Genomic DNA, 65525 nt, shown 5'->3' with positions numbered 1-65525 from the left:
ACACTCTCAACTGGAACCTCACAAAACAGTCCCCAAAGGCCATCATACTTGCAATCACATTGCTGCTTGAATTTCACTTCGGAAGCATAAGCTTTGGTTGGATCCACATTACACCAGCCTGAAATGTTTCCATTTGTAGTGAAGATATCTGGATCAGCTTTCGACCAATTAGTCAGACGTGGAGCACCAGGTTCAGTAGGCATGCTGGAAATACAAGATAGCTATGACATGGACAATATTGATGGAGCAATAGCAGATACAGTGTGTGCAGGCGCAGACCCAAGGATTAAAAAGAGGCAGTGACTAAACAGATTTCTGTGGGAGGAGTGGCAGAACTTTAACTTTTTAGAAAAATAAGGTAAAAATTAATTATTTTTTTAACGTGGGAGGGTAAGAACTGCCCCCCGCTGGATCCGCCCTTGTGTATCAAGTGTCTAGTTCAGCTCACTTTATTATGAATCCGCATGCCTCAGCAGTAGGACGGTTTGGGTACTTCGTACCCTCTCCACAAAAGCACATGGCTCTTGTTGTATCACAATGGGCCGGACAAATAGAAACAACCCAATGCCCATATGGTTGCTCTTTGGAACCAGGATAGTTGCATTTTAAATTTTGTCTTTCTGAACATCCTTCCCCTGCCATCCAAACATCAGATTTTGTTGATTTTGAAAATGACAATACATTTTTAAAAAAATCTCTGTAAAAAAATTAGAATTTCTAAAGTTAAAACAAAGGATATATTGCAAAGATACCAAAACAGTTACTTTTTTAGATAAGAAACTTGTTAAAATAAGTGCTTTAGGATTGCTGACGTGGAATCTTATCTGTTGTTTAGTTGAATATTTCAAAGTTGTTCCTATCTTCTTGTTAATGTTATTTATCATGGAATGATTGACCCATGATGTTAGTGGGTAGTTTAAATAATCATGCTATTAGTGGGTAGTTATTTCTTATGCTTTAAATTCTAAGTTTTCGAAGTACTTTGTATATGAAGTTTTAGTATTCTCACCATATAGTTCAAGACTTCACTTCATGGTCCAAGACTTCTACACAGTAGCTATTCTATTCTTTTCTTCGTTTCATTCTTCTCTATTTACGATTCTTGTTTCAAAACTTCAACATCTGGTATCAGAGCTCTCTTCTTAGGGGCCGTGTGTAAGTTTATCAAGTAATGGAAGCCGAAGTTAGTTTCTCCTTAACTGCTCCATTGGTGTTTCAATGGAGAAAAATACCAAATTTGGGCAGTACGTATGGAGACATACTTGGAAGCTTGGATCTTTGAGAAACAGTGGAAGAAGATTATGAAATCCCAGCACTTCCTAATAATCCCACCATGGCACAAATCAAAATGCAGAAGGAGAAAAAAACAGAGAAATCAAAGGCAAAGGCAAAGGCTTGCTTGTTTGTTTTTGTCTCACCCACTATCTTCACTTGTATCATGTCTCTGAAGTGAGCTAAAGAGATTTGGATTATCTCATGACTTTCATATCAATTCGAGTAAGAAAGTGTTGAACCCGGTACGTGACTTTGAGTTGCCGAAGATGAAGAAAACTGAATTCATCAAAGAGTATTCTGACAGGTTGCTTAATATTGCAAGCCGAGTAGATTACTTGGTTCGTCTCAACCAGATTCAAGGATGTTGAAAATATTATTGTAACGATACTTGAGAAGTTTGAGGCCACAATAACATCCTTAGAAAAACTAAGGATATGCTTGGTATGAGAGATTGAGATGGGAATCAAATACTCATGTGTTTGGTATGACATTGTCTCATTCCAATGGGGACGGTGATTCCCATATTCTTGGGAATAGGATAATTCTCACTCCTCACTTTCTATATTTATAAAAATATTTATCTTATTTAGCTCAAGTAATATAAATCTATATCTCAATAATAATAATAATAATATTTTATTACAATTATAAAATTAAAATACTTAAATAATAATCATGAAAATAATAATATTATCAAACAAATCACTATCATTTATAAATATAAAATAATAATAATAATTAAAATAAATAAAATAATAACTTAATAATCATGTAATAATAATATAAAAAATATATAATAAAATAATTTTTAAATAATTATTATTATTATTATTATTTTATTTTATTAAAGAACGATTATTTTAATAAATAAAATACTATTAAAAAAATAAAACTAAGATCGATAGTTATATTAGTTTTATAAAAAGATAATTTTATAATAATTAATAGAGTCGGTATTTATAATTTTATTATTTTTTAATTAATTATAATAATAATCATAATAAACATTTTTGAGTAACTATTATTTTGAAATTTAATTAACAAATTATTGGACAATCAAAATTAATTTAATTTCATCCTTGTTTTATTTTTCTGGTATCAATCATTTGAATGTAATAAACATATCATTTCATTCCTATTATTATTTCATTCAAAGTTGTATTCATTCTTACCTTATTTTAGTCCAATATATCAATCATGGCCTAAGGTCATGTCAGAAATCTCTCTAACAGAACTATTTAATGCATAGCTAGCCCATAAGAAAAAAAGAGCTATATGAGATAGGAAGATGAAGTTGATGGACCCTTATTTGTCAAGCACCAAGAGAATGCAAGAAACGACTGGAAAAGGAAGGGCAAAAAGCATCTGGGCTCACATGGAGAATTTCCAGCCAACAACAACAGGTACAAAGCTGGAAATTAGAAGAGATCTCATCCTCCATGCCAAGATTGTGGTGGAAAATCACATCCACATTTTAAATGTGGGAGAAGATCAGATGCCAAGTGCAACAAATGCAACATGAAGCTATCATTTGCAAAACCGAAAATCAACAACATGATGAAGATGCACAGGTTGTTAATAAAGAGGAGGAGGATCCATTGTTCATGACTGCATGTTTCTCTAGCATCGAATCAAGTGAGAGTTGGCTTATTGATAGTGGTTGTACCAACCACATGACACGTGACAAGAATCTATTTAGAGATCTAAGGAGCACATACACGTCGAAGGTTTGAATTGGAAATAGAGAGTACATTACAGTCGTAGGAAAAAGAACAGTTACTATTTCAACATGTTCAGGTACAAAATTCATCTCCGACGTGTTGTATAACCCTGAAATTAGTCAAAACTTGTCAAGTGTTAGACAACTAATTGAAAAGGGTTATAAAGTTGTTTTCGAAGAAAAATGTTGCTTAATCAAAGATGTTGTTGGCCAAGATATTTTCAAAGTAAAAATGAAAGGAAAAAACTTTGCTTTAAATCCATTGGAGGAGAAGCAGGCTGTTTTCCCAGCCAAAGAAAATATCACAAATATATAGCACAAGAGACTCAGTCACTATCATCATCGAGGATTGTTGCAGATGAAGTCTAGGATGTTGGTAAATGATCTTTCAGAACTTGATGATCATATCCAAATTGCAAAACATGTCAGTTTGGAAAGCAAAGTAGGAAATTCTTTCCTAAGGTAGCATGGAGAGCATCAAAGAAGCTACAATTAATTCATACAGATGTTGCAGGACCACCAAAAAAACTTCTCTGATTATGTTATTTTTATTAATGATTTCACCCGTATGTATTGGATTTCCTTTCTAAACTTCAAGTCAGAGGTGCCTCAAGTGTTCTGGAATTTTAAAGCCAAAGTAAAGAATGAGAGTGGTTGTAGAATTCAAACTCCTAGATCAGACAATGGCAAGGAGTACACCTATGAAGCATTCAATCAATTTTGAGGTGGCGGGCATCCAACATTAATTATTTGCTCCTATGCAACAAAATGGAGTTAGTGAGAGACGAAACAGATTCATAATGAAAATGGCATGATGTATACTACATGAGAAAAACCTTCCAACACAGTTCTGGGCTGAAGCTGCAAGCACTGCTGTTTTTTCTACAAAATAGGCTTCCCGCAAGAGCAGTGAAGGATAAACCATTTGAGGCATGGTAGGTTATAAGCCATCTCTGAATTTTCTTCAAATATTTGGATGTTTGTGCTCCACTCATGTTCCACAAATCAAGAGAGATAAACCAGATAAAAGAGCACTTCCAGGCATTTTCATTAGTTATAGCTCAGTTGCAAAAGCTTATAAAATTTTCCAGCCACAAAATGGAAAAATTATTACAAGCATGGATGTGCACTTTATGGAAGACGAAAAGTGGAACTGTGATATTGCAAAAAAGGTTGACCTCAAAGGAGTCAAATTTCAAGTTTCCTATTTTAGACACAGTAGAACCAAGCATACAGGACTTGGAAAACGAGATGATGGATGATGTTCCTGCCAGAGATACAAGACTACTTTTTGATGCTCATCAAAGATGCAATATTGTTATATGTGAAGCTGCAGATTATGAGGAAGCCAAGAAAAATCAAAACTGGATTGCTGCAATGGAGGAGTTGTTGATGATTGAAAAGAACAAGACTTGGGAGTTGGTCGACTGACCCAAAACAGAAAAAAATTGGAGTCAAATGGTAGAACTAAGCTTAATGCTGATGGCCCAATCAACAAGCATAAAGCTAGATTCGTGGTTAAAGGATATGCTCAAATATTTGGTGTGGATTACTCAGACCCCTTCATACCAATAGCAAAACTCCACACCATCAGGCTCTTACTCGCCATTGCAGCACAGAAGAATTGGAAAGTGTACTAGTTAGATGTCAAGTCGGCATTCTTGAATGATTTTTTGCAGGAGGAGATTTACGTAAAGCAACCAGAAGGTTATGTGAAGGAAGGAGAGGAAGATAAGGTTTATCTACTTAAAAAGACACTCTAAGGATTGAAACAAGCTCCAAGAGTTGTTATAGCATAGCTGATGAACATTTGCAGAAAAAAGCAAACATGAATCGACATTGTATGCCAGATACAATGGAGCTGACATTCTTATCATCTCATTTTACGTCAATCCGCTTGTGACAGGAAACAACACAAGTCTTGCGGAAAAGTTTAAGCAAGAAATGATGGAAGTTTTCACTTGGAATGAAAATTAAACAAATTGAGCATGAAATCTTCATCTATCAGAATAAATATGCCAAGGCAATTCTGAAGAAGTTTAAACTTGAAGAATGCAAAGCAATGAACACTCCCATAAACCAAAAGAAAAGCTCTGTAAAGAGGATGGAGCAGACAAAATTGATCAAGCATATTTAGAAGTTTGATTGATTTCTTGATGTATCTCACAGCAACTCAGCCTGATATTTTGAAAGATGTAAGTATTTTGTCTCGATTTATGCATTGTGCAAGTGAATGGCATCTTAAGGCTTCAAAAATGGTAATTAGATATGTGAAAGACACATTTGATTTTGGCATTAAATTCACGAGCGGCAAAGAGATCAAGCTGGTTGGATTTTCAGATAAGTTGGATTTTCAGATAGCGATTGGGGAGATTCCGTTTTTTTTTTATAAGAAACTATTTTATTGAATTAGGAAACAGTTACAACATATGTGCGGATGAGTAATCCGCAACAATGTTACAAAAAGACTTTTTTAAGGAACTGATGAAATAGAACAAAATACAATACTCAAGACCATACAAACTTCCAATCCCTAAATAACTCTGACCCACTTAAATTAGTAATTTGAAACAAGTTGACAGTCCAACCCTTAATTTTATTCTCTCCCACACTTGATCATTTGACTCGGACACGTCTTCAAAAATCCTTCTATTCCTTTCCAACCAAATGGTCCAGAACGTGTAATGGATGATGATAAACCGAAACTCTCTGAATTTTTTGTCAAACGGGTACCATGAGTTGGCATGAAGTAGGTCAGTGGCTTGCCTAGGTACAGCCCATTGAATTCCTAGCTCTGTTAATACTTTGATCCAAATATCTCCCGCGAAGGAGCAATGTAAAAGTATATGATCTTGACTCTCCTCGTGATTTCGACATAGACAACACCACTATGGTTTTATCTCATGGAGCTCTAAAAAAAAAGAAACTGTAACTCAATCCACAGCTGAGGCCAAGTTTGTTGATGCGACAGCTGCTGTTAATCGAGCTTTATGGCTAAGGAAGTTTTACTTGATCTTCACTTGGAGCAAGAGAAAACCACGGACATTCTAGTTGACAACCAAGCTCTATAGCTGTCTCTCATAATCCTGTGTAGCATGACAACATCAAGCTACTCTTCTTAAAGGAAGGAGATGTGGTTCTAGTCTACTGCAAAACTGAAGATCAAGTTGCAGACATTTTAACCAATCCTCTGCCAATTACCAAGTTTGAATTTTTTAGGACAAAACTTGGTGTTTGCAGCTCCTAAAGCAAGGAGAAGTGTTAAGAAAAAGTTCTCTAGGATTGGTGGCGTGGAATTTTATCTGTTGTTTAGTTGAATATTTCAGAGTTGTTCCTATTTTCTTGTTCATGTTTTTTATCATGGGATGATTGGCACATGATGTTAGTGGGTAGTTTAATTAATCAAAGCTTTTCGTGGGTAATTATTTCTTATGCTTTAAATTGTAATGTTTCCGAAATTATTTTTATACGAAGTTTTAGTATTCTGACTATATAGTCCAAGACTTCCCTTTATAATCCAAAACTTCACTTCATAGTCCAAGACTTCAACGTAGTAGCTATTATATTCTTTTCTTTGTCTCTGTCTTCTTTATTTACGATTCTTGTTTCAAAACATCAACAAAACTTTCAGAACACCGCAGGCAACCAGATATCTAGAATGTTAGCAAACACCATAAGTATATTTCCCTTACCTTCATTAGAACACATGCAGTTCATAACGCTTATGATGCCAACATTCACTCAAAAATCGACATTAACCTTAACATAGATTTAAAAACTTCAATACCAACAGTTTCTGTTTTAGCAAGTATATCAAATAAGTACTGATAAAATCCACCTGTTTTCATATTCTCACGTGTAATAGCTTAACTCGAGGGGGAAATAATTAGAAATCATTGTGCTTAAAGATATTAAACAAATGGTTATAGAAAGGGTACTCTCACTGTCTCACAGTTTAGACAGCTTATCCCTTGAAATCAACTATAGTCATCAACATTATGACAAGACTCCAGATTCTTGTTTTCAGTTGAGCACCACTTGTCTATCTTCTATACATTCACGAATAAAGTAATGTGTTTTGGCATGTCGATATACGTACTATACTAAAGTTTGTTAATAGATGATATCTATAGCCTAAGAAAGTATGATCCATCCAATAAATGGTCTCATAATCATAGTCATCGCTAACTCAAAGGAAATTTTCAAGCATGTACACATTATATAATGTGAGGAAATAATGTTTCGTATCCAACAATTTAACTCTAATACTTGGTCTGTTTCTTCCAAGTTCTAATGGTGGGTTTAACTTAGCCATGAAAACACAAAGAGACAATCAGTGTGCATAAAGATTATCTAAATAAAAGGAAAAATAACATAGATGAGGTTAAAAAAGATACCAGTGAAGCCATGAAAGCATCGGCATTCACCCAACTCATGATTACAAACGCCTTGACCACTACATTGATTTTTGCAATGCTTCCCACCAATTTCCTGGTATACATATATACAGAGAGTAGGTTAACCACCAAAAAGTAGAATTTATAACAACCATCATGTTTTTTCAAGAGAATCAGCTTGACTTTATGGGGATAAAATTCTCAGTGGATAAAGTTGTGGAAGATCTGAATATGTAGTTTTGTGAAAAATACAAATACAATTTAAAAGTGTCTATCAACATGTTCAAAAAGGCCATGAAAGAATAATCCTGATGAAGAAGAAAATTGCTAAGAATCAAAATATATATTCTACAATCTGTTATTGAGTCTCATTCTATAATACACTCTCTGATTTCTAACAATAGTCATCCTAAATTATTTATTTTGGAATTTATTACCTCCACAACGTTAACAGCATTGGATTTCGAGTTGCAGCCAGATAACCATCTGCCGACCTCTGCCTTCCACGGAGCACCATTATAAGTCACAGCACCATGCCAGTCAGCTGGAAACTGAACTTTTAAATCAACCATCGGCTGAAAGTTCTGTTTAGAGTAGTCTGTGCTTCCTTCTATCCATCCCTTTCCAGGAGCATTTTCGCCGGTTAGATTTGTTTTTACAGAATCTGGTGTCATGCTTTTGCCTACTTCAGTGGATCCATTTAGTGGGAGACAGGAGCTCTGAACTTGTCTGAGGTTCATGTAGTCCAAAGAAGGAACCAGTGGATAGAGGAATAGATGAATGACTGAAACTAATGCCAAAACCGAAGCTATGGCAGCAACCAGGGACCATGACCACTTCCATTTCTGAAGAGAGAACATGATTCCAGTAAACCCTTCTTCTCGATTTATTCAACGATTATTTCCTCGATTCAATATGTGTCTCTTTTACTGGTTTGTGAACACAATCAAGATATAAGAACTTCTACTTGGCCATCGGCATTCCTGAAAAATCAAACACAGTTACCAAGATCACCATGACATAGAAGGGAACAAATAGCATGAGACAATAGAAATAGCGTAGCCTAGAGCCGATACTAGAAGATTCAAAATTCCAATTTTACAACTCCAGAAAATCTGTATACACCAAACAATACTCAGACTTCGAGAAATCAGAGCCAACTAAATTACCAACATCCAATTTCTAGTTAAAATTCATCGGGAAAAAAAATTTAATCTTTCTGAACAAAAATGCAGAGTCAACTTGGGGAAAAAGGTTAAAAAAAACAACTGGAAAATGACTCAAAACAAATCTTAATGCATTTGACCAAAGTTCAGAATCTTCACCGACACCCTAGATGACATAAATTCTGTTCTCACCAATCCATACATCAGCACGCTCAAACAGTTCAGCATAAAGAACAGAATAAGAATTCAACACATAACAATGGGAATAAAAATATTCATATTTAGCAAGAAAGCAAATTATTTCAACGTAAAAGAACCTTAAACAAGATCGCGGAGTCGATAATAATAACGAACACAAAACGTAAAATCAGAGGCAAAAATTAAGATTTTCGAAAACGGTCCTACACAAACTTGCCTGGAATCCAGAGAGAGAGAGAGAGTGATTCCCAAGCGGAATAGCTGTCAATTGTCAACTCGACCCAGATGGAAATTCATAAATAAATTAAAAAAAAATGTATGCACGGCTCTATACACACACACATATATATATATACACACACGGGCTGCCACTGTATGCTAATGCGAGCTTTGGCTGTAAGGTTGGACAGAAGGGTAGAAATTTCCTGTAAATAATGACACTGTCTGCTAGTTTTATTTTGTTCCCTCTTCATTAAAAAAAAATTATTTCCGGATTAATTTTTTTGAAGAAATAACTTTTTTTTTAAGCTGAGAACTAATCACCGTTATTTCGATGTGCACTGAATAAACTCGATTTTATCATACAACTCGACTTCATTAATTTATCCAATATTTTGTTTAAGTTTCATAATAATTAGAGTTAAAAATAATGATAAGTACAGAAGAAAAGTCCTTTCTTCTTGTTGAGGAAGTTAAGCTTAAAATGTGAATGTGTGTGTGTGTTTATATACATATACATATATATAATATACACCTATATGAATTATATATATATATATATATATATATATATATATATATAATTCATATAGGTGTATATTATTTTTACTATTATGCAATATTTGAGCTTCTTTACTATTATATAATGTTTTATAAGTATCTAATGGTAATTAGTTTGGTGTGTTAAAGTAACATCAAATTTTATTTACATTTTTACTCATGCTTAATTTATTGTGTTAACTTTGATGGAGTAAGCTTGTTAATAATATTCACATCACTCCTTATGTTCTTATTTATTTTCTAACTTCTGTTTGTTTCATCCAACATGCATAGTTTTTTAGTAGATTTCTTGTAAGACGATATCACGAATTTTGATCTGTAAAACAAGTTTACCATATCGATATTCACAATAAAAAGTAATACTCTTACTCTCTTAGGCATAGTTTGGTACATGGGATAAGGGAGGGATTGATAAATAATATCCTTGTCTCATATTCGGTACATTTTTAAAAAGCTCATGATATTATCATGTGCCCTTGATAAATAATTTTTAGAGTGATAAAATGTCTCTTCTATTAAGTGTGATCATTCTAATTTAATAATAAAATATACTACAAATGACTTAATTACATCAATTTATAAATGAATAAATCTATGCTAATTAAAATCAAATAAATATTTTTATTTATTTTTATATATTATATAATATATAATTATATAAATGACATCGAGATAATTATATTAATAATTTTTATAAATCTCAACAAAATTATTACTATCACTCGATTGACCTTAAAAAGTGATATTTGACTTGACTCACAAAAGCAAGGGCTCAATTGTCGTATTATATAATATATAAAATTAGGTAAAAATAAATAAATCATGCAAGCACTATCGGCGCATGAATAGATAAAAATATGAAATCAAGCAACAACTTTGACATTATAAAATTTATTATGATAAGGTTAATTTTGTCATTACAATCTAATAGATAAATTTAATCACTCTTATTAAAATCATGTCAAACATTAAATATAATATCCTACATCTTATTTATCATTAACTTATCCTTATATTATTTATCACATGTTTATCCTATCATGTGTACCAAACTATGTCTTAGTATAAAAAGTAATATTTTTCATGGATGACTCAAATAAGAGATATGTCTCACAAAATACGACTCATGAGACTGTCTCATATAAGTTTTTGTCAGAATTTTTTTCTCACTTATAGTTTTTTTATTCGGATAATTGAATTATGTGAGGTATGACATCTTTTTTTCCACTTTTTCTCCAACTTTTATTTATTTTGAAAATCATATTTTTTTTCTCTCTTATAATATTTTTAAAAAATATATATTCAAAGAATTAAATTATGCCGTGTGCGATGATTGCCAGTATAATTTTATATTTCAAATTTCCTATCATCGAAACTACTTAATCTTTCCATTTGTATATATGTTAATATACAAGTCAAAAGCCAGCAAACACATCTGGTTAATTCGACAAATATTATACATAAAACTGAGAAGTACAGAAGAAAATTCCTTTCTTCCTAATTTTTTTTTATAAAGAAAATTCCAATTTTACACGATAGAAAAAAAAAAGTTGCAAAACGTTCGATTCATATATTTTTTTATTATGGACGATAATATGATCGTCAAGTTTAAATTTTATATAATATTTACTTGACTATAATTATTGATTTAAAAACAATTGAAAATGTTAAAGTATTGTTTAGTTCGTATGACGTGTTGATAATAGAATGTTGTACAATTAATAAAGAAATAATGAATAAAAATATATAGGTAATAAAAATATATATAACTCCAATTATTATAGCAATCGAGTCGTCATGCGAGATCGAAACCAATTTTTTTTTATTAAAAAAAAAGGATCAGTCGTGTTTCTTACAGGTTTGCACAAAGTTGACGTTGAAGAATGGGTTAAGCGTTGACATTTTAAGTTGCCCAAGCCGGGGACGTGCAAAATTAGGCAGCTAGCTAGGTTGGGAATGGGAATCACATTTAATTTAGTGGTTTTCAGTTTCAAATTTAGGCTCTAGGACTTCATTATTGCACTCAGTTGAAGCATCAGTTTACTTTTTGAAAAGAAGTATTAGGTGCTCTTTGTATTTAGCAAGTCTAAATTCATTTGTCTAGAGGCATTAGTAAACAAGCATAGCTAACAATATTATTTTTTTAGGATGATAGAATCCGAAGTCGTTATCATTCAGTGTATATTGGATAAATTCATGAGCTAATGTAATAGCATGTAAATCATGCTTGTCGAATAAATTGTGCAACAAACTATATGTGATAAGCTCGTCTGATAAAATGTTGATACAAAAAACCAAACTCATAATTATTGGTCAAATGTTCACATAATCTACCAATTCATGCAACTCATGTTCACATAATCTACCAATTCATGCAACTCATGTTGAACTATTGGATGGATAATAAGCATCAGTACCCAACTTTTGCATTAATGGTGCGTGATATTTTTGTTATCCCATAAATATTGTTACATCAGAATCATCCTTTTTCATTGGTGCTCGTGTGCTCACCAAATATAGAAGTTATATCTTTCCTGAAAATGTGCAAGCTCTTATTTGTACCCATAATTGGTTACATGGATATGTTAATGGCAATTTCATTGACAAATTATTGAGTTTTGTTGTTAACTTAGTTTATATATTGATTTGTTGTGATTTGAATTTTTAAATTTTTTCTTAATGTAGATAATGAAGATGGTGCGAGAATTATGACAACTTTATCTTGTGAGGGATCAATTGTTTTGGAAATTATTGAAGAAGAAGGAAAAAAAAAAGAGAAGGTGAAAATTAGGAAATGAATTTTGAGAAGATGGTTGATGAATTTCGAAATATTTGTAATTGTTTATGTATGATTTCGAACTTTCGGTTGATGAATTTTGAGAGAATTATATTTCTTGGAATGATTTATGTATGATTAATTAATTTTGAAGGAATTATATTATTTAGAATGTTTATGATTGTACGATGTCAGTTGATGAATATTAGAAAACTCATATTATTTAAAATATTTTATTTATGTTTTTTTAGAATTTTTGGTGGATTCGCCCGCCTAACCCATAACATGTAGCAGGTTGGGTTTGGGTTTTCCCAGCCCGCACCCGTCCTGTTATATATATATAAATACTCGATTATCGGGTACATGTTTGCGTATGAATATATGTTGTTATTATTTAGCATTGTTGGATGTTGTGTATTAAATAATTAGGAATTAGTCATTTGATAATATCTATTTTGTTGTTGATTTTTTTATATTGACGTTTGAGAATTATGAAGTTGAGTATAATATTGATGGTATTGTTGATGTTGTTGGCTGTCCGATATTGGACAACAAATTGAACAACGTTTATTGAAGTACTAAGAGAATAATGTATTGTTGATGTTGTTTGTTGATATTATTGGTTGTGGTACCACCCGTCGTCTCGAAACATCATCGAAGGGATGTTCAAATAGTACAAAGGAGTCACAGATTATTCTTGTTATGATTTAAGTTATTTTATGACTATAATTTTTATGTATTATGATAATGTTTGTTGTATACATTTAACTTTGGGAGGCTATTTCTATCGGACTATTTACAAGACTAGTGTTGAGATATGATAGAAGTGAATGAATATATCTTTAGTCAAAAAAGTGTTGTGGTTGTAAGTAGATGGAAAAAAATATAATTTTATTATCGTATTCAAGTTATGTGTGATATAATGATTATACTGTTACTGATACATTGATCTAAATAGTGTGTTGACTTTATTATTTTGTAGAGTATATGCATAATATTATCAAGTTATCAAAAGACAAATTTTATGCATATTACGTAATATATCATATGATCACGTGACAAGTTTTGAGGTGCCACAATAATTCAGACCCAAGAGTTTACGTTATTATTACGTAATACTTTTGAAAGATCCAAGAAAGATGATTTTAATGAATGACCGATTTCATCACATTATTTGCAATCCCAATTGTCAATACCACATTGTCCAAGTTACGTCATATATTAAGACATTTTGCATCTTATATTTTAAAATCTTCGTGTGATTTTTCATTTAATTATTATAATTGCAATAAACTCAAATTTTCTTTCTCCGATTTACCTAGCAAACAGTTTTAAATATTTTGATCGGATACACTATTCTCATCAATCATATATATCTCATAATGACTTTAAATATTATGTTGATCCCTGAGTGAGTTCGATAAACAGATATGTAACCAAAAGCCAAGGAACCGGGATCCAAAAGGTTCAATAAGAAGGGTACTCATCACCGCAGACACGGGTCCAGAAAACGTCTAGAAAGGAAGTTAATATGAAGATTGACTCTAGAGATCGGAGCACGTCCTTCGACGACAAGAGGTCGGTCATGACGAAGGAGCTCGGGTGTGTCTCTAGTCAATTAAGATCTAACTAAAAGCAGCGACATGTCAATTTGAGAAAAAGAGTTGTAGTACTTTCTATTCTTTTAACATAAATAAAGATCCGTTTACCGGTCAAAAAACATAAATAAAGATCCTTATACTTGGACTATTTGGCCACTCGACCATATATACCAGGGGTTCGTTTGTTGCTACATGTGGGGGCAGTATGGTTTGGATGGACAAGATTCAAATACATACGTGATTTTAAAAAAATTAGTGGACCTCATATATATGTGACCAGAGACGGATTTATGCATGGGCTGTAGCCCAGCCCCCTTTTTTTTAGCGACGGTTTTTCAGAAACCGTCGCTAATATTTGCGACGGTTTTATTAAAACCGTCGCCGATGTGGATCGGCGACGGTTTTATTTCAAACAGTCGCTATTAGCGACTGTTTTTTGAAAAACCGTTGCTAATAGCGACGGTTATTTTAAAAACCGTCGTACATCAATGTCTTAGTCCAATTAAATCCCGTCCATTTACAAGGATGAGACCAAATTCATCCCATATCCTCTGATCCGCCCCACCTCAATTCTACAAAATTTTTCTCCCTAGTCCCAAGCCCTTTAGCGACAAAATAGAATTGCGAACTCCTGAAGAAATCGAATTGCTCATCGGCAAGGCAACAATCCAGGTAAGAATCGGCTATACATTTTTTATTTTGTTTTTTATAGCTTCTCTGTGCGTGATTTGTGGTTTCTTGATTGTTTGTTGTTGAGTTGTTGATTAACTATTACTTGTTTATTTGTTTAATAATTATTTTATTCTTGTTTAGGATTATAATTGAACTATTTCAAAATGGAACATTAATCTTGTTTTGACATTACCTGTGTTTACTGTCACTACTGAGCGGGCTTTTTTCAGCAATGAAACATGTGAAGACGGCACTTCGCAATAAAATGGAGGATGACTTTCTTGCCGATTGTTTGACACTCTATATTGAACGAGATTTACCTAAACATATTGATGTAAATTCTATTATTGATGAATTTTATGTTTTAAAATCTCGTAGAGCACAATTTCGTTGAACGATATAATGTAATTTTTTTTTAATAATATATAACTTATCATATTGAGTTCAAGCCCCCCAACTTCTATTCCTGGATCCGTCCCTGTATGTGACTAAATTTGGGCCCTTGATTATATCATGGGGTAATGTCCCTACATGTAGAATGAAATCAACCTGCACACAAAACTAGTGATTCCCAAAAGATACTAGTTAATGGGCCCCGAGGCCACTTACTTTACCAAGCTCCTAGAGGGGCGAACTTGAATCATCCCCGTACGATTGGATCTCAGATAATAGTTGATTTACTCGAATTTCCTAAGTTCAGAACCATGAATTCACTATGGGGGCGTTTGGTTTGAGGGATAAGGGGGGATAATTTTTTTCATCCTACTTAGTCAGCTGTTTGGTACGCGTGATTATTTAACCTACTCAATCCTTCCTATGAATGATTAGGTTATATTAGGTAGGTTAAAATAATACCTCCTCACCCCCTAGGATTATTTATCTCACTCTTAATACCTCCTATTTTTCCAATTTTACCCTTCTCTTATATTCAAACTCACCACCACTTCCCGCCACCGACCGCCGCCGCCGCCATTACCGTCGCCGGCCGACCGCCGCTGACCCCGCCGACCGTTTCCAGCCGCCGCCGGACCGCCGACCACCGGCAGGCCGCCGCTGAAGCCGCCGGCCGTTTTCTCCAGCCGGCCGTTTGTCGCCGTCACCGTCGCCGCCGCCACTGTCGCCATCGCCGCCGCCGCGAAGGAGAAGGGCAATTTTGTCTTTTCATCAAAAAATTCAAAATTATCCTGCACTTAAAAATCTTACCAAACACAATATTATTTTACACCATATATTACAATCAAACCACAATCATTTTCTTTATCATTTACATACTAATCATTAGTTTATCCTATCCTTCAAACCAAACGCAGCCTATAAATATTATTTCTTTTCTTGATTTTGGTTTAATGTATTTTGTATTCATTCTCAGCATATATTTACCCAGAGTTTGATTTGAGCGTCGGAGGAGAGATATATACCGGAGGCCGGAGCACACCTACGACTCCTATCTAACGTTCTTTATATTTGATTTCATGTGATATCAGGTTGTTAGGACTCGTGACAACATTGTCGGTCAAAATTTGTTTCATTTAGTGATCATTAGAAAATATTGATACATTTTTTTGGTTATCTATATATATATATAAAAGCAGAGTTTTTGCCAAAAATAGTAATTTTTCGTCAAAATATCATTTCTAAAAAACGAAAGTTTTATCACCAATATTGACATACGTGCACTGCAATAAATGACCGCTTCAATTATTGTATGCATTGATTATATCAATTCATTTAATTCAATTTCGAATCTAATTAATTTTATATTATTTCAAATATAATTTATGTATTATATGTTTTTAATTTTTTTACTCAAATTAAAACTAAACTATATTGACAAAGTAAACTATATTAAAAAAATTTGTGTTAATTATATCAATCAGTTTAAGTAAAAACTGTATAAATAAATTTAAAATAAAAATGATTGTGATGTTCAGTATCACTCATGAGGTAAATCATCCAAAAATAATTTTTGCTATTTTTAAGTAATTTACTGCTCAAATTACTTATTAAAAAGAAATACTATATTTAATTAGTTTATTTAAATTTTTTAAAAATAAAATTGGTTGAGTGTTAAAAATCTATATCTATATATATAAAAGCAGAGTTGCTGCTAAATTTAGTAAGTTCTCGCCTAAATGACATTCTAAAAAAGGAAATAAACGAAAAATGTGGTAATATATATTATAATAAATGTCTAAAAATATTTAATTCATTGTTAAAACTGTATATTAATGTTTGTATGTATAACTGCTTGAAAATTGAATCTTCCTTAGAAATTACAAACCAAATTAAATTGTTAAAAATCTATATCTATATCTATATCTATATCTATATATATATATATATATATATATATATATATATATATATATATATATAAAAGCAGAGTTGTTGCTAAATTTAGTAAGTTCCCGCCTAAATGACATTCTAAAAAAGGAAATAAACGAAAAATGTGGTAATATATATTATAATAAATGTCTAAAAATATTTAATTCATTGTTAAAACTGTATATTAATGTTTGTATGTATAACTGCTTGAAAATTGAATCTTTCTTAGAAATTACAAACCAAATTAAATTACATTTCAAATTTCAAATCCAGAAATAAAATTTCATTCTGAAAATTATAAACCAAATTCAAATTGTTATTCAAAATTTAAATATGAATTCTGAAATTTTGAAACATGTTTCAAAAATTGTGCTCCGCTGAAATTATTTTATTAATTTAAAATTAATGACACATATATATAGATGTAAAGTTATTATAATTAAAAAATTTCATCTATATTTTAGATGAACTATTTTTAATTTGGTTTTATTTTTGAGATCTAATATATTTATTTCAATGATAGTATAAAATCACTCTTCAATATATTAACTTTAATCTTAGACCAACAATTCTTGAATTATTATAGATTATTAAAAAATAATCGTAAGTCAATTTAATATAAACTATCATTTTTATTATTTTTTTATTCATGCAAAATAATATAAACAAGAAAAAATTGTTAATTAACATATTTAGAATTAAAATATATGTATGGAATTTGAAATACTTAACTGGCAAATTTTGTTTATTAAATTACTTCAAGGCCAAAATTGATTATGGAGTTGTTAGTAGGCTATTATTAATAATCCATGTTAAATAAATTTATATTAAATACCAATTGCTATTTTTTATACTTTAATAAATTTATCTTGTGAGTTATCATTATAAATGTTTCTTTTAGAATTAGTACTTTATCTCCAACATAGATCATAATCTTGAATTATGCAATGACACTAGATTGATCGTGACAAAGCTTGAAAACCATGTTTGGAAGGAAAATTTCTCACTGGAAGTAATGCATGTCATAAAGTGTTTATTCCAAGAATGTCATTGATGCCTTCTTATCTAAGGCTTCCTTTTGAATTTCAACAAAGATAATTCAGTATTCTTTGATTGTATTATATTCAATGATAATCAACAAAAGTCAGGGGCAATCATTGTCTCTTATAGGACTTTTTTTAAATAACTCTGTTTTTAGTCATGGTCAGTCGTACGTTGTTATATCCAGAGTTATGAATCCTTAAAGTCTAAAAATTTTGATATGTGATAGTGATAGCAACCCGAAAAATTCAACAACAAATTTTATATTTAAGGAAGTTTTTCAAAATTTGTAATTTCTTTTTGTTTTCTAATTGTATGATCTATAATACATTTAGTTTATTTGTATTTTAATATAGATTATTTATTGAAATTAAAACCACATTAAAAGTTTGTATCATGTTTATCATTTTATTTTGTTACAGTTATTGTTTTCTACATGGCACATAAATTTATATGTGAATACAATATAATTGATAAACACATATATGCCATATCATTCATTGTCTGATACAAGCGTGATATTAATTTTCAGCCAAAATACAAAAATGACTTTTTTATTCATTATTTCATTGTTAAGATCTATATGTATATGAAAACAATAAACATTTCATTTTGATAAAAAGTCAAGTTATAGAAAAAGTAAACAAATTATCATATATACTAATTTTAATAATCAATTAGATAAAATAATTGTTAGTGCATCGCACGGGTGAAAAACTAGTTACTTTTTAAAATAAACAATGACCTATTATTTTATATCAATTTGATATGATAATAAAATAAGCCAATGAAATCGTTTTTTCAAATATACTAGGAGTGGCGATTTGAATTTCAAATCCTGAGCCCAAATACATTCTATCCGTTTGGCAAGCTGATAGTATTCGAGATTCGAATCGTTGGATTTGATGTACTCCGGGACCTTAACTCGTGCTAGTAAACTAGTCAAAACAACGTCTTTAGCTTATTCATTGTTTTGGAAACGCGATTTTAGCATATTCGAAAAACAGATAAACCTTTCTAGGGTTTCTTCTGCTGCTGCTTTGTATTCGGAGAAGGGAGAGAAACACACGAGATCATCTGAGGCGGAGCACACGAGCAGCATCAGCCATGGCGAGCACGAAAGTCCAGCGAATTATGACCCAACCCATCAACCTAATCTTCAGGTTTCTTCAGAGCAAAGCTCGCATCCAGATATGGCTTTTCGAGCAGAAGGATATGAGAATTGAGGGCCGCATTATTGGGTTTGACGAGTATATGAATTTGGTTTTGGATGACGCGGAGGAGGTGAGTGTCAAGAAGAAGACCAGGAAGCAACTTGGGAGGATTTTGTTGAAAGGGGATAATATCACTCTGATGATGAATTCTGGGAAGTAAAGCTAGAAAAACAGGTAGAGTGAACTGAAGATTACCTGTAATTTGTTCATCTTTCGTTCTGTTTGGCCTGGGAGTTTTCTTTGCTGCCATCGGAGGGGAGGTTTTGCGTAGGTTTATGGTAGTTTTCTGAGCTCAATTATTATGCACTTGTATTCGGCTTAAAGACTTTACTAAATGAATGTTTCCCGTTTTCTGTATTATGGATTGCAAATGTTGTAAACGCATATAGGATTAAATACTGCTAGCTGTATGTTTTGACTTGCATGATAGCTGGGGGTACAAATGATAACGGGGTGCGATGTTTTGGGATATAATTGTGGGAAAAAAATCTTGCTCAACTGAGTCAGATGTCTCAACAGAGACTTGAGAAGCAATATGTTAAAGACATAATTATGTTGCATTGTAGATATTCTCTGTTTGCAGCTTGTGTATTTTTTCTCATTTAGTGACTTGTTGTATCAATTCCAATGCCGAGTGCGGCTGAAAATTGTTTTTCTCTTTGGATATTCTCGGGAGGGATAGAGTGGTTGTGTCTCGAGACTTTCTTGATATGTTTGTGTACGAGGGCCAAGGCCTAAAAATATCAGTGTTTTATCCATATGTCAAGCAGAGTGCTGGTTTTAAATTCCTTTGGAGAGTGAATATGGTTTTTGGGCAGTTAATCACCATTTGATAAGTAACTTAAAAGACTTCAACTATAGCCAGAATATAGTCATTGTGATTTTACTTTAGAGTTTGGACAGTGACTGCAAGTCATTAAATCTTTATTGGAGTTTATTGAAATTTGTATGACTGTAATTTTACGTCTTCAGTTGTTTGATATGTGGTTTGGATGCACACAACCATTTCTTTTGTCAAGTCGTATATTCTCATTATTCCTGACTCATTGTTGATGAGAAAATTGATTTCTAAATTTTCCTGAAATCACTTTCATCTCCACGGTTTACTTCATTTTTATTGCTGAATTTTTTGTGGATAAAATATTGTGAAGTCTAAGTCTTGAAGCTAGCTGCTTCTGGTTCGGGCAGAGACTCCTGCATTTTTGGTTGATGTATATGAGAATCGACTTATTCTCGTCTATAGTTTATGATCTCATAATGTTGCGTTTCACCTTTATCTACTTTTAACTTCTCTATTATCATTCCCCATAACTAAATGATAAACTAGAATTTTGATGTTAGGTAATGGAAACATTTGTCGCTCTTGAAACTGTCAAAATTGTATGAAAATTGCGTGCTTGCTTTAATTATAAGAAAGAAGATCGATCTTGACATTAATTCACAAATCAGAACCATCGTCCTTGATTATGAAGGTGCAGGATTTTCAGCTAAAATTGGTTTCCATTGGATTCTTGCTGTGCATGTTTACTCAGTAGGTTGTTTGTTATTTTATTCCTCATCGTACGAACAATCACTTGGCACCTATGATTAAATTTGGTTCCACACATACTGGTTTTAGATTGTCTGTCTGCACTTAAGTAGAAGGATTGTAAGGTCTTAAGAATACTACTTTTCAAATTTTTTGATTATATAATGATTTAACTTTGCATCTGGACTATCTCGGCTGCCTAACTGCAGAATTATTTTTTCCTTTGATCCAGGGGTATCCAACGTTAATTTTTATATAGTCCTTTATGATTGACAAACATCAGCGCACAATAATTGCAGATAGAGAATAATAGTCCATATCTGCATGTTCCCTTCTTCTTGTGGCAAATACCGAACGTGAATGCAATTGATTGAAACCTGGGATGTGGGTCTGTTTTATGCCTTTGTACATTATATGATGTTAAAGTTTCCAAAATGTTCAAAACATGTCACACTGCTGAAACACACTACCGCCACATGTCATGTTCCGTTCATACATTGTATATCAGTTAAAAGGTTTTTGAGTTCTTGTTACTATATTTTTCTTTGACTTTTGGAGTCGAGATATCCGATTAAGACGATGCATGAATACACACCTATGATAGTTTTGCTTTCCCATGTACGCGAGAGACTGGCTCTGTGTTCGATGCAAATGCTCCTGGCTCCATTTGCATTATGTTTTGCTGTTTGTTTAATTTCTCATTTTCCATCTCTCTCAGGATCTGGGTATTGAACCACTGGTTCTTCAACCTTTAGAAACCAAATGGATCATCATTTCGCTTTTGAGACCAGGATAATTTGGGCTGAGTGATGTTCTACTTTTCCATAAAAGAAACAAACTATTTTTATAATTTCTACTTCGGTCTCCAAAAACACATTAATCCTACTGTCATATTCATGTTGAATATCCTTTGTACGAGGATTGTATTGTTCGAAGCTTAAGAAAAAACAAGACCCTTTCTTATTTTATAACCTTTTACTTTTTTTTTTCTTGAATTATGAGATTTTAGAATAAAAGGAAGAAGAAGAAGTGAAGATGAATGTATGTATAATTTTCTTTATAACAAGCTTCTTAGTATATTGATTTCATTTTTTTATTTTTTTGAAGTTAATATGGTTAGAAGTTCAAATTTAGTTTTGTGAAAGATGTTAGATTTTCGAAAATTTCCCGGATATTAGGTTAAAGTTAGTTTCGAAGGTGTAAATTTGAATCGGGCTTGTGAGATGATTATCGAAATTATCCATTATATTACCTAATTAAGATTGAAATTTAATTTTATTTCCAATTATATAACTATGCCTTGCGTTTAATATTAGTAGGGGTGAGAAAAAATACTGAAATATCGAAATACCGAGTTATCGTACTGAAAAAAATATCGAAATTATCGAAAAAATTGGTATACCGAAAATTTCGGTACGGTATGAATTTAAGTTCGGTATACCGAAAAAATGTCGGTATATCGAAAATATACCGACAAAATTTTCGATGTCAGTACGATATCGGTATAAACTTTTTTCATACCGAAAATTCGGTATATCGAATGTGCGGTATACCGAATTTCCGGTATCGGTATCGGTATCGATATGATATGTTCGATACGATATACGATATCGTAGTTTGATATGATATATCGTACCGTACTTACCCCTAAATATTAGAATATTGTAGCAACTGACTTGAATCATGCAAGATTAATATCTGCGAAATTAAAATATAAATATTAAATTACACATGACACGTAGTCCTGCTTTTTAAAAGAAAGAGAATACCAAAGATATCAGATATAAAGTAAGAAAGACGAGGTCATCCACCCACGTACATATAAAAATAGTATCAAGGTAACTCTCAAAAAACACAGGTAAAATGTTTTTTACAACCATATTCAATATTATTTCTGATTTTAAAAATAAGAATAAAATCCATATATATATATATATATATATATATATATATATAAATATATATTTTCTCTCTAAAGTCTGCTGCTTTAAGGACTACTTTATTTCGATTTGTTATTTGTTACAATTGAATATCGAGCTCAATATTTATTTCAAATTTGAAATATTGATATTAAATGAATTATAAATCATCGAAGTCTTTTTACTACTATACATTTCATAGTATGCAAACTCCGCTTCACCGATACGTGAACATATCATGACTTCATGTATATTGTTTTTATAATAATTTCAATTTCATTATTATTTGAACTATATATGATATTATTTTTTCTTTTTTTAAAAAAAAGAATAATCGGTAATACACTTATAAATTGTCGCTTGAGAGATGAAATGTAATGTTTTAGACGGCCACTAAAAGCACACTTGTTATTTAGTGCACGAATTTTCATGCGATTGAATTTGAAATATAAACCAATACATTTTATTTGATACATAATTAATATAAAAAAATTCAAATAATATCATTTTCCATGTATACATCGCTGCCTCTATATTTAAATCAAAGACAAAAACTAACATACTTTAAATCGAATAGATATTGGTACACGACAGGATTTTTGCATTCATTTTCCGTGTGTCTAGTATTCTACACTTACTTTTTTTTAATCAAATATAAAAAATTACACCTTGCCAAATAGGTAAGAATCAAATTCACTAAATATATTGGAGGTGAGTGAAAAAAACCCATAATTGACATATAATAACCAAGTGATAGATTGTGCTGCAAAGTCATCTCGAGAGTTAAATCAATGTGTAAGATTGAATATTTGTCGTTTTACCAAAATTTATACATGATGATAATAATACAACTCAAATCTTTTAAACCGTGAATCAACTCAAACATCATATTTCGATTATTATAATCATAAAAGACAATTATTACATCGAACACAAATAATAAAAAAAAGAAATAATATTATTTGTATGTTTACTGTGATCGTGTGCTATGATAGTAAATATCTTTTCTGTGTACTAATGTTTCTACTTTCCCTTTATTAAAACGACTAAAATGCACCCTAAAGTGCTGATTAATGGCATCGTGAATCTCTCTCTCTATAAAGCCAAGCCCCTCGATCCTACCATTTTCCTCTCCTACCTTTTGCTCACTATGACCGATCCCCACTCAAATCTCTATCCTCAAAGCTTCAAATCCAACTTTTTCCACCATTTCACCGCTCGAAAGCCTCCTCAAAACAATGCATACTTTGAGAACGATCTTTCATTTCACCTATATAACCATCAAACTCCACCTCCAGTACCCCCTAGTTCACCTCCTTTAAAAGAAGCCCTCCCTCTTCTGAGACTCACTCCCACGTGCTATGAAGAACAAGAACCTTCCTGCTCAAGAATGGATGGTTTTGATGAGGATAAAAGTGCGGGAAATGGGAAGAAACGGACCCTTTTAGCTGATGGAGATAAAGATGGTGCTGGAGTCACTATTGCGCTGCATATAGGATTACCAAACCCTAGTGCAGCTGATCTTGCAACCATGGTGGTGTCTAGTAATCCTGGTGCTGATAAAGATGGAGAATCTGATGTTTCGGGGTACACAATCAACAGGATTAACAAGGGGCAGTATTGGATTCCTACGCCTTCTCAGATTCTTATAGGTCCAACACAATTTCCATGTCCTGTTTGCTACAAGACCTTCAATAGATACAATAACATGCAGGTGACGATGATCCGTATTTGATTTTATTCGCTTTTATTTTTTTAGTAAAATCTTTTGATTTTCTTTTTTTCAAGATTTTCCCTTTAACTTACTTTGTTGATCCTGTATACTTCAGTTTTTCAAAAACCTGTGAAATTAAAGAGTATTTTAGATTTGTTACACGAAAAGAGAATGGATAAAAAATTGACGGAGAATTTTCTTTATTACCCAAAAGTTATGAATTTTGTACTGCATGGATCATGATTAAATATTCTTGGATTTTCCATCACTCAGTCTGCTGACTGATCAGACTTGAGCTGAGAGTGATTCACTTCATTTATGTGATATACATACATACATACATACATATGTATCGATTTATATATGTGTGTGTATTGTTCCTTATGCTCTCACTTTCCAGACACACGTTGAAATTTGTGCTTCTTCAAATTTGTTTCTGTATCCAACTGAGACTTCAACAGAAACCAGAGAGATTCAGACCATCTTTCTTCATTAAAACATCATAATTCCAACTCACCTTTTGGCCTGAGAAAAAAAGATTTGAAAAGCCCATACCTAAATTTCCAGCCCTCTCTCTATATGACTTGTCTAGAAATCAACAGTTTTTTACTTTGGGAATTGTTTTCTGCTGTGTACATACCTTTTTGTCCTCTTTTTTTGCTTCCATTTTAGAGCAAGGATTCTGGAAAATTGATGCGGTATTTCACTGAAAAGTTTTAAGAACACTCCAATTCTTCTCTCGCACATTTATTACAGAACATACTTGTGATGAAAATAAACTTAATAGAGACAAAGACTTGCTCTACACTTAATTTCTTGAAAAAAAAACTTGAAAGAAACTGGTATTGTTTGGCGTATCCAATGATTCTTTTTTCAATATTTTGTGTTAAATGGTGAAAGGAAAATGTAGTGCCTACCCTCAATTAAATATACTGATCAGCTTGAAGAATACTACTGCTTCTAGCTTCTTTCTCGGTGAAAATGGGTGTTCTCCTTTTTTGCAATCTTTTTATTTCTCCCTCTTTTTGGCTCTCGTATTGACTGAGAATATTGGTAAATGCTTCTTGTAATCACAAAAGTTTCTTTTTTAATTAACCCCTTTGTTATTTTTTTTTCCTGAATTTTTATATATTTTGTTTCTAAAATAATATTTCATGAATATATGAACGACGCAGATGCATATGTGGGGGCATGGCTCACAATACAGAAGAGGGCCCGAGTCTTTAAGGGGAACTCAGCCAACAGGCATGCTCAGGCTACCTTGCTATTGCTGTGCACAAGGATGCAGAAACAATATCGATCATCCAAGAGCAAAACCCTTGAAAGATTTCAGAACCCTTCAAACACACTACAAGAGGAAGCATGGAATCAAGCCTTTCATGTGTAGAAAATGTGGCAAAACTTTCGCGGTGAGGGGAGATTGGAGAACACATGAAAAGAATTGTGGTAAGCTTTGGTATTGTCTGTGTGGTTCAGATTTTAAGCACAAAAGGTCGCTCAAAGATCACATAAAAGCTTTCGGGCATGGCCATGGAACTTATGGGGTCGATGGCTTTGAAGAAGAAGAAGAAGAAGAACCCGCATCAGAAATCGAGCAAGATGATCATTGATTAATATATATCTGTACGTATGAGACGAGAAAATTAAGGAAGAAGAAATAGTTCGATCTTATTGTGGTAATTAGTTAGAGATAAAAGCCACTAAGCCAGTATTAATTCTTTTCCGATGATCCTTGGAACTTTATCAGGAATCTTTTTGGTTTCAAAATCACGATGTTCCTTTTTTTCCCCTTGTTTATTATTATCATTAAATACAGTAAATTAATGTTTGATGAGTCCTAGATTAATTTCCACGATAAAGTAGACAATTTGACAACATTGGATCTGTTTATCTAGGTGTTAGAGCAAAAAAAATCTTGCGAAGCATGAATGTGATTGGAAACACAGCCCCGTAAAATACGGTAAAGTTATCTTCAATTTTTTTTAGAATGAGTATCATGTGAGATCGTCTCACGGATCTTAATCTATGAGACAGATCAACTCTATCGATATTCACAATAAAAAGTAACACTCTTAGCATAACAAGTAATATATATTTTTTCATGGATGACCTAAATAAAATATCCGTATCACAAATATAATCCGTGAGACAGTCTCATACAAATTTTTGCATTGTGTGTTTTTATTACAGGAGACTCGAATCTTAATAAACCTAATTCTTATTTATGATGAGATTAATTGAACTAACGCTCTGTCTCTCTTTAATGCAAATTGTAAGCATACAATCTTGCTGTTCGAAGTCTAAATCACTGATTCATATGGAAAAATATTTATCACTGTATTATATTGAATTTTTTTAATTAGTTAAGCACATATGTTGAATTTTTTTAAAATTCTTTTAGAATAATTATATTTAATCTTTTTAGATTAACACAATTTGTTTTTTAAGATATTCATCACAATCTTTTGTTAGTATGTTAATATTTAAATCTGAATTATGATAAATATTTTTTTCCTAAAATTCTAAAATAATTATTCAATACATTTATTTGTCACTTCGATATCGATATTTTAAAATATATTAGTTTTAAATGTATATTGTATATGTGTCACATTTCTAATCATGATTATAAAAATTCAATAAAATTTTTAAAACATGAATTAGTTAGGACATAAAAAAGTACAAAATTAAACAAAAGTTAGAAAATAAAAACTAAATAATTATATATTACCTATTATAAATTACTAATATCGACTTCTAAAAATTGAAGTTGGTGAAAATGGAATCCATGATTTAGTAAAAAATAAACAAAAGCTAAAGTTTGAATAAGTCACACTGGTTGACTGCCCTACTGCAAATGAGAAAAAAATGAAGGAGAAGAAAGTTAATAAAAATATTATAATGAGCTCGCTAAGCTGGATAAAATTCATATATACATACATATATATATATATACATACATATATATATATATATACATACATATATATATATATATATATATATATATATATATATATATATAAATAAAAGTATCTTACTTGGTATAAGTAGTTGACTCGCCTTATGTTTTGTCACTGGACAAAATGTAATTTCTTACATTGTAGTGCTACACATTTTCTTAATTTTTCTTTTGTTTTCAAATTTTATTCCATCATCTATCGGTCTTTAAATATATATTAGAATTTTTTCTAAGTACCTAATCTTAAATGTGATCAATTTAACCAAATAATTATAATTTAATTTGTATACAATAATGAAAATATTAATACATTTGAAAATATAAAAAATAATGTATTGACAATAATAAAAAACGCATTTTTAGATTAATTAACACTATGATTATTTAATGTAAATATTAAATTTAATACCTTACATTAGAAAATGTGTTTATTGGGATAAAATGTATAGAATATGATGATAAACTAAAAATAATAATTTATCATTGTAAATGTCAAATGTGATCATGGTTCAAAATCAGACTATTGTGTACTTCGACTTTTGCATTGAATTGTATAAATAATTCTTTCAATATTTTTAGTTGGATAAACATGTTTAATATATTAAAATTAAATGGTAGAATTTAATGATGAGTAAGAATATATTGTAAAATGAATAATTAATTTTTTTGCAAAATTTTAGTAAATACTTCAATCGTGAAGTAATATTGTCTCAATTTTAATTGAACATGTGAAAAGCATTGAAAATTTAAAGTTTTTCTATTTTTATATTTTAGTATACTTATTTTAGGTCACATGGTAACTGTTATATCAAAGAAAAATGTATTAATTATTTTTTAATAAATAAATACTATAATTCAACTTTCAATTTGGGTTTTAAGATTTTTGTCAACATGCTATGTATTTTTCTGATTTTATTTTATCTCTAAAATATAAATTATCAGATAGATAAAAATGATTTTTATCTATATTATATATATTTATGTGGGATATCAAGTATAAACTCTACTCAAATGTCTTATAAAATCATATGATAAAGTAAAAATTCATTTGCATAAACCTATTTGTTGGGTAAAATAATTGTTCCTTACAGGTAATGCAATTGAAATGTTACTCTTGCTGTTGTAATTTTTAAAAGATTTGAGTTGGACAATTACTACTATATATAGTTTTTAGAAAAATTGTTGTATTACAATTGGTATCATAGACAAAGTCACGAGTTTGATTTTCATTGATTGCAATGAGTGCAAGTACTACGAGAGAGATTGTTGGATACATTATTTGTCTCTGCTAGGTAAAATTATTTAACGTGGCACTTGGACTGCTATATAATTTAAAAGATTTGATTTGTATAGTTATCATCAGTTATAACTTTTGGTAAATTGTAAAGCGTTCTGTCCAACATTTTCGATTGTAAAACTAGAAGAAACAAGTTGCAACAACTTTTATTTTTGAATTGATACTTTACATATTACTCGATTTTTAAATTTGGAAGCATTCTTCAGTGTTCAGATATTGTTGTAGAGTGAATGACAATTAATTCTTTTCAAACATAAAGAAAATACACAATATAACTCATTTAAATATTATTAACTAAATTATTTAAATAAAATATTGGATATGTCAATCCTCAAAATAAGAAATCAACAAAATTTGATCATTGGGTGAGAAATGAGATATTTAAAGAAAATCATAAACATATAGTGCGGAAAACGTAAGGCCCTGGGGTTAGCGTTTGCACTCTCAGCTCCGTCTACTCAGTCTTCGACACCTCCAGTCTCCACATCAACATACTCACATGTATCATGCACACTTAGTGAGTCTAAAAAGACTCAACACATTTGAACCGTGACAACAAGTACATATACATAACATACAACAATGAAAAGTACTGTAATTAAAATAGATCTCACGATCTTAAAAGCATGAACTTAAACATAACTTCAAAGTATAAATGTATCCATAACATATCTCGTCATATCAACATATACGTGTTCATTTTCTTTTATTGAATTCACATCATTAATTGTGACTTTCGTATCAGCTCTAATTCGATGGATCCATCTACGTATAACTGCGGTACCCGGCGGCGGGGACATCAACGACATTTTTACGAATCCACTGAGCCTTGGCCTTATATATTCGTGTTCGTATTAGTCAAAACCAACTATTTTCCTTCAAAAACATGTCGTCGTATTCATCACTTATAAAAATCAAGCATATACTTACATTTTCTTAAAACCAAGTATGCTACATATTTTCACAAAGATTCATATTCATAATAAACAAAAGAATTTTAAACATGAAATTTTAGTTATCAGGGTGTTTCTAGGACATTTAGCTCAACTCGGATGTAAAATGATCATTTTACCAATGAACCTCAAAATTTCGATCCGAAGCCAATCAAACTTAAACCATATTTCAAGACTCCTAATCAAACATCATATAACCCAATTTAACCTTTGCTAATCCCGGTCATAACGACATATCAATACCCAAACGTGACAATAGCGCTAAAAACTAATACCCCTCATATATTGACATATCAATACCCAAACGAGACAATAGCGCTAAAAACTAATACCCCTCATATATTGACCAACGCTTAGGCACTAGCAGTGTAGCGCTACAGCCTTGATAAGGGCCTAGGCGCCATGCACGAGTGTTGCAGCGTAGCACTACAAGGGCCGAAGATCGGGTGCTGTGGCGCCACCCCTTGCAACCAAATACCCAATCAAAATCCGAAGCCAAACTCTACCCCACTCTCAACCAACCTGAACAAAACTCGAACCAACCTCTCTTGGCCCACCTTTGGATCCTCTAGATAGACCTAGCCAAGGACCCTAGCCCCACCAAGACTATAATTATATTCTAACATATATGTACATACATCTATATATTTACTATTAATTAAATATGAGGTCCCTACACTAATTAATTTTTAATTGATTTGTTGAAATTTTATTTAAAATTATAATTATATTTTCGTTACATAATTTTAATGATATTTTTTTTATTCCTTATAATAGGTTTTTTAAAATATTTTAACCGTATCTTAAATTCAATCATATTTTTATCGGTGTTTCAAATTTTTAGATGATTCTATTTTCTTAAAAAAAATATTTAATTTGGAAACAACAAAAATCATCATGTTTAGATAATTATTTAACCGTATAAATATACAACAAGATTAAAAGTACCTATTAATGTTTTTGATCAGTTTTTTACTGTTGAAGAGTCTTCACCAGTCCTTAAGAGTAAATGAAAGAGTGAAGTGAAACGTTTGGCGTAGGTAATGATAAAGTGTTGATGCAAGACAGAACACAGAAGAAGGTATATTTCGTTCCAAATATAGGATATTTAATTATAAATATAAATGAATAGACGACCCCAATTTAATTTTAGGCCTTTCATTCTGCAAATATAAATATATGCGTGTGTATATATAAATATAAATACATATATATATATATATATATATATATATATATATATATATTGTGTGTGTATATATATGTATCTATATATTCGTATATATGTATGTATTTAATAAATATTTAAAATTAATTTAAATGCATTTAAATTGGGGGTAATTAAGTCATTTGTAATATATTTTATCATTACATTAAAATTATCACACCTCTTACAAAGGATGTTTTATCCTTCTTAAAATTTATTTATCAAGGGCCCATGATATTATCATGGACTTTTTAAAAAGGTACCAAACATGAGATAAGGGGTATTATTTATCAATCTCACCCTTATCCCATGTACCAAACAATGCCTAAGAGTATGTAGTATCAAACATTCACAAGAAATATTAATGTGGGGACAACACATGCAACGGACCTTGTCTAGACATGGCCGAGCAAGATTGAGCACATGAGTCACGGCCAAGCTTAAGCCATCTGATGCTTCGGGGTATCCCGGGTCATGGATGATGCTCGGGTCAGGGGTATGGATTATGTTCGGGTCATGGATGATTCGAGATAGTTGATAATATCTACAAAGAAGCCCGGGTCACGGGGATACCGATTGGATAACTTAGATTCGGTTGGATCTACGAGAAGCGTTCATCAGAGGCCAGGCAATTGAACACCCAGGGCGTCTTCTCCTCGGGCTATTGGGTGCCCGGGCTCACAGACAAGCTCCCGAGAGATTTTCTACCCGGGCCACTTCGATATGAGCACCACACTCGAGTGTATTAGCAGGATAAGGTGTGAGCGGCTGTCCCATCTCTGACACTAATCCAAGTGGTTGACAAAATCAGGTAGGGTGTATGTGATTAGTGCAGGATTTGACATGTCAGAACATAGAGTATAATTAGTTGTGCTACTATAATTAATAGGTAGCACGTAGAACGAGATCATCATTACTTCTCATACTATAAATATCAGGTTTCTTTTCTGCATTTATTTATCTATTCAGTTATTGAACTCACATTTACTACTCATTTATTGTCACCAATATAACAATCATCACTTGGTTACATTGGTCCCTTTGTTAAAATATTTACTGACTTAAATATCGAAGTGGCCACGCCGAACACGCCTCCGGCGTCCATTCACGTGGTTATCTTTTTGAGTGAAGAACGTCCTATTCGCTTGGGAAAGAAGTTTCTCGTCCTGAGCCGTCTCTTATTTCCTTCATTAACTTGAAAGCAGATCCGATGAAGCATCCGACCCGGCTCATCCATTTCACCTGGATCTCATCACCATCGATTCCATTGCTACTTGTCCCACATTGGTAAGATAAAATTCTTAAGAGTTGCATATATGAATTTGAACAATCCTCCCTCTTCAATTCAAGTTAGTTTTTGGGGTTGAATTAGGTCGAAATTTCAACCTTTTAACATCTATAAGCAAAATTCACTCGTGCCCTATTGAGCATGCCTAGCATGCATCATGTACCATCCCAGATGTCTCAAAAGAAATTCTTGCAACAATGATCCCAAAGTGTTGCCAAAACATTGTCATCGTTCGATCAATATCGTGGCGGCACGTGAATTAGCAAGAAAAGTTTAAGCTCCAAGTGCGATTTTATATGTAAGAAGCCATTTCCTTGTATCCGAAACGAGTAGCTGACATGGTGTCAATTAATCAAATCAATTTTCTTCAAAATAGATCACTGTAGATTGAAAGGACATGACAATGGCAAACCTTGTTCTTTCTCATACTCGGACAAAAACATACCAAACACCATCGTGTAATCTTCAGTCTTCGCGATGTTGATGTATACTAATATTATACAAAATTAAATTTTTATGTTCCCAAAAAAAACTCACAAGTTACGTAATATATTGTCTATGTAACAAGTACTTCCAACGTCCATTTATACATATATCATAATGGATAGTGTCACGCCCCGAAACTCGGGATTGACACCGGCGTCGCTCATCAATCACAAAATCGAAAAACGACAAGCCTCGTAGCACAGTATAAACCGAAACCAGTTTATTTCATAAATTCGCAAAAACCATTGTCTTTACAACTGAATAAATTGAATAAATTGCGGAAGCGTTTACAATTAAAATAAACCTACTAAAATTTTATTAATCCTTGCAACAAAATTCTCGAAACTTAAATAATTTCACCAGCCCCAAAACTGGTCCGACTCTTCTTCCTCGACCTGTTCCTCTGATTTATCTTCAGATTTATCTGGGAAGGGTTGTAAGGGGTGAGTATTTGGGGAAATACTCAGCAAGTGGGGGCCGTTCGAGTACACAACAACATGCATAAAATTCGAAATATGTACACACACACACCATGCATATTTTGACTCATACCACGTTCGTATTCTTGACCTGACACTGAGATTCCTCTACTTTCAATGGTTTACTGACGTCAGTCCCTAATTTTTATTCCTCTAAGGGGGCGAGGCCGAATCGGTTATATCCCCACCGTATGAGGGTCATGTCATAGTTGGGATTCCCTCCCATATCCAGTCGGATCCTCACAGTGTCAACATAAATTCATGCAGAAATCATAACCAGAAGGGGTAGAACAGAATTGTACTCGACCGAAATTTAATAAAACCGAAAATACATGCACCGAAATACATGCACCAAAAATGCAACGATTTTAAAACAAGCCCACTTACCTTAAGCTTCTTGAAGAAAAACGTAAAACTCCGGTGGCTGGACTGCGGCAGCGCTTCGCCGTGCACGAAAAAAAAATCCTAAGAAACTAGGTGTGTTTCTCGAAAATTTGAGAGAAAAGTGGTGTGAATTTTCGAGATCCATGCCCTCCTATTTATAGGGGTTGGCTGCTATCCTGATCGTGGATCAAATCGCGTTGATTCTGAATCAAATCTTCATCTAAAATCGTGATCAAATCTATATCTAAATCGTGATCAAATCTTTATTATTCTTATCCTAAATTTCGAAAATATATATCTATATCCAAGCTAATTTTCGAAATTAAGCCTTGTCCAGTCTGTGAAATTTCGACTTTTGTGTCTAATCCCCAATATTCGGTAGATTTTTGACTTCCTAAAATAATAAAAATTATATTTCTTAAATCCCACAAACTTGCTTACTTAAATCCAAAATTTAGTGGTATTTTTCCACAAATAATATTTGGGTTATTTTTCCTAAAATCCTGGCAGTTGAACTTTTTTCCCAGTCTGTATTTATCGCGTAGACTTCTAATGATTTTCGAAAAATCCCTAATAATCCTTCCAATATTTCGAAAATCCCATGATAAAATCCTCAAGATTTGATTGGGTTATCTTCTTGCTTAAATCTTTATCCAGGTGTATCAAATCTTAGATCTATATCCGGTAAAATTCTGCATATCTCAAAATCTGAAAAATAATATACACGATATTATTTAAATTCTTGAGAAAAATTATTGTACACGATAGAATTATCCAATCAAAAAAATTACAACTACTATCACGATAAAATCGAGATCTCGGATTTTACAGATAGAGTATGTGAATTATTGTTTGATCAATCACTGAGTCTCATATGAGACCGTCTCACGGATCCTAATCTGTGACACGGGTCAATCCTACCCATATTCAGAATAAAAAGTAATACTTTTAGCATAAAAAATAATATATTTTCATTAATAACCCAAATAAGAGACTCGTATCACAAATACGACCCATGAAACCGTCTCACACAAGTTTTTGCTTTGATATCAATAATTATAAGTTCGATTTTTCTTACTAGCATATCAGATAATGTTTGTCTCAAAGGCGAAGCAACCCGAAAAGCTGGGTAGTGCTCCAACCCTTGCTTAATTTATTTTATTAGTTATAATATATATGTAATTTTTTAGGGACGAAAATAATTTTAATCTAATTTTATTTGAACCTGGTCCAACACATTTTCTGAGATATATTTGTGGGGTTTGCGTTGTTTGATTCAAAAAATTGTTTTTCAAATAAAGCGAAAACAGAGGAAGCACATCCCCTTTTCACGTCATTTTTTCATGTATTATTATTATTATTATTAATTTTAAAAAAAATTATCGATCAACTAAGAAATAATTAATAGATTTTTCTTAAAAATGGACTATAATTAATAGATTTTTCTTAAAAAGGGACTATGCCCACTAAATGTTGGTGGGGAATACCATAAAGCACTAGACAAGAGTTGTCACTCCTCTTCCCATAAGTGATTCTTATATATATGGATTGAATTTAAAGTTTATTATAACATTAATATTTATGAAAGTCAAATTTTTTTATAATTATAATTTATAAATAATGATGTGATCTTGGTGAAATAGATGAGCCAGGTAAAAGGTTCCACCGTATAAAATGAATAATTTAGTGTTTAGGAATTTGAGTGAAGGCAATGGCTTCGATAACACATGCAAACAAGAAAAGAACTCGTGAATGGACGTCGGAGGAGTGTCCGGCGTAGCCACTCCGATGCTTAAGTCAGCAAGTTGAAGGCAAAGAACACAAGCGATATATGTGAGAATATACGTGCATGCTTGAGAGATCAAAGATTTTTCAGGATCTGTAAATGACAATAATACCTGCTATTTATAGTAGAAAATGAGGTAGGTATCTCGTTTCCAGTGCCACCTACTAAGTATGAAAAGTCGGCTGCACATACTATAGCTTCTGCTGACTTTTAGAACACTCCAAACTCATGTTGTTCTGACAGATTAGACAGCCTATTTCAATCACACTCGAGTGTGGTGCAATTCTTGAGGTGGCCCGGGTGGTAAGATACACATGTGCTTGTATAAGGGCCCGGGCTATTAACTACCCGGGAGGAGAAGAAATTTCTGGCTAATGAGAAAAGTATCCGACATATTGACTCTGATCTGGTCTATCCGATTAATATCCTTGGTCAATGATGATCCGGATCGATGACCCGGATCCTTATAGAGTATCAAATAAGTTAATCTCCATTAGAATTAAATTACACGCGATCCCTTGTAAGCCCACAAGAATACTAAATACCTTTCCCACGATTTTGAGATCATTTAATTTGTTAATAAATATATCATATATGTTTTTTTTTGTGTTATTTCTAAATTATGTATGGTTGGATAAATGGTGTAATGTGTGGTATTTGGGAAGTTAAAAAAAAAAGGGTTGTCAATACGAGGAGGAGTGATGTAAATATGATTTATACTTCCTAGTCCTATACAAAGCAGACGGCCTGCTTTGTCCCCTTTTGCTTCTCAATAATTCCCATAAATTCTGTCTTATTTTATTCCAAACCACACACCTTTTTTCAATCCCAAAATAAGTTCGCCCAAGATTTAGTTTCTGTGCATTTATAAGCTGTCTATATTGTTAACTATGTTCACCACATAATCTATATATATATATATATATATATATATATAAATATATATATATATATATACACGAATTTGTTACCCTGCACACCAGGTGTGCAGGGTATCATGAGCACTGCCAGGGACGGAGCCACCCCAAAGGCTGGGGTGAGCACCAGCCCAGTCTACTTTTTTGGGTTTAATCAGGAATATGGACTGAGTTTTCTTTTTTTATAATTTTAGCCTTGTATTTTAACTTTTAGCCCAATATTTAGCCCATTTCTTGATGGTTTTCTTTTACAGCCGTCTCTCAAAAATGGAAACAAGAGGATGAGAGCTGCTAGTCTCCTACTGGTTGAAAATTTTACGTGAAGGAATTTTAAATATTTGATTTATATTATTTAATGTTGTTTATAGATTCATTCAGCCCAGTATAAAAAAAATTTCTGGCTACGTCCCTGAGCACCGCCTACGTAGCGGTGCATGATTGGTCAGCTTTTTTAAAAACAAAAACAAAACAAAAAATTTTGTGTGGTTGTGGACGTGCCACGTAGACAAGTGCCCACAGGTGTGCAGGAAAAGAGTGTGCAGGGTATCATATATATATATATATATATATATATATATATATATATATATATATTTTGCATATATTATGTACTTCATACTGAAAAAAATCTTAAACATGTCACATTGTCTTGTATATATATATATATATAGATTTTGCATATATTATGTACTTCATACTGAAAAAAATCTTAAACATGTCACATTGTCTTGCATGCATGCGTGCATGTACAAAATTGTATGTGAGACAACTTTTCTTACTAGGTCCCCTTGGATATGAAAAAAGGTAATAAAAAGAATCCCCCTTGGATATGGAAAAAGATTAAAAAACAGAAAAGAAAAAGAAAGAGAGAGGCAAAAACTAATTTTGACCCATGATCACCTTTGAAAAAAGAAAAACAAATTATTAATTAATTTCCAAAATAAAAGGAAAAGTAAACGAAAAATTATTCTTTAGGATTATATATCCCTCGAGATCTTCTTTTGCACTTATCATGATATATCCATGAAAATTGTAATATGCCCACCATGTGGATTGATGTTTGGAGATTCTCCAATTAGGGTATCATTTTAACATCCAGTACATAAAAAAAAACATTTGAAGATCGAGTATCCATATATATTTCCATCTTATAATTAACTTCGAGTTGTAAAATATTTATTTCGTATGAATTTACGCCTATTACTTTGATCGGTTTTAGATAGTTCTCCATCACACACTTACTATATATATATATATATATATATATATATATATATATATATATATATATATATATATATATATATATATGATCAACCTTTATTTCTCTATTATTTGCAAGAACTTTTTCAAACTTTACTTTTTACAAAATGCACAAATTATTAAAGGTGAAAATTTTGAGAATTGATGCAACAAATGAGACTGCTTTGGCTCCCATAAATCTTTCTCATTCATTCATGGATACAAACTAGTACTTCATGGAATTCTTCGAAAATATTTGTCCCTTTTAATTTCTTTTTTAAATCAAAATTATTATAGTTATCATTATTTCTAATAACACAAATCTTCTCCTCAAAATGCCGAAATCCATTCAACTTGGGCTGTAATGTCAATGCTCGGGCAAAGGCCATTTAAAGGCCCAGGAGACGAGTCCAGAAGGCCCAATCACAAAATTATTTGTGACTAGATAGATGTTTTGGTATTGGTCTTGGTAAACAAAGATGTTTTGATCCAATAGATCTATCTAGTTATGGTATTGGTAAAAAAAGATGTTTTGATCCAATTAATCAAAAATCATGTCTTTCGCCATGTTGTGTTCCTTGAGCATATTCCATTCTTTTCTATACATGTTAGTTCACATAATATGACACATGCAGATCTTATTCGTGACCATTGCACTCTGAAACTAACGAAACGTTGCCCACGAGCACATTAGAGAATCTTGCTCCTCCAACTCCCCCTATGACTACCCAATCATCTCCATGCATTGGGGATGATCTTCTACTCCGCTAGTCCACTCATGTTTGTAGGTCTACCCGACAACCTGATTGTACTTACTCATGTAATTCTAGCACTTTTTCTTCATTTGTTGCCTTTGTTCATCGTCTCTTTGAGCCTTTATCCTATAGCGAAAATGTTGGTAATCTACTTTGGCAGAATTTTACGGCTGAGGAACTGACTGCTCTTCATTAGACTCATACATGGGATTTGGTCCAGTTGCCATCAAGAAAGCACAGCATTGGCTCTCATTGGGTCTATAAGATCAAAACTAAATATGATGAATCTGTTGAACGATACAAAGCTCGTCTTGCTGTTAAATGCTACTCTTAGAGGTATAACATGGATTATTCGGAAACATTTCCCCATGTTGCTAAAACAACGACTGTCCATACTCTAATTGTTGTTGCTTCTGTTTGTCGATGCAGAATATATCAGTTGGATGTCAAGAATGCCTTATTCAATAGTGATTTTCACAAAAAACCTGGTGAAGTTTGCATACTTCACAAGGCTTTTTGTCGTCTCAAACATGCTCCTCGTGCTTGGTTTCAGAAATTTTCTATATTAATTACTTCATTTGGGTTTATTCCTAGTCATCATGATTCCGCATTATTTGTCAAGTGTACTTGTGCAGGTCGTACACTACTGTCTTTATATGTTGATGACATGATAATCACCGATGAAGATATTGATGGTATTGAGTCTTTGAAGTCTAAGTTAGCTCGCTGCTTTCTATGAAGGACTTAGGTTTACTATGTTACTTTTTGGGAATAAAGGTTATCTATTCTCTAAAACGTTATCTTTTTTTCCGAGTCAAAGTACATAACACATCTGTTTTAGAGTACATGTCCAACTGATAACGAGATAATTGATACTCCTCTTGAGACTAATGGTTGGTACTCTCCGTTGTATGGGCCTCCTTTACCAGATCCTACTTTATATCGTACTGTTGTTGGAAGCTTGGTTTATTTCACTCTGACTCGTCTTGTTGTTTTTGCATTCTCAGGTATTTTCGAGGCACTCAGTTTCAGAGTCTTTTGTTTCCTTATACTTCCTCTTTGTACCTACGTGCATACTTTTATGTTGATTGGGCTGGTGATCCCACAGATCATAATTCCACCACTAAATTTTGTATTTTTCTTGGATATTCTTTATCTCTTGGAAAAGTAAGAAACAAATTATTATCTCTGGCTTCAACCACTTGCGAGATTGTTTGGTTACGTTGGTTTGCGAATTTAGGTATCCTTTTTCATCACCCTATTTCTTTATATTATAATAATCAAAGTGTAATTCAGTTTTTCACTAGAGGACAAATCTCTTTGAGATCAATTGTCACGTCACTCGTTATCATTTCCAGCTTGGTACCATCGTGTTATCTTTCGTTCCTTATTCTCCGCAAATAGCTAATATGTTTAAAGACACATTTTACTTTGTGCTTCGCTTTTTTTTTTTTCTTGACAGACTCTCAATGCGATTTTTAAAAAAATGTTATATTATATATACTATTGTTACTATTATCAGGTTTATTTTCCTCTTAGCTTTTTTAAGAGTAGATTAGTTTTTTTCTTTTTTATAATTCACTCTAATTATATAAACATCATTTTTGTAACATTTACCATGGAGTTAATAAGACTGCAATTCGAGTCTTCACAGTCAATTTCCAGGGTAGACCATAGTTGGACTACTGTTTCGTATGTAGTTGAACCACTTGTAAACTTCACGATTCAAATGTTAATTCATGTGCTGAAAAATATGTTAATTGTCTAAATCAGTTGGATAATTATCCGGATAAAAACCTTGGCCACTTAGACATATTATCCTCATTTGAACTAACTTTTTAGATTGATTTAAATCCAAATATCAATCTTAACCGTAATGAATGTACAATAAATAGTAATAATAATGTTATTCCCCTGAATTCTTGTGCACACACTAAAACCTACCGTAAACCCACAACAAATCCATTAAAAACACACCAACACAAAACATAATAAAAGAAAAAAAAATTGATATAATCACATTTCAGTACACGTAAAACTCAATGCCTCCAAAGTGCTACGCCGGCGGAAAGGAGAAGCGACGACATGATGACAGCACCGGAGAGCGGCAGGGAGACGGAACCACCGGCGTCAGGTGCAGGGGCCGGGGCCTGAGCTGAGACAGTGGCGACCATAGCGGTGAGGGCGTAGACCAGCAGCAATGCGGTCACGGAGCTAATCTGCGCCATCGGAGAGTAAAGGGCGTGCTTGGAGGGAGTGTAAAGAAATGGTGTGATGGGGATTAGTGGGTTCTGCACATGGACTGAGAGGGGTTTTTATACATAGATGCGGGGACCAGGGTGACAGCTGGTGACAGAGGAAGGGAGATAGCGTCGTATGGGCCGCGGACACGTGGCGTGGTGGTGGGGCTTGGGCTAGGCTGGTACCTTGTCCTGTCCTCCACCCTCGCATGTGCCTTGCCTTGTTTGGCTACCTATAAATAAGTGCGTGTAATTATAATGTCACCCTCTAAATTATATTTTACTCCTTTCTATTAAATAAAGAAAATTTATAGTTGATGATTTTATGCCATGATTGAAATCTCATCTAGTTGTCTAGTTGGGGATTTATTTGAATTGAAGATGACGAGAAAAAAAAATCATTTATTTTTATGAATATCGACATCGGTTGAGAAGATATTCAGATGTTAGAATGTAATTATATGTATCATATCTATATGTTACTCATCACTCACTTGATAGTATCGAAATTTTAGATTTGAGTAGATTTAATTTCAAATTCATATATCAAATTTTATAATATTTTAATCGATTCAAAATTATAATGAATGATTGGAAACATCTTATACCATTTGAGTAATTTTTTTTTTCAATTTCGAAACAAGTCTCCTTGTACCACACATATACAAGATCAAATATGAGTTCGCACTATGTGAAAAATCACTTTTTACTTCGCATATTATATGAAGTAATAAGGTAGTTAATTGCCGAAGTATATGGATGTGAAGTAATAGATATACCTTTTACTTCGTATAATAACCGAAGTTGTATGATTGAAATTACTGAAGTCTTTTTGCTGGTTTTTGAATTTGACGGTTTATTAAAAATAGCGACGGTTTATAAATAGCCGTCGCTTAATTTAGCAACGGAATTCATGTTACAAACCGTCGCTATTTAGCGACTGTGTTTATAGATTAACCGTCGCTACCTAGCGACGGTTTTTAACATGAATTCCGTCGCTAATATGTTAGGTAAAATAAAAAAAATTTAATAATTTAATAAATCTGTGTTATGAATTGTTACAATCGTGTAAGAGATAAAAATTTTAAGTATTGTGAAGTGGTAAAATCGTATTAGAAATAAAAATTTTAAGTGTTGTGAAGTTATAAAATCGTGTAAGTGAGAAAAAATTTAATTGTTGTGAAGTGAAGTTGAAGAAATTGGAGAGAATTTGTATGTATTTATAGAGAGTAGTGGAAGAAAATGGAGGGAAAAATGGGCGGGTGGAAATTTTTTGAAAATTGCGACGGTTTGATAGAAACAATCGCCAAAATTAAAATCACCGACGTGTTACTTTTATCCGTCGCTACGTTTAGCGACGGTGTAATTTAAACTGTCGCTAAATATAGCAACGGTTTTAAGAAAACAGTCGCTAGTTTAAAACATGCGACGGATGTTCTTAAACCGTCGCTAACTTTAGCGACGGTGTAAACTAAACCGTCGGCGATGTGTAATTTAGCGACGGGTTTTCTTCAACCGTCGCTAAAATTCGATATTAAACTATCCGTCCATCTTTTTACTTCAGTATCAACTGTTTTCATTATTTTTTACTTCATCAAAATTGATACGCCGAAGTAAAATATTAAAAAAAAAATACAGTGAAGCCCGTGTTTTTAAACATCCGAAGTAAAATATATTATTTTACTTCGCTTGTGTTATTACTGAAGTTATTGGTAACGCATTACTTCGTTATTTATTTTTGCCGAAGTAACGTCTGGCGAAGTAAAATGTCATTTTTCACATAGTGTCGATGAAGTTACCTCGATGCTTACTCAATATGCACTAAATGTAGAACTGCAGCTTTGATCGTCATCAAAAAAAAGTTATTGATATAGTTTCGTAATTGAGGGTAGCAACTATTCAAGTTGATAATTTTGGTATCATTGAAATTTAAATTAATTTGATAATTGATTATATTTTTGTTTGAGTTCAATGTCAGTCGATTTAAACAACATAATACAAAAAAGTGTGTGTATCCAACAAAGAAAATTAAAATCATTGAACCAGACAACGTACGTACCATTTTATCCATGTTTTTGAAATATCAAAGCACATCCATACATATATACATTATATTATATACAAAAAGAATATACATATTATGATAGGCGCCGCATAGGTCACTCTTTACAATACCTCCAACCCATAATTCCAACAATAACTTTTGGGACCCCATAACTCAAAAAATACTTGATTTATTGAAACAAAATGACAGCAACAGAAGCAAAACCGAATAAACAATGCTTGTAATGGAAATTGGGAGTTGGCTGCCATCTCCGGCATCCATAGCCGGTGCGGGTGGAGTCGGGACGTCCTGTTCTATCATGTACATCGAAAAAAATACGACGATCAGAATAATAACATTGTGAATAGTGTTGTAGTCGTTTAACTTGCCAAAATGTGCCATATTTTTGGTAAAATATATAATAATTTAGAATATTGGATTTTGTTGTGTGAATGGAAATAGTGTGAAGGAATAATAAATGTCTAAATTCATAGTGGTTTGCATGTAAGATTAAAGGAGTTTATTATTATTATTATTATTATTATTATTATTATTATTATTATTATTATTATTATTATTATTATTATTAAGGCTCGTGGGTTGGCCATGTATCTCAATCTATTTGACATTTGCTCACCACAACCAAGCAATGCTGAAAATAACAAAATTCAAAATATTATATATAGACGTAAATTTTCATAATTCACCCCTTTTTTGTTAGTGAAAAATAACAAAATTCAAAATCCATAATAAAAGATCATAATTCACCACTTTTTTGTTAGTGAAAAATAACAAAATTCAAAATATTAATTTTTTTGTTAGGATTTTAAGATTTAGTATTGTTCCTTTTTTTTTTATGGACAAGCTGAAATTGTTTACACTACAAAAATCATGTAAAAATACATCTTGTATTTCGAAATTATGTCGAGGCTGATAATTAATATATAAAAAAAAAATTGTCGATCACGACGAAAGTTGGTGTTTCATAATCGTCAATTATTTCGGAAGAGGACATCTGAATTAATGGACACTATTGATTCGATGTTGTACCTAATCACCATTTCTAGACAGCTCATAATCTTCGATGAAATTTTATATTGTTTGTAATAAATTCATGTAATTGTCGGTTTCAGGTCCTTTCAGATTTCTAATTTTTAATTTTCTCTACTATATAATTACTTTTTGCTCTCCAGGACAGTATTTTGGAATTTTTCAGGAGTAATGTAAATCCCCAGATGCTGTAGAATCTTTCATTTTTCTGAATTTTGTTTTTTAAAAAAATTCATTTTCATGCTTGGAAACAGACACTTCGCTTGTTATTCTCAATTATTTGACAGAATGAAAAATGCTGTACCAAATCAACCTCTCTCAATCTGCCCCACAATTTGTGTGTGCGTGTGATGTGCTTTACTTTTTGTTTATAATTCTAATGATAAAGAAATATATGATATTTCAATAACAAATGTTTTAGATCTGACATTGTTAATTGTCATGGTATCAGAGCTCCGGTTTCAACGTTATGTGTTGGACTGTCTATAATTAGGCCACCCGTTCTGGCTATAATTGGGTCATTTGTAAACTCCACGCTCCAGATGTTCATTCCTGGGCGTGAGAGGGGTGTGTTAATTGTCCCACATCGGTTGGATAAATAACCTTTGAGTGATATATATGGGATTGGACAATCTTCTCTCTTTGAGCTAGCTTTTGGGGTTGAGTTATGTCCAAGTTTCAATCTTAACAGACATTAATATATGATTTTTAGTACACAAAAATATATAACAAAATTTGATATTAATGACATGAGTTATTCGGATGAAAATTTGGTACAAAATTTGAAAATATGATATTAATATATTTTATTTGAGTATTAAATGTTCATGGCTGACATTAGTATTTGATTTTTGAATACTCAAACATGTATACCAAATTTTAGTATTAATGACATTTTTTTTGGATGAAAATTAGTACAAAACATTAAATATGTGATACTAATGTATGATATTTCAATATAATTCATTCAGACGAGGTAATAATATATGATATTCGAGCACACATATAAGTGTAGTAAGTATTGATATTAATAAAGTTGTTCCAATTTTATACTCAAAATTTTATCTTTCGTACCAGATCTAAAACAATTTGTTCTGCAATATCATATATACGTTTCAATTTTTCAATATTTTGTACGGAATTTCATTTGAAAAATAATTGCGGGCATATGGAGTGTTGGGTGCAATTATTGTCTCTGCTTGGTAGAGCGATCGAACCGTGGTGCTTGAGTTGTTGTGCGGTTTAAAAGATTTGAGTTGCACCATTACCACTAGTTATAGCTTTTGGTAAAGCGGCACGCGCTCGGTCCTACAATTGGTATCAGAGCCAAGGTCACGGGTTCGATTCCCATTGATTGCAAGGAGTGCAATTATTGGGAGGGAGATTGTTGGGTGCAATAATTGTCCCTGCTTGGTAGAACGATCGAACCGTGGTGCTTGAGTTGTTGTGCGGTTTAAAAGATTTGAGTTGTACCATTACCACTAGTTATAGCTATTGGTAAAGCGGTAAGCACTCTGTCCTACATGGAGTACGAAAACATTTTTTTTCGAGTCGGAGAATGCAGAGAAAGTTTCGATCTTACAGATCGAACACACATTTCTTTAGCACTAATGTTGATACCTTGGGGATTGAGGGTTCTCCACGGTATTCGGCCGTGAATGACTCTCTTTGTTATCCTAGTCTCGATCGAATATCCTGAATGACAATTTGGAAACACCCATGTATTTCACACTTGCCATCTTTTTAGATTTTATTATGTTAAACAATAATCGTAATTCTCGAAAGAGAAATTAGGAATTGTAAACTTTTAAAAAAATACATGAATCCAAACAGAAATCAATGAATAATGTCGTAACAGTAAAGAATATGGAGCTTATTTTTACTCCAGAAAAAACAACCTGTTATGAATTTTTTTCATGATAAAGAAATTATTATGATCATGAAAACAGTTAGTGTTCATCAAAACCCTAAAGGGTTTTTATATCATAGTTAGGTGTGTTGAAGGTTTGTTTTTTGTTTTTTTGAAAAGTGAATTATATATTTAGTAATAAGTTGTTGAAGAAGAAAACTATTTTTTTTTATGAATTATATATTTAGTAATAAGTTGTTGAAGAAGAAAACTATTTTTTTTATATTAAAAAAAAAATCGACATAAAACTAGTACATCGATTAGTGAAGAACATTATCTAACTAATGCAAAGATTTCAAACCATGATTATCAACATTTGGACAAGTATCAAAGAATTGATGATGATTTTAATAGTTATGTTCGACCAGATCTGATCATGTATACTCTTTTGTAGAATGATTTGCATAAAACTCCTAAATATAATGTCCGATACTAGGGTCCAAGTTCAACCTGAGTACTTAACTGAGTTGAACTCATAATACTGAGTTTTAATTGATTATATCAGCATCGTTTTTAAAAATATTGGCTATGAAATTTGTTTTTCATCATGCAGTTTTTCTTTTGAAATGTATTATGGGTTTATTTAACAACAAATTAACAATTAAAACTCAGCATTTTTGTTTGAAGTGCATGCAATCCATTCATGTCAATAATTTATTAAACAGAGAAATTTATTTATACTCATTTGATAGCTTTTCATTCTTCATGGCGTTTTAACGAGCACTCTTTTTTAGTTATCACAAAAACTTCATTGAAACATTCTCACATTTTAATTTTATGAGATTAATATTTGACTCGACCTACGAAAAATATTATTTTTAATGTCTAAAATATTATTTTTCGCTGCAAAAGTATCATTTTTTTTGTAGTTATGTTAAGAATAAATATTGTGTAATGTAAATATATACACACACACACACATATATGTTGATTTGACACACACACACAAATATATTATTTTTAATGTGTAAAATATTATTTTTCGCTGCAAAAGTATCATTTTTTTGGATCTGGATCTCTTACCGTGCATCAACCACATTATTTGGTGATGTAGATATTTAATATGCTTTTTGATTTGGGCTTCTTTTCTTCTTTTTTTCCCCCACTTTTTTCCCTCTCTTTTCCTCTTTTATTTTCCCTTAATTTTCCTCCATTTTTTTCCTCTCCCACAAACATTAGCGGACAGTAAAATCGATCATTTTATAGCGGTGAACATTTTTGAATTGGTGACAGTGGTGTTGTGGATATTTAATGGGTTGTGTTGATGTGTGCTTATTTTAAAATAGTTTTTTAGATTTGATTTTGTTTTCTTCTCTTTTCCTTGTTTTTTCTCTCTCATTCAATTTTATTATTTTTTTAATTTTTACATAATACAATAAAACATGAGTTAGTCTCATGTGAGACCGTCTCACGGATATTAATTGTGAGAGGGTAATTCATACAAGACCCATATTCACATAAAAAAGTCATCTCTTAGCATAAAAAATTATATGTTTTCATGGATAATCCAAATAAGAGATCAGTCTCACAAATATCGACCCGTGAGACCGTCTCACACAAGTTTTTGCCATAAAACATACAAAGTTCGATTTTCTTATTCATTTAAATATCTAATTATTTTTCTAATTGTTTAGCTATCGAATTTTTTATTTGGTTTTGATATATATATGTATGCATGTATAACCATGTAAGATTAGATTAGCTCGTGATATTCAATAATTCTTGGTAATGATAATGAATTTTTCTTGACTTTCTTGCTTGTGACTTTGTTTCAATATTATTTTAATTTTTTTAAAGAATAAAATAAATGGTTTTGATCCGTATTAAAACATGTTAATAGTTTTATGTTAAATTGTATTCAATGAAAAAAAAATTAATAATACTCATCAAATTCAAAAAAAATGATATGATTTTTCACATGTAAAAATTTAATATAGTATTATTTAATTGTAAAATTATTAATTTAACATAAAAAAATTAAAATGTTTATATTATTTCATACAAAACTGTCCTCTAATGTTTGTTGAAGAGGGAAAAAAATGGAGAAAAATAGAAGAGGAAAAGAAAGGGAAAAAAGTAGAAAAAAAAAGAGAAGAAGCCCAAATCAAAAAGCCCATTAAGGTCAAGGTGAATAAAAAATTAAATTAATGATTATATTTGAATATATGAAAATACACGTGCAAAGAACTCTTGAGAATCAAACAAAGCCAACCACATTCACAAGAATAAGAATTTGATCCAGCAAACATCACAAAGATCAATATTAATTTTTATTTATTCCAAATTTCGAAAATGTGTGTAACATTTAGATGTCATTTACGTGCAACGTTACATAAAAATGACAGCAAAAATGGTTTGTAAAACTTGTAACCTCACATTACATCACAGACAAAACAATAAATCAAGTCGTAATAGAAGACAAGTAAACGACACAAGTAATTTCATAAACCACGATTTAAGCCCAGAAACAACATAGTTGCTTCTCTGACTACAGATGTGATATATGAACAATCAAAAACTGGTCCACTTCTAAAATGAAAATGTAGGAGAAAAAGAATCTTATATTGTTTCCTTACTGAAAGTATGCCATTTGATTCATTGTGAGGCGAACAGGAGAGATCCAATTTTTATGCAACAGCAGGCAAGTCCTTGATCCAGGCATCGAGTGGCTTGCCAATCGAATAAACAACAAAACCAATCTCCCTGAGCTTCTGCACATCAACAACGTTCCTTCCATCGAAAACAAAGGCTGGTTTCTGCATATTGTCATATATTTTCTGGAAATCAAGTGTTTTAAACTCATCCCACTCAGTAAGAATACAAACAGCATGAGCATCTTTTGTTGCCTCCTCAGCACTCCAAACTACGGAAACTTTCTTGACTGTGGTTGGGCTCATTGGCTGGAGATGGAGGGGATGATCCCAATCGAATTTGTTCATGGAAAGGTCTCTCTGGATCTGGTCCTCGGTGACTTGAGGGTCGTAGATGCTCAACTGAGCCTTGTCACCTAGGAGTCCTTGGCAAACATCAATTGCAGGAGTCTCTCTCGTGTCACCTGTATCCTTCTTAAAGGCAAAACCTAAGATGGCCATTTTCTTGTTAGCAACTGTGTTAAACATAGATGAAACTATGCGGTTGACAAACCGGCTCTTTTGATAGTCGTTGATCTTAATAACTTGTTTCCAGTATTCTGCAACCTCAGGAAGACCATTGCACTCGCAAATGTAAACTAAGTTGAGTATGTCCTTCTGGAAGCAGGAGCCACCAAAACCAACACTAGAATTAAGGAACTTGGGACCAATTCTCGTGTCCTTGCCAACAGCGTAAGCCACTTGGGTAACATCTGCTCCAGTAGCCTCACAGAGAGCAGACATGGCATTGACCGATGAAATTCTTTGAGCCAAGAAGGCATTAGCAGCAAGTTTTGAGAGCTCCGCGGACCATAAATTCGTGGTAAGGATACGATCTTCAGGAACCCAATGGGCATAAACATCCTTCAGAGTTTGGACTGCCTTAAGGCCTTCTGGGGTTTCCCTGCCTCCAATAAGAACTCTGTCTGGTTTAAAAAGATCTTCGATGGCAGTGCCCTCAGCAAGGAATTCTGGATTTGAGAGAATCTGATAATTGATTCCCTTGCTGTTGTGAGTCAAGATTTTTTCAATCGCCTCAGCTGTTTTGACTGGAACTGTGGACTTCTCAACCACAATCTTGTCAGATTTCGACACATCAGCGATCATGCGAGCCGCACTCTCCCAATATGTCAAATCTGCGGCTTTCCCAGCTCCAAGGCCCCTGGTCTTAGTTGGAGTATTGACTGAAACAAAGACTATATCAGCCTCAAATACATGTTTCTCCACATCTGTGCTGAAGAATAGATTCTTGCCACGGCACTGCTTCACCACATCGTCGAGTCCTGGCTCGTAGATAGGAAGCTGATCACTGTTCCAGGCTTTGATGCGAGCAACAGAAATATCAACAACAGCTACTTCAATTGCAGGGCATTTGAGTGCTATCACAGCCATGGTAGGGCCTCCCACATACCCAGCTCCGATGCAGCAGATCTTCACCATCTTTTCTATTTTGCGTGGTCTGGAAAATAAAGTTGGAAAATCGAGATGTGAGCATTTCAAAGATGCATTCTCATAACGCTTGTAAAGAAAAATAACATTGTCCATGAGTCAGCAACCATAGAGTGGGCAATAACAAGACTCGTGGACAATGTTAAGATAACATGAATATAATCAAAACATTATGAGAAAGATGAGGCCGTTTTTGGCAATATTCTAATCGCATGAATATGATCTCCTCAGATCTTAACACCAATCCAAATCAGCAATTTCTCCAAGGAATACTGCCCATGATACTGAAGGGAACAAATTCGTAGTTGCTCAACTAGCATACATATATTTCCACTTGGAAGAAGAGGGATCAAATGATAACCAAGGTATACAAATATCTACAGTCGGTTGCGATAAATTAGATTAGATCAACTACGGATTTGAATCCATTCAACCACAGCTACAAACCAAAAAATCAGAACAAAATATATTATGGGCTTCAAACTCAGATCTGATGGCAAAAATGAACAAGAATTACGACGACACATGAAGAATACGAATTACTATTCAAATGAAATAATTTACATCAGTGATCAGACAGAAATCATTGAATTATTTCAGCAATGCCTAATCAGACAAGATCTATAACTGCACCGCCATCCAATTACATGTGATGAAATCCGTACAACACAATTCGAATCAAACAGCAAGCTCCGGGCAGCGCAACAGAAGCTTAGCGATGAATCTTGCATTTTTTAAAATCATAACAAATTTTTTTTTTCATTCGATCACACCTAACTCCTTCATACCTGCGTAGATCTAATCACTCAAGTATCACTAGGACAAAAAAACCAGGCACTAAATTAGAGATCGCTGAAATCACATTAGACCGCGACAGCTGCATTTTAAGATCACACCCAAAAAGTTGAAAAAACGAAACCGAAATCAGCCGTGGTGCCAAATCCGGAGTAATAAAATCTGAGAATTTACCTCTGGATCTTCGAAATGAACTCGCGCTTGGATTTGTGGAGTGATGCAAAAAATGAAATTCTACGGAAGCTGAGACAGGCACCTGGTTAAATAGTCGTTGGGCTCATGATCTACATCTACCCCGGGGGACTTGGATGAATTGACAATAAAGCCCCTCTCGTTTTACTGGTTTCAGATCATGTAATATCGGAAGGCAAAAATTGGTGTGAAACAGTTTCACGGGTCGTATTTGTGAGACGGATCTCTTATTTGGGTCACCCATGGAAAAATATTACTTTTTATGTTAAGATTATTATTTTTTATTGTGAATATGAGTAGGGTTGACCCGTCTCACGGATTATGACCCGTGAGATGGTCTCACATGAGACTCACTCTATTGTGAGTTGATGAAAACTAGTAACTGACATTATATATATATATATATATAAATATATATAATAGGACGTGAAAATTAAATATAAGATTCATAAATAAATTGATAGCCATTTGAAAGTGGGGAAGGAGACAATTTTGTGTGTGTGTGTCTATATATATATATATATATATATATATATATATATATATATATATATATATATATATATATATATATACTGTAACACATGAATATGCGTTGAGGTGTACCCTATGCTTCGTGGATGATTCTCTTAATTTGTAACAATGAAATAGTGGAGTTTTACTTGGTATTGTAACATTAAAATGCATGCAGAAAAAAGACCGTTTTTCACAAGATATTGACATTCAAATGCTTACAATTCCTTAATTTTATGACATGAACGTACTTGATATTTTTTAAGAAAGAATCCTTATTTTCTGCAAGAGGTAGCAAGAAATAAAATATGGTTGCTGTAATCATAATAATTAATAATTATTATAAATGTGACAACAGATGGACAAATTTCTCCGGACATTGAATGAGCCTAGCCAACTTATGCATTCATTCAATACTAAAAACCTGCAACACGAGGCTTTTAAAAATCACAGCTTATTTTGATCAAATAACCGATTTAAATATGTTGTACAATATCTCCACTAGTATAGTATTTTTCATTTTGGATATAATCTCTCATAGATTTACTTTATACTTTATCCAAAAAATATAATACTAACAGAGATATTATTATATCTTGTTAACTCATTATATCTTTTTGTATTTCTAATGTGAGACTTTGGCTCTATTCACAACAATCATCCCCTCAAACAAAAGACCACCATTATTTTCATGGTTCGGATCTCCTTTCAATCTCATATGTTCATGCTCAACGTCACTCCTCTCCACTATGTTGTGGGATTTACCCAAAAAGTCTTATATCAATGGAGATATCCTTCCATCTTATTAACACATTATTTTCAACGTGGGACTTTGGTTGCATTCTCAACAATCTCTCTCAAACAATGGACCACAATTCTTCCCATGGTCAGGGCCTCCCCTCAATCGCATATGTTCATCCTATTCTCATACGTTCATCTTCGAGGTTACTCCTCTGCATTGTGTTGGGAGTGACGCTGAACATTGTTTGCCTCAATCTCATAATGGATTTACCGGGAGCCCTCACCTCTTTAATTTAAGTATCTGAGGATTCCACCCACACGAATTGATCTAAATCATTAGTCTTTTTCTCATAGATGGCGCCACTCGTTATGTCATAAAGTCACTTATCACCACAATTGTACGATGTTGTCTACTTTAGGCATAAATCCTCGTGAATTTGTTTTTGGACTTTACCCAAAATATTTCGTATCAATGGAGATATATTTTTATTTTATTAATTCATAGTCTTTCTCTTGTATTTCTAATGTGAGACTTTGATTACATTCTCAATGATATCTATTTTGTTTGCTCGATTTTTTTTAAATGCTGGTAGATTAAATTTATAACCACACGTATATATATATTTTGTCGTCCAAATTATATAAGCTTCGCTTCCTTTTTCGGTTGCCTAAATATATAATCCTGTTTTTATACGTAGTAGCATTTTCTTAGTTGATTTTACCAATATACACATAATAAATAAGTCTTGAAAAACGTGAAATTAATTTTTTTATGAATTAAATAGAGAAAAAATATGAAATTTTGTAAATTTTATTTTTCCAATATGTGAAAAAACAAACAAACAAACTTGTATATTTGCGACGGTGAGAATATCACGGTATTGAATCATGGAAGGGATCAGGCTTCTCAATTTGATGATGATATGAACATATTTTCAATCCAAAGAAATTAAACATTAATTACACGCATGAAACAATAACTTCAATCTTAAGAATCGACCACTGTAATTATTGTTTATGTGAAACTGAAGCCAACAAACTGGAAAATAGTAATCATTCTCGAGCATAATTCCCTCAACCACATTAATTTTTAATTGAAGGTACAAATTAAGATTCATTATTTGGTTTCTTTCAACGCATTTTCTGGTGATATTATTGTTGCACTAACCTCAACATCTGCTACACATATCATTGTTTCCACGATTTGGACAGTTTATATCCTTTTAACTTAGACATTGGAGTTATGATTGTCTGTCTGTTTTTGTTTGATATGTGTCTCTTTATTTACAGATCAAAGGAAAAAAATCCTATATAATTTCTGACAAACTCATACAACATGCAAAATATATATATTATGAATTCAAAAAATACCAAGGGCCATCTTCGCAACCATCACTCGTCGTCTAGAGGCATAAAAACTCGTCCTTAACACGAGAAGCTACCGAAGTGGTTGGCAATTCTACCATACACAAGAACATTCACATAATTCATAATTTTTACAGAAATAACGGACAGTTAACCAGAGTGCAATTACTTTCGTTTGGAAGTCCTCCGACTTTCGAGTTTTATGCGAGCGGCTTCAAACTCCTCTTCGCTTGGCTCTGGAACAGCCTCAGTCCCACCATATTTTTGAACTAGAGATGAGAACATTGAATCAATCTTGCCTTTCCTCTCATTCTGTCGCTGAGCTATTATACTATACAAGTCTTCCGAGTTTTTCTTTGATCTGCGAAGGTTTTCAACTGAGCATACGATTTTCTCAATGATACACTATACAAAAAGATACTTTACAAAGATAGATTAGGGGAAGGAAAGATAAGTGACTGACTTCTTTCTCGGTTGCAATGTACTTGTGGGAGGTTTTGACTTGGATACCTTCTTAGTCCATTTCTCATACGCTTGGGTTGATTTCATTTCTCCTATAAATACAGTATTGGAAAAAAGAAGGGGGTCGGTAATTGGTACAGAAAGTACGAAAAGAAAGAAAAATCAATAAAATTATTCAGAGAAGTCAATGTAAATTCCATAGTAGAAATCAGAGAAATCCCACCTGCAGATATAGACTCATCAATGATATCCTTGAAGCGATGGGAGTCTAGTTGAGGATCAGAGCAAATCATGCAGCAGAAAAGCCTGCAAACAAATGCTAACAGATTATGATGTGAGAAGTTTAAATTGGCAGTCGTCATACAACACGCTAATTATATATACCTATCCATGTTCCCCTTGTGTTTTTTGTATAGCTCAAGCAAATCATTTTTCTCTGAACCAGAGCCTCTGTAATTAGCTTCAAACTCCTCGATATCTGCCTCAGTGACCTATAAACGATATCCATGTACTACTTCATTTGATGAGTACAGCAGAGTCAACCATTATTGGAGAAAGTCGTCAGATAGCAAAGGCCAATAACCTTCTTATATGTGGCTCGGAAAAAAGCCTTCAAATTCTGGATGTCATCTCCTGCTAGTTCCTGTTAATCAGCAAAGTCATGTCAATTAAGTTTGAGGATCCTATGTTGATGGAGAAACTGCAATAAGACATGTTAGTCATTTTTTAATTCTAGAATGAATGAAAACTTACAATGTTATGAAATATTAAAAATACAGTTCCAAACAACTTATAGTTCAAATCTTTCATCAGTGCAATTGAATTGAACTATCTAAATGCAGAGGGTGGATTTTGCTCATACATTATTCCAGTTCACACTATAACCTTTGTGAATGGTGTCGGATCTACCACAATCATTTAACAAGTAACGGCAAGAACAGCAGGTAGGACTGTGACTTACAGCATCATCAATACAGCCAGTCTGGTCATACACTGCACGTTTTTCCTCATCGCCAAGAACGGACATAACCTTTTGCAGATGTTGAAACTTTTCCTTGGCTTCCTAGAGAAAGGAAATGGGATGATAGAAGTCTGGTACAAGACTGATGATTTCTCAGCTGGAAAAGAATAAAATGCAATATGTTTAAAACTACAAATTTTACCTCATTATCAGGATTTTTATCAGGATGTAGCCTCAGAGCTAGCTTGTAATAAGCTTTCTTTATTTCTTGCTGAGATGCAGCTTTGTCTACCCCAAGAATCTAAAAATGCAGAAGTCCAGCCAAATACAACTCCTAGCTCAATATTCAGCTCACACACACACATACAAGGGGATCATAAATCATCACAGTTACATCTTAAGCATGGAGTTTTCAAGGATCAAATTACAGATTGGAGTGAAACCGATAAATCTAAAAAGGCATAAGGGATCATCAATGTACTCGGTTCATTCATAAGATTTTTCCTTTATTATAAATAATTGTTTTCACACTCAAGTTTTAGAATGTAAGTCTCATATGAGTCTATGACAACTGTATCAGGAGGTCTAAAGTAAATTGGGCAATACACCAGTAATTCATTCTCCACTTATAACTGAAGTTTGATGGAAAGAGCAAACTTGAGGTTAACTATGGGAAAATTTGGAATGAATCGCAGAATTTGGAAACCAATACTAATAGAAAAGAAAATTACAAGGTGGTGACACAATGTAAATACTGAATTCAAAGTAGTTAATGAATGGAGTAAAATCTAAGTGAGTTACAGTGTTTTATTATCAGAGAGCAAAAAACTTAATATTTTGGAGTAAATGATGGCAAATTATTGAGAATAAAAGATTTGTGAATGAGAGAAGAAGAAAATAATATGAGTTATAGAAACTGCATATCAAAAACCTCTTTATGGATTGAAGCAATCTCCAAAAGCTTGATTAAGAAACAAGTTTATATCTAAGTACAATCAGATCATAGTATCATACGATATTCGTGAAGCATACAAGTAAAGGGAGGATGGTTATTTTGATTGTACATGGTGATGATATATATAATCCTCACTGGAAATGATGAAATTGAAATAGCAAGGTTAAAGGGGTGTCTTTCATAGGTATCAAGGTTAGAGACCTAGGTGCCCCACATTGTTCTTGGGAAAGGAAATTGCTTGATAACAAGAGATATATCTATGCCGTAGAGAGAGTATATGTTCTAGATCTTCTGGAAGAAACAATGATGAGTTCTTGTAGACCAAGTGACACTCCTTTGGATCCAAATCAAAAGCTGAGTGATATGTCAAAGGGGGTTCCAGTTGAAAATGGAAGATAGTACCAGCATCTTGGAGGAAGCTCGTATATCTTTCACACACAAGACTTGATGTAACTTTTGATGCATGCGTACTTGGGTCAATTTATGCACTCACCTTATGAAGAACACATGGAGGTAGTCTACATAATACTAAGGTACATAAAAGGGTCACCAAAAGAAGGTTTATTATTTAAGAAAAACGATTAAAGAAGTATTGAAGCTTTCGAGAACCAAACTGAGTAACTTCAATCTCAGATAAAAGATCTACCACTGGTTATTGTACCTTTCTATGGGGTAACCTTGTCACATGGAGAAGTAAAAAAACAGCTTGAAACAATGGTGTGACGGAATTAATTGTAGTGTGAAATATTATGGCTTAAGGTAGTACTTGAAGAGCCGGAGATGAACTTGAAAGCTCTGACGAGACTTTTTGTGATAATAAATCACCAATAAGCATTGTTAATGACCCTATACAACATGACCGCACAGAACATATTGTGATTGAAAAGCATTTCACTAAATAAAATCTGAAACCTGCTCAGATTAAATCAGCATATTAACATATTGTGATTGAAACTGTCAGCAACAAAGTTCAAATTTTTTTCCTGAACTCAAATCAAATATGAATTAAAGAAAATACCACATTAAATTCCTCAAGAATTGGAAAAGCGAAGAAATACTAAATGACAAACCTCATACAAGCTTTTCCGGCTCGAGGAAGACGATCCGTTAAAATTTTGCTCGTTTTCCTTCGTTTCCACCTCTTCTTCCTCACTTTTCGCCTCCGAAACCCTAGTCTTTCTGCTCCTCCCCATTTCCAAAAATCTGCTTCAATTTGATTCAAAATCAGGAGGAGATTACTTTTATAGTCTGTGTGGATAAAGATTCATTCTTTCCCGCCTTTTGACACCTCGTTTGTGTTTGTTCCCGCTACCAGGTTTCCTCGGGTGAGAGATCGGGTCAGGGAATCACCCGATGTTTGTCGAATTTGATTAATTTGAACGATCGGGAAATTGTTTTATCGAAAAAATTAACATATTTATGACTAACAAAACTACCTACTCTATTAATATTAGTGATCGGCCATGTAACTTATTAAATACTAGTTATTATGCACGCTATGCGTGTTTTTTTATCGATAATGAATTAAAGTGAAATTTCGATTGTTGAAATAAAAAAAATAATAATAAATTGTGAATTTAAATTTAAAAAAACAAAAGTATAATATTAGTATCATATAATGATAAAGTTGGAAGAAAAAGTTAATGTTCTTCCTAACTGGTTACTATCATGTCCTTAACTTTAATAAAATATAATACATATTTGATTTTATTTTAACTATTATGAAAAATATCAAGGAAGATATATGAATTTTTCTATGTTATAATTGATTGAATAGCATTAATATGAGATATTTATTTCTATAAATATATTAATTTGGAGCCACACAAAAAACATAGATTTTTAATAGAAATTTTTAAAAAATGCACGAGCTGTCATTTTATAAATATATATTAAATATCTATTCTCTAAAATAAGAGATATTTTTATAAACAAATAATAAATTTTAAATCATAATATGAGATAAGTTAACTCCGATCATCGATTTAGGTTGGAGATATATGTAACAAAATTGTTCCGTAAAACATCTCATATGAGTTTTTGTCAATTTTAAAATCTTGGCTACACGGATCGGAAGATTAACTAGCTAGGCCTTGAATTTATTATATTAGAAAAATGAGTAAGTCTTTTGTGAAACGATCTCATACGAATCCACATCTAAAATGAAAAATAATATTTTTCACGAGTCAAATCCAATCGGAGATTATCTAGTTTAATATCTACTAAAATTAACTTTAAAAATTATACTTTCTCAAAAAAAAACTTTAAAAATTATACATATGTCTCAATATATATATTCGTCTTATAATTATGCTGTAGAACACAACACGACACTTCAACGATAGATAAAAATCTCATGTCAACTTGTAAGGATGTAAGAGTTTGTTAGCTTTAATTTGACATTGGTAGAAATCTACGTGAGACGAGACAGATGATTTATTTGGATCATTCATAAAAATAAATTATTTTTTATATTAATAATATTATTTTTTATTGTGAATATCGGTAGGGTTGAATCGTCTCACGGATAAATATTTATGAGACCGTCTCACAAAAGACCTACTATTATTTGATATTACAAGTTCGATTTTTCTTATCAATATTTTTTCGAAAGAGTCTTTTGCATGAGATTTATACAATATAATTTATCTGATTAGAATACTGTATTAACTTGAGTTTATCAAGTGCGATCGAAATATAAATCAGATATATTTGACAGAAACATAATTTTTAAAACGAGCTTGAATATTTTGTAATTATTATGATTATTTTAAATTTAAAAGAGATACAATTAATACAAAATAAATAGAATCTGAATTTTAAAAGTGAACCCACGCACACACCCTTCTCTCTTTCTCCCCCACCTTCTCTTCTCTCTTTTCCCAATTTCAGGTATCATCAGCGCTTTTAGGCACCCTAACTCGTGATTTTTCTCGAAGGATTTTATTCAGATTCAGTGATCTGTTTTAGTTCGTGTGAAAATTGGTTCTTTTCTTTATAATTTCTTGTGGGTCAAGAAGCAGTGTGAGAATTTTGGTTTTTATTTTAGTCAGGATCGGTAAAACTCTTTTTTTTTTTTCCGTATTATGGTAGCTGAAATTTTCCCCTGCGTGTTTCTATTGGGGTTGCAGTTTTTCTTTGTTAATTATTTCCGTTTTGCATTATTTCATTATCTGGGAACATAATCGTCTGAGTGTAGATATTTGCTTTTAAGTGGACAACTACGATGAATATGCTTTTTTTTTTAACTGTGAAAAAAAGCTTGTTATTAGGTGTGGACGAAGCTTTTTTGAGAAAAGTTGGAACTTTGGATATTAATTTTGAAGTTCTATGAGATGCTAGGTTTTTTGGTGTTTTTTTTTTAGAAAAACGAAGTAGAGTCTGTTTTGCTCGTTTTAATTTTGGGATCTGTTATCTGTTATTTGGGCTATAGAGATGGTGAGAAAACTGGAAGATCAGTTTGGTTTTTTTAAAAAATTATTGGAGACCACCATCTGAGTTTTTTCGATTAAGATATTTTTTTCTCTAGTTGATTTTTTAAAGGAAAGTAAAAGTACTATAGGCTTTAACTCATGGGTTCTACATGTTGCATCGCATGTGGTGCAACGTGATGATGGTTTTCTCTCAAGTTTGAATTCTCTGAATTAACTGGATGAGAAGATTGTTGCTTTATTCCTTTCTACTTTCTTGATTTCAATTCAGAAGGCTATCTATTATGTGAGAAATGAAAGTAAATATTGATGTGTAATATCACATACAGTAAGCAAAAGCAACTGGGTGAAGGTATTTTTTCACATGGTTGCCTCTTACATCAGTAAACTCTTTCTCACAATCAATATCCTGTGGTATTCGAGAATTTGTCGTGTTGTTTTGTGCAGACTGTGGTGTTGCTAAGGTTTGTTACACCTTGATGGGTACCATTTGGCAGATGGATGAAAGTTATTTAATTTTATATTCTTTCGTCACAAAATAATCATATGCTTCGATAGCTGAAATGCTGAATGACCAGTAAATTGATGTTGGTTTGACGAAATAAATATGTTTTTTATAGCTCGATAATTTAGTAATCTGATCATGAGTTTTATCCCAAAGACCATCTTGGTAGATATTTTGTTATTTACAACCTGTCACAGACTTGATATTATTTCCTGATGTCGGTAGTCTGTACTTCTTGTATGTCCTTATGCGTGTGACAAATATTGGGGTATTCCTTTGATGGAGATTAATCGCGAAGATAATTAAAATATGCACGATGCTAGATGGCTAAATTGGAGTTGTTTTTAGTTCTGGACAACTATCCACTCTTTTTCTCTCAGCTATGTTTTAGAAAGCTTGAACTCTGATGTGCTTTATGAACTCGATTAGTCCTGGTGAAGGACTTTATTTTTGGGTTCATGTTTTAGTTTTTCGAAGACACCTTTGTCTTCCTTCTAGCTGCTTAATTGCTTGATCATACTAGTTTTGTGATTCAATTCATGTAAAGGGTAAGTTTAAATGTTTTATGGTTTGTATTTGACCATGTAATATACTGCAAAAGAACGAGTAATTTTGTTCCTTCAAAGACTGTTGGCATGCATGTAAAATCATTTTGCCGAGTGCCCACATATTGTGGCTCAGAAGCCCTTCTTCCTGAATAACATCCTCATGAGAGAAGATTGGTGTCATTTTTCATTGTTCTGTTTTTGCATAGATAACAGCCAGTTTTTCCTTTCTCTTCATGGAGTGAAAGAGCATAAAGGGAAATAGATAATCCAAATGGTAGATATGTACTGTGAAACTGTGTTAGAATAAGTTAGTCGAGACGTTGAGTCTGTCAATGGATCATGCAACCGATTGTGCTTTCCTTTTCTTTATATGTAATTTCCTATGTGGTGATTTTCACCTTCTCTAGTTGATCTACTCTTTTATCCTGATACATTTCTGGGATATATTTTTACAAGCCGTGCATGGTGAATGACAGGACTTGGATTAATGGAGTCTTCCAAGGAAACAGGCTGCCAAGTGCCAGAAGGCCCCATTCTTTGCGTCAACAACTGTGGTTTCTTTGGAAGCGCAACAACCATGAATATGTGCTCCAAATGTCACAAGGATATTGTATTAAAACAACAGGCGAAGCTTGCTGCCTCATCTATTGAGGACATAGTTAACTCTAGCTCAAGTACCAACAAAAATGAGCCTTTTTTCGCTGAAGCAGCAAATACTGAATCAGAGTTTAAGGTTGTTTCTCCTCAACCATCTTCTGAACTGGGGACAGGTCATGGCTCAGGTGTGAAGGCGAAAGAAGGACCAAACAGGTGCTCCACCTGCCACAAGAGAGTGGGTTTAACGGGATTCAGTTGCAGGTGCGGGTATATGTTTTGTTCAGTTCATCGGTACTCTGACAAACACAACTGCCAATTTGATTACCGGATTGCTGGTCAGGATGCTATAGCAAAGGCAAACCCTGTTGTGAAAGCTGAAAAGCTCGATAAAATTTAAAAAGTTTATGAAGCAAAGCATGCGGCTTTACCTTCATATATCTACGTGTGTTCGTATAAGTTAGTTGATGGTCATAATAGGTCTCTAGTACTCGTAAACAGCATGGGTAGAGGCAAGAAATTTGGGAGGAGTTGGGGTGGGGTTGCTGCTGTTGTTTCATTGTGATTTATTGCAATATGGTAACGCTGGAAATCAGTGTCAATTGGCTACAAGTTTCTTTGATTTGATCCATTGTGTAAGATGCTATTTGGTGGTTTGAATGACATTGTTGTGGAATATGTGAAATTGCGCCTCTTGTTTCTTCGATTTTCTGTTGATTATCATTTGCACATTGATGTTGTATGTTTTCTGCTTCGATTATAGGATGTTTGTGGTGTGCTTGATGCTCATTATGTATTTTATGAATAATACATTTCTCCGGGGAACTACTTATTCTATAATTCAATAATTTTTAGCTCTCTTTTGCCTATACAAGTAAAAGTTTTTATATATTTTTACTCCTTTCCTTTTTAGTAGGGGAGAGAGGTTTGATACAGTTGAGTAATTTAGTTTCGATCCGATATCTCGTTCGAAAGTAATATTTTTGACTTTTTTTTCTTTTACTCTTGATTGTAATTAGGTGTTTTTTTTCCCTATAAAATAAAAAATTGGTAAATTGCTAAAAAATTCTCGAAAGCAACCGTCGTCTCTGTGTCAAAAAATATATGTTTGAGTTCTTTGGAACCACTTATTTTTTCTTGGATGAAAATCAATACAAATTATTAAAAATATGATATCAATATATGATATTTGATTATCAGTTGTTACAGATTTGGTACTAATATATGATTTTTGAGTATCAAAACATGTATAACAAATATTTTAATTAATGATACATTTGTCTTTCGAATGAAAATCAGTATAAAGTATCGAAAATATGGTACTAATAAATGATGTTTGAGTATAATTGTTTTAGATTTGATACAAAATATAAGATTTTGAATACAAAATTGGAACAAATTTATTAATATCAACATTTATTACACATGTTTGGGTATTAAAAAAAGCATATATTAGTATTAGATCTGAAATAGTTGGTACTCAAATATCATATATTAAAATAAATTTTCAAGTTTTATATAGATTTTCATTTGAAAAGACAAATGTGTCATTAGTAGAAATATTTTTTTTACATATTTATGTACTCAAAATTATATATTAGTACCATATTCGAAATAATTAGTAGTTAAAGAAAAAGACCAAATTCTATATATTGTAAAAATGAAGAGCTACATGGATACACTTGTTGCCTGTGGTCATTATTTCAGATGAAGACCAAATTCTATATATTCTGGGTGGTGTTGGGATGGAATATGACTCTGTGGTTGTTTGTGTAACCTCCAAATCTAATACTTCAAGTTTCTCTGTAGCTGGTGCTCTCTTCATGGCACATGAAAGAAGGTTTGAGACTTACGTACACTTTTGATGGTGTCACTCCATCTACAGTTAACATTGCTACTGTTCCTCTGGAGTGTAAACCAGACTATCACTCCCATCAAGTATCCAACAAAGATTGGGGTCGTGGAATATTTTCTCGAGGGGGTCGAAGAAACTGACATAATAATAACAACAAACCAGTTTGTCAAATTGGTGGTTATATGGAAACGTTGCTGAAATTTGTCACTATCTATTTGATCAAGATTATACACCCCATCAGCGCTCATCGCCGTTTTCTCGCACCCCTTATGATGGTTCCAATAGATCTCACCCATCAACAACTCTCACTACTACAAAATCAGAACCATCGAATGAGGAGTGGTGGTTCCCCGACTCTGGTGCTTCTCACCACGTCAATAATGACCTTTCAAATCTCTCTGTTGGTTCTAGATATTCCGGTGGTGGTAAGATTCATATGGGCAATATTGCAGGCTTGTCAATATCTCATATTGGACAATATAAATTTTCATTCACTTCCCATAATGCACGTTTCTTTTGAATAATTTTCATCGAGTTCCACATATAATGAAAAATCTGCTTAGTGTGAGCAAATTTGCTCAAGATAATCATGTCTTCTTTGAATTTCATCATTGATTTTGTCTTGTGAAGGACCTAGCAACACAAGCGATCTTTCTCAATGAGACTTTGCATGAAGGCCTCTACAAGTTCAAGCTTGGGAAGCCACCCTTTGCGTTAAACTCTTGGTCACTTTGTCTCAACTCAAATTTGTCTTCAGTGAATAAAGTGAACCAGCAATTTTGTCATTGCCAACCCGTTCGATTTTCTTTCCCTATATTAGCTCAATGACATGGTGGATTAGGACATCTCACACCCTGATAGTCAAGAAGATTTTGCTAATTTGTAATATTCACTTCTCAAGAAATGATAATTTCAGTTGTTGCGCAGATTGTGAGCTTGGCAAAAGACACCAACTTCTTTTCTTGTCTTCCAACTCTAAAGTTTTTGTGCTTCTTGAATTAATTTATGGTGATGTATCGGGACATGTTCACACCATGTCCAGAAATGGTTTTTGTGGGAGTCCGTGCTCCTGATTAATATTTAATTACCAAACAACCAGGATTTATTAATGTAAACAGCGAAAGCGATTAAAATTTTCCATTTGGGCCTACAGTAATTTCGGCATGACCTATTCGTCAATAGGATATCCCAAAAAAACTCAAAACACATCAATAACATTATACGCTCGAAAATAACATCAAGTTCACAATCCATCACACAAACATCCTACATCCGCACTGGCCAAGACTAAACACAACATACCACAAATAAAATCCAAACCAGCATAAAAACCTCACATACAGCTACACAGGGCATCTCTCTGTCAAATGTATCAAACCAGTATAATATATAAATATCTGGGAACTCTGACACAAACCAACTGACTACTGGGTACCACTCGTTGACGCTCCACCAGACGCGTCAAAACTCCTGGAATGTCCTGCTATGGCATCAAAAACAACCACAACATCAAAAGAAAACAGGGGTCGGGCCCCAGTACGACGAACCGATAATATTACGACAAATATAACTGACATAAAATAAAATCAAGTACAATGATATGCAATGCAATGTGATGCAATGCATGAAAGGTAACAACAAATAATGGATACCAAAGCGGAGTCCAAATGAAACGCATCAGCAACAGTAACAGTGGCCACCCGTGCCAGGACTGCAGCAACGTAATAACATGCCGCCGCTCATCCATGCATGTAGCATCGAGGGTACGGGAGCGACCCGCTCAGCCCTCATGCAAGTCATCAGGAGTGCTAATCCTACCCACCCGCTCCATCGATGACGCAACAACTCGATAGATCAATATCAATAGCGATCAAAGGAGTCAAGGCTCGAAATGCTATGCACTCATAATATCAATTCAAATAAATGCGTGAATGCAATCACGTTATTCAAAAAGCATATAAGACACACCACAACTCATACATAATACTTAACGTCATTTCACATCACTATAGACGTCATAATAAAACAGTTCATGCGTACCTCCACTGAACCCTTAATTTACCACTGATATTTCTCAATGATTTCTCGCAGAATCCAATCCTCTAATCGGCTCAATTCTTGTACCTCAATATTTATACCAAAACGAAGCTTATGACCCAGAGAACAAAAGCCCTTAATCAATTTCCGAACTCCGGCGACGTACGGCGACGATTTAACGAATAAACGGACGACGGGTTTTTGAGAATCTCGATTTTTCCTATCAAAAATGGTATCAACGGAAAGCTTACGTCGACATCTTTCCAACCATATATTTACTTAAATTTCTTCGGCGAACGGTGATAGAGATATGGTCGATCAAAGCTAACGAAAATTGTAATGAAATAAGAACAAAAACTACGGGAAAGAACGCACGGTTTCCAAGGGGATTTGAGGATGATTATCATTATTTTATATAATATATATATATATATATATATATATATATATATATATATATATATATATATATATATATATATATTATAAGTGCATGTTTATCTTTTCAGTATTCGAAACTTGATCCGATCTATTTTATTTTATTTCAACTTTTGTGTGCTATAAAATTTAAATATGTATTTTAATATCGCCTATAAACCGATATTTTCTAATACATATTTTAAACACACTATTTAATTATTTGGCTTAATTGTTTTAAATTTCTCAATTTAAAATAAGAAATCTTAATTATCGCCAAATAACATATAATTAAATCGGGTCATTACAGTTTTCCACATTATCTAAGTTTTGTCGATGCTTGTACTCGATACACTTGGATATATTTTCTCAAACTTAAATATGAAATAACTGAAACTTTATGAAATTTAAGAAATATGTTGAGCTTCAATTTGACAGACAAATAAAAACCATCAAATCTGACTCTGATGGGGATTTTCGGTCATTAAATTTTTTTGTTCATACTCATGGCATCAATCATATATTTTTGTGTCCTCAAACGTCTCAATAAAATGGAATCGTTGAACGTAAACACCATCGTATAGTAGAAACTAGTATTTCATTATTAGCACATTATTTAATGTCATTGGAATACTTGGAAAATGCTTTTTCAACTGTCGCTTATCTTATCAATCAGCTTCCAACCTCTGGTTTTACTGGAGCAACCCTCTTCAAAGGCTATATAATATTTGCCTAACTATGATCTTTTTC

General features: G+C 32.7%; 6 protein-coding genes across 10 annotated transcripts in view; 3 read left to right on the top strand and 3 right to left on the bottom strand.

Annotated features, from left to right (window-relative positions):
• LOC140842821 (uncharacterized) overlaps nt 1-8514 on the bottom strand; it is a 12791-nt gene extending 4277 nt beyond the window's left edge. Inside the window, exons 1-4 of the mRNA XM_073210992.1 lie at nt 7830-8514; nt 7393-7486; nt 449-635; nt 1-204 (exon numbers count right to left, since the gene is read on the bottom strand). The exon at nt 1-204 is cut by the window's left edge and continues 52 nt beyond it. Coding sequence (XP_073067093.1) covers nt 1-204; nt 449-635; nt 7393-7486; nt 7830-8252 — 908 coding nt within the window. The 5' untranslated portion in view covers nt 8253-8514. The remainder of the gene's footprint in view (nt 205-448; nt 636-7392; nt 7487-7829) is intronic.
• Nucleotides 8515-18927: 10413 nt separating this feature from the next.
• Nucleotides 18928-21633, top strand: LOC140842820 (uncharacterized). Of its 2 annotated transcripts, none has more exons than XM_073210989.1 (2): nt 18928-19339; nt 21412-21633. In XM_073210989.1, the coding sequence occupies exon 1, from the start codon at nt 19059-19061 to the stop codon at nt 19323-19325; it is 267 nt and encodes an 88-aa protein (XP_073067090.1). In that variant the 5' UTR covers nt 18928-19058; the 3' UTR covers nt 19326-19339; nt 21412-21633. The 2 variants fall into 2 exon arrangements, with proteins under 2 accessions (XP_073067090.1, XP_073067091.1); XM_073210990.1 differs by lacking the exon at nt 21412-21633 and adding an exon at nt 20926-21281.
• A 2071-nt stretch (nt 21634-23704) lies between these two features.
• On the top strand, nt 23705-26132 carry LOC140842819 (zinc finger protein WIP2). The gene is made up of 2 exons (XM_073210988.1): nt 23705-24326; nt 25502-26132. Exons 1-2 carry the CDS (start codon nt 23763-23765, stop codon nt 25934-25936), a joined length of 999 nt encoding a protein of 332 aa, XP_073067089.1. The 5' UTR covers nt 23705-23762; the 3' UTR covers nt 25937-26132.
• A 21446-nt stretch (nt 26133-47578) lies between these two features.
• LOC140842817 (UDP-glucose 6-dehydrogenase 1) lies at nt 47579-50551 on the bottom strand. 2 transcript variants are annotated; one of them, XM_073210986.1, is made up of 2 exons: nt 50374-50551; nt 47579-49414 (listed from the first exon to the last, which is right to left on the bottom strand). In XM_073210986.1, the coding sequence occupies exon 2, from the start codon at nt 49393-49395 to the stop codon at nt 47953-47955; it is 1443 nt and encodes a 480-aa protein (XP_073067087.1). In that variant the 5' UTR covers nt 49396-49414; nt 50374-50551; the 3' UTR covers nt 47579-47952. The 2 variants fall into 2 exon arrangements, with proteins under 2 accessions (XP_073067087.1, XP_073067088.1); XM_073210987.1 differs by having other exon boundaries at nt 50193-50400.
• A 2385-nt stretch (nt 50552-52936) lies between these two features.
• LOC140842816 (chaperone protein dnaJ 6-like) lies at nt 52937-56776 on the bottom strand. Its single transcript, XM_073210985.1, has 8 exons — nt 56459-56776; nt 54636-54734; nt 54434-54535; nt 54056-54115; nt 53857-53963; nt 53696-53778; nt 53474-53564; nt 52937-53371 (listed from the first exon to the last, which is right to left on the bottom strand). The coding sequence occupies exons 1-8, from the start codon at nt 56579-56581 to the stop codon at nt 53176-53178; spliced, it is 861 nt and encodes a 286-aa protein (XP_073067086.1). The 5' UTR covers nt 56582-56776; the 3' UTR covers nt 52937-53175.
• Nucleotides 56777-58177: 1401 nt separating this feature from the next.
• LOC140842815 (zinc finger A20 and AN1 domain-containing stress-associated protein 8-like) lies at nt 58178-61165 on the top strand. Of its 3 annotated transcripts, none has more exons than XM_073210982.1 (2): nt 58178-58280; nt 60349-61165. In XM_073210982.1, the coding sequence occupies exon 2, from the start codon at nt 60360-60362 to the stop codon at nt 60864-60866; it is 507 nt and encodes a 168-aa protein (XP_073067083.1). In that variant the 5' UTR covers nt 58178-58280; nt 60349-60359; the 3' UTR covers nt 60867-61165. The 3 variants fall into 3 exon arrangements, with proteins under 3 accessions (XP_073067083.1, XP_073067084.1, XP_073067085.1); XM_073210983.1 differs by having other exon boundaries at nt 58214-58412; XM_073210984.1 differs by lacking the exon at nt 58178-58280 and adding an exon at nt 58298-58446.
• The last annotated feature ends 4360 nt before the right edge of the window (nt 61166-65525 follow it).

The sequence above is a fragment of the Primulina eburnea genome, chromosome 10 (assembly GCF_022965805.1).
Source record: "Primulina eburnea isolate SZY01 chromosome 10, ASM2296580v1, whole genome shotgun sequence".
Lineage (NCBI taxonomy): Eukaryota > Viridiplantae > Streptophyta > Magnoliopsida > Lamiales > Gesneriaceae > Primulina > Primulina eburnea.
Note: the sequence above shows the minus strand (reverse complement) of the source record. Positions and strands in the feature narration are given on the sequence as shown.

Excerpts from the sequence above, each read along its gene's own strand:
- LOC140842815 (XM_073210982.1), top strand. The coding sequence starts at position 60,360 with ATGGAGTCTTCCAAGGAAACAGGCTGCCAAGTGCCAGAAGGCCCCATT.
- LOC140842820 (XM_073210989.1), top strand. The coding sequence starts at position 19,059 with ATGGCGAGCACGAAAGTCCAGCGAATTATGACCCAACCCATCAACCTA.
- LOC140842817 (XM_073210986.1), bottom strand. The coding sequence starts at position 49,395 with ATGGTGAAGATCTGCTGCATCGGAGCTGGGTATGTGGGAGGCCCTACC.
- LOC140842816 (XM_073210985.1), bottom strand. The coding sequence starts at position 56,581 with ATGGGGAGGAGCAGAAAGACTAGGGTTTCGGAGGCGAAAAGTGAGGAA. Across the intron at positions 54,536-54,635 it reads ATAAAAATCCTGATAATGAG|GAAGCCAAGGAAAAGTTTCA; the intron begins GTAAAATTTGTA and ends TCCTTTCTCTAG. Across the intron at positions 53,964-54,055 it reads TCCGAGCCACATATAAGAAG|GTCACTGAGGCAGATATCGA; the intron begins GTTATTGGCCTT and ends TATCGTTTATAG.
- LOC140842819 (XM_073210988.1), top strand. The coding sequence starts at position 23,763 with ATGACCGATCCCCACTCAAATCTCTATCCTCAAAGCTTCAAATCCAAC. Across the intron at positions 24,327-25,501 it reads ATAGATACAATAACATGCAG|ATGCATATGTGGGGGCATGG; the intron begins GTGACGATGATC and ends TGAACGACGCAG.